The 68648-nt window shown below is 39.7% G+C and overlaps 7 protein-coding genes, 1 long non-coding RNA gene and 2 pseudogenes across 12 annotated transcripts; 6 read left to right on the top strand and 4 right to left on the bottom strand.

Annotated features, from left to right (window-relative positions):
- Positions 1–2476: 2476 nt before the first annotated feature.
- LOC133739374 (uncharacterized) lies at positions 2477–5189 on the bottom strand. The gene is made up of 4 exons (XM_062167157.1): positions 4766–5189; positions 4390–4509; positions 4216–4286; positions 2477–2980 (listed from the first exon to the last, which is right to left on the bottom strand). Exons 1-4 carry the CDS (start codon positions 4922–4924, stop codon positions 2686–2688), a joined length of 645 nt encoding a protein of 214 aa, XP_062023141.1. The 5' UTR covers positions 4925–5189; the 3' UTR covers positions 2477–2685.
- Positions 5190–5995: 806 nt separating this feature from the next.
- LOC133739373 (probable glycosyltransferase At5g03795) lies at positions 5996–7678 on the bottom strand (annotated as a pseudogene).
- Positions 7679–12565: 4887 nt separating this feature from the next.
- Positions 12566–16214, bottom strand: LOC133739372 (probable glycosyltransferase At5g03795). 2 transcript variants are annotated; one of them, XM_062167155.1, is made up of 5 exons: positions 16060–16214; positions 14580–15416; positions 14338–14468; positions 13659–14007; positions 12566–13324 (listed from the first exon to the last, which is right to left on the bottom strand). In XM_062167155.1, the coding sequence occupies exons 2-5, from the start codon at positions 15360–15362 to the stop codon at positions 12659–12661; spliced, it is 1929 nt and encodes a 642-aa protein (XP_062023139.1). In that variant the 5' UTR covers positions 15363–15416; positions 16060–16214; the 3' UTR covers positions 12566–12658. The 2 variants fall into 2 exon arrangements, with proteins under 2 accessions (XP_062023139.1, XP_062023140.1); XM_062167156.1 differs by having other exon boundaries at positions 15950–16071.
- A 3934-nt stretch (positions 16215–20148) lies between these two features.
- LOC133739371 (uncharacterized) lies at positions 20149–26430 on the top strand. Of its 3 annotated transcripts, XM_062167153.1 has the most exons (7): positions 20149–20733; positions 21894–23339; positions 23436–24143; positions 24229–25028; positions 25112–25189; positions 25292–25508; positions 25890–26430. In XM_062167153.1, the coding sequence occupies exons 1-7, from the start codon at positions 20661–20663 to the stop codon at positions 25895–25897; spliced, it is 3330 nt and encodes a 1109-aa protein (XP_062023137.1). In that variant the 5' UTR covers positions 20149–20660; the 3' UTR covers positions 25898–26430. The 3 variants fall into 3 exon arrangements, with proteins under 3 accessions (XP_062023137.1, XP_062023136.1, XP_062023138.1); XM_062167152.1 differs by lacking the exon at positions 25890–26430 and having other exon boundaries at positions 20150–20733; positions 25292–25819; XM_062167154.1 differs by lacking the exons at positions 20149–20733; positions 25890–26430 and adding an exon at positions 21332–21425 and having other exon boundaries at positions 25292–25819.
- Positions 26431–32422: 5992 nt separating this feature from the next.
- LOC133738509 (exosome complex exonuclease RRP46 homolog) lies at positions 32423–35169 on the top strand. The gene is made up of 8 exons (XM_062166065.1): positions 32423–32639; positions 32748–32861; positions 32991–33091; positions 33743–33763; positions 34060–34132; positions 34212–34279; positions 34541–34673; positions 34939–35169. The coding sequence occupies exons 1-8, from the start codon at positions 32534–32536 to the stop codon at positions 35037–35039; spliced, it is 717 nt and encodes a 238-aa protein (XP_062022049.1). The 5' UTR covers positions 32423–32533; the 3' UTR covers positions 35040–35169.
- A 769-nt stretch (positions 35170–35938) lies between these two features.
- On the top strand, positions 35939–40205 carry LOC133740378 (carotenoid 9,10(9',10')-cleavage dioxygenase 1-like). Of its 2 annotated transcripts, none has more exons than XM_062168331.1 (13): positions 35939–36067; positions 36183–36326; positions 36477–36582; positions 37123–37397; positions 37760–37939; positions 38021–38099; positions 38253–38334; positions 38475–38537; positions 38767–38905; positions 39000–39276; positions 39403–39455; positions 39574–39771; positions 39857–40205. In XM_062168331.1, the coding sequence occupies exons 1-13, from the start codon at positions 35963–35965 to the stop codon at positions 39971–39973; spliced, it is 1818 nt and encodes a 605-aa protein (XP_062024315.1). In that variant the 5' UTR covers positions 35939–35962; the 3' UTR covers positions 39974–40205. The 2 variants fall into 2 exon arrangements, with proteins under 2 accessions (XP_062024315.1, XP_062024314.1); XM_062168330.1 differs by having other exon boundaries at positions 38997–39276.
- A 7715-nt stretch (positions 40206–47920) lies between these two features.
- On the top strand, positions 47921–49893 carry LOC133739994 (uncharacterized). The gene is made up of 2 exons (XR_009860963.1): positions 47921–48460; positions 48559–49893. It is a non-coding gene; the product is annotated as an uncharacterized LOC133739994 (long non-coding RNA).
- Positions 49894–55834: 5941 nt separating this feature from the next.
- LOC133739412 (carotenoid 9,10(9',10')-cleavage dioxygenase 1-like) lies at positions 55835–60714 on the top strand. Its single transcript, XM_062167193.1, has 12 exons — positions 55835–55961; positions 57784–57886; positions 58089–58351; positions 58502–58681; positions 58798–58873; positions 58979–59057; positions 59172–59234; positions 59401–59539; positions 59635–59941; positions 60024–60088; positions 60189–60347; positions 60464–60714. Exons 1-12 carry the CDS (start codon positions 55854–55856, stop codon positions 60581–60583), a joined length of 1662 nt encoding a protein of 553 aa, XP_062023177.1. The 5' UTR covers positions 55835–55853; the 3' UTR covers positions 60584–60714.
- A 387-nt stretch (positions 60715–61101) lies between these two features.
- LOC133739413 (protein JINGUBANG-like) lies at positions 61102–63385 on the top strand (annotated as a pseudogene).
- Positions 63386–63526: 141 nt separating this feature from the next.
- On the bottom strand, positions 63527–65025 carry LOC133739414 (aquaporin TIP4-1). Its single transcript, XM_062167194.1, has 3 exons — positions 64802–65025; positions 64439–64677; positions 63527–64083 (listed from the first exon to the last, which is right to left on the bottom strand). Exons 1-3 carry the CDS (start codon positions 64926–64928, stop codon positions 63700–63702), a joined length of 750 nt encoding a protein of 249 aa, XP_062023178.1. The 5' UTR covers positions 64929–65025; the 3' UTR covers positions 63527–63699.
- Between the last annotated feature and the right edge of the window lie 3623 nt (positions 65026–68648).

Genomic DNA, 68648 nt, shown 5'->3' with positions numbered 1-68648 from the left:
AACCAAAATTTTAAGAATATTATCAAATAATACCAATTGTTGAAGACTTGAAGGGTAAGAATAAAAATACTTGTTTTTTTGTTTTGTTTTTTTCTCTGAGAGAGAACAATATATAGACTTCCAGTCGGAAAGTAGACTTGGGTGCTACGAGCCTAGTGCAATCTTCATCCTTCTTTTTTGTTGATCGGATTCATCCCCTTTTTAGGTGTAAAATTTTTTTTGACATTTTCTTCGCACTTTGAGGTTAGTCAAACAAAGATTTGGTAATTTTCTAATGGATCATAAGCCATTCTTAGCTGTGAATCATGAGAGTACTTTGGGTGAGTGGAATAAGATTCATGAATGCAGAATAATCCTTCTTTTAGGTTTCAAGTGATTTGAGTGCTCCTGTCTGGTTGGTGCGTAGCCCTTGTGTTGTGAGGCTGTACTACTGTCATTCATGTTTATATAAGAAAACATAAAGTACATTTACTATTTAGTTTAACGTACAATTATTTATGGGTATTTACTATCTAGCATACAATTATATATCGCTGGAAAGTCCACAACATCCTTTACGAATTTCTGTGAATGATGTATATTATCGAAGTCGTCGAACATAAATGTGTAACGGATTGATCAGATTTAACAGTAAGTCTTGCCTATAACCAAAGTATATAAGAATGTGTAGTATCACATTTCACATCACTGAAATTTTCTGCATGTATGACACAAAGGCCCCAAACCTCTTGTAATCAAACCTACGCCGTTTAATTGCTAGAATTTTACTTTACGTACATCGATATCGTGTCTGGTAGGAAGTGAATTAATGTGTATTAATTTCTTGGGAACACAACTTTATATGAATTTATTCTGGTGAGCTACTGAAATTTTTTCTAAGATTTAGTGATTTAGTCCATGGCGCTGCACTAAATCTCTCTGTTTGTTATCATGTTTCTTTCACATGCAATTCATGTGAAGCATGCTCATGATTCATACACAGTGCACGCACGGCCCATGTATATATATATATACATGCAGTTCAACCTCAAAATTACACACACATATATATATATATATATATATATATATATATATGTATGTAGGTCCGATTGATCAAATATATATATTTCTATCCTCGATCATGAAATAAGTTTTTATATGAACTAACTACGGTGAATACAGTCTCCTTTCAGCGAGGACGTCATTTTTTGTTAATAAACGAACGCCCTCATTCTGACATATAATCTAATGATTAACACCATTTATATTGTAGGTCATCCTTTAAGGCCAGGATCATGCATGTTTAACTCACGTGCGGGTCAGTGTACATCAATGTGTGTGCAATCACAGCAGTGTGTGTGTCCGTCAGGTTTCAATTGATTTCTGCAGTAGCTAAGCTAAGCTACTGTGTATGGATGATTGAGTGAGACCATCCTATGCTGCTGCTGCAGGAGTAGTACTAGGCTAGGCGTGCTGATCGATGTTCGATCATATTCATTGTTCAGATTTCAGAAGGCTCATGACACTGTCAAATGAGTCCCTTTATCTTATAAATCAATTCATAGTGTGCAGATGATATTGATTTCTGAAGGGTGTGAATTAAAGGCAGCTCAGCTGAGGCTTCTAATTAAGTTCTGAGCCGATGGTGAGTTACATCCCCTGCCATGAACACAGTGATAGATTACACGTGCTGACGTGCATTAAGCATGGACCTAGCTCGATCTAGATCATCTTCTAAGTTATGTTCATAAGCTAGCTGGTAATTGAGGGACCAAACCTCTTCAACTCGATCCCATCAATGTGTATATCAAATATTTATGAGTCTCTCTGTGTGCAGTTCATAGATTAATGTTCATCTGTTTCAATACCTATTTCACGGCTTCAGTCCTTTCCCATTGAGACAATTGAAAGACCTCATAACCTTATCCATTATAGTTTTATGTTATTAATAATCTTCTACTTATGAATTGAATTCAATTTGCAATATATATTTCTCTCTTTGTTAGTCCATTCCCTAACGGTTTAATGATATGAGAGCTTTGGATGTAGGAAGTCGTAAGTCTGAAGAACTCTGATCCTATATTCAGTATTCACCACCTCTTTGTTGGTGTGTAAGCTGCTGTTGGGGTTGCATTCATTTTATAACAGTTAAAGCTTTTAAGCTAATGGTTGTCTCTATTTCAAAAAAAAAAAAAAAAAAAAAAAGCTAATGGTTGTCTATAAATAGTCTCTCGTTTAGAGTAAGATCACCTTAAGCCGCTGCTTTCTATAACAGAAAAAAGAAGAGTTATACATGCTAATGATTTCATCAGATAGTTACTTTTTGAAAGTTGTAATAACAGACATTTGAGGGTAAGTAAAGCAAAAACCAACAAGACCTGTTTCCTGAATGGCAATTGATATCACAAGAGCCTAAATTGCAAGTATCAGTTAACTTTACAAGGCTATTGAACATTTATGCATACAAGAGATGAAGTACTGAAAACCCACCAAGTTGAGGAAATGAAACAGAAATTAATTGAAAGTCTTTGCTTATTGTTTCCATAAGTTACACAATTACAATATAAAGAATGTCTTTTCTATCAGATTGTTTATTAATCTGTCTAACATCTCCGATCGTTTTTTGGAGTTGAAGATGAAGAAAAATAACTAAGCAATTTCTAAAAGAACACTGATACAGAGGATGAGGGATTTCTTTTTTACTTACCCTCTCCTTCTCTTCGGACTTAAACTTAAGTCGTCATCATCGTCACTCTCATCAACAACTCTCTTCTTAGCTTTTACATCACCATTCTTAGATGCCAGCTGTTGCCTCTGTGAACTCTCTGGTTTGCTTGGTGCTTTTGAAACTGGTTTTGGTGGAGGAGACCTAAGTGGGGGAGACTTAACTGGAGGAGACTTGATAGGAATTCCCGACCGGATTTGCTTTTGCTTTCTCTGCTTCTTCTCAAAAGCTTTTCTGGATCTTTCAGGGGACAATAAGCCATGCTCCATCATCCTGTAAAACAAATTATGCTGTCAACTTGTTATTAAAAGAGAAACGGATGCTGGCAACCCAACATTTAGAAGAGAAGACAATTCAAGTATCTAGTTTACAACATAAGAAAATTTGGCAGAGTATCCCAAAAGAGAAGTACAAGATCCTTTCCAAGATCTTGATTGCTCTGCTTTCCCCATTCAACTCAAATTTGCAAACACAGGAATTTAGAACCTTAAATAATATATGTTGCTTATCAACAAGAAGCTGAGGTTGATTTCTACTTAAAAGAAAGTAACCTAAGATATTTTCCAAGTTTTTGTAAGTTGGTAGGTTAGTTTTCATATCAGTCTAGTGAAAATGAGAATTTGATCAACCACAGAACTGACCAAGAAATGAACCACAAAAGTCACCAATACAATCTTAGTCAATCTATCAGATAATCAGTTATATATCGATGATAATCCAGCCCATGTTTCCAATGTAAACTGTACTTCCTTAAATGTAGACAGTATGAAGTTTTTAATGATGGATTGCAAGTGTGTTGGTTCATAATGAAAAACACCCTAAGCACTAGGGCAGAACATTCTACTGCACCCGAACCCATAGCTGATCCAGCTTTTATGTTATGTAAAATTGGTCCACATTTGGTTTTCAAGAAATATCTGGTAGAGTAAAATGTTGAAAAAGGAATATTCAGATTTTCAGGCTGGCCTAAACTTTGTTTATTTGAATGTCCAATCGTAGTGTAGTGCAGGTTATGGAAAATGCTGGGCCACTACAAAACTATGGGTTCATAATTGTTTTCTTGTGCAACCATAGGAAATACAACGCTTCAAAGTTCATACTCTTCTTCTTTAAAAATTTATTCTGTCTTTCACCCCGTATAGAGTTTGAAGTTCGTAGTCATCTCAATTAGTGAATATGCAGCTTCCTGATGTGATCACCTTGTATCTATGCAATACTTTCAGTTGAAAGTTTAGCTTATCCTTTTGAAAAACAGTGAATAAGTATCATTACAGGACTCATAGACTGTTGAGCTCCTAAATGAATAGAAGATCATGTAAGGTAACAATCGCAGTCAACTGTATACAAGGAAACACTAGCATTGATTATAAAATACCAAATGCAAAGAAAATTGATTACACTAAGCAGTGAAAATGATTTAAGCGTCCATCAATTTGTTCACCATAACATGTTAATCACATACGATCAACCAGAAGGAGAAAGTCTTTAAGAACAGAAACAGAACTTACCAGAATTCTGCCATTTCACTACTTGGTATCTGTTGTGACAATGACTCGTAGAAAATCCTCAAAGGTTCTCTCTGCAAAAACGAAGCAGACAAAGCAGAAATGAGTGCCACTTTACTATAGGCATTAATCTTCTCTTAAACCAACCTATATAAATAGGTGTCAGGGTTGAACAACCTCTTCAGGAGGATCAAATTTCTGTCCAGCCAAACTGAACACTTTCTTCACTCTCGTCGTCGTCGTCTTCTTTGTGGTCACTTTTGCTGACCCTGAACAGGAACTTTGTTTTGATTTCACCTTCACATTTGAACAAGTTGTACTCAATCCATGCCATCACATCCAATAAGAAATTAACACAATCGATTCTGTTCATCCAGAACCCGAACCCAAATCAAATACACCATATATCACACCAACTTCTCCATATAACCACAATCCTATATCACCCAATCTTGTTTATCAATGCAACTCAGAAACCCAATTGACCCAATTGGAAAACCAATCAAAAGAAGATAAATTCAAGGTAGAAAGCAATCAAATTTGAGATGGGTACCTCAGTTTTTGTGACAGTTTGAACAGATTTCTGCTTGGAATCAGCTCCAGGCTTGGTTGATGAGCTCCCAATCTTGTTTTTAGTGACAGAAAATCCAATCTTTCCCCTTGAAGAACCATCTTGGGTTCCTCCTGTCTTGAACTTCACCGAAGTGGCCATAGATTATCAATCTGTGGAAAATCTTAGGATGCTATTTGCTATTGATCTGATAAAGCCTCTGTCTTGTGTTTCATACCTACTCCTCTCAAGGTTAATCAAATTAGCTCAAAGTCTCAAACTTTGTGAAATTCCAAAGGTTTATTTTTTATTAACAAAAAAAAAAAAAAAGATAATGTAAAGAAAAAGAGAAATCTAGGTTGAAAAGGTCGATATATCAGATTTGCAGGTTAATGTTGTTTTTAGCTGCCTCTGAGGTTCATGAAGAACCAGATTCTGTCTTTTCTTTTTATTTATGGCGTGCTGAGTTTATTACTGGCTTATCTGAAAGACTGTTCTGCCCCTGTATGTCGACACGATGGACAAAGGGTAATTTGGTCGTGTCAAGTCTTCCACCTCAATCAGGTGTGATGGGACGTTTATGCAAATGGATCTTTTTCGTTTATTTTAACCTGACCAAATTACGATTGTAGTCCTGAGGTTGCTCCAATCGAAAAGGACAAAAATGGTAATTTGGACCGTTTTAACTTTTAAGGTTTAAGTTTCAGAGTTTTCAGTCGTTCACTGAATTTAACGTAAACGATGGTCGGCCACGTGTTGTAAAATCCTCTGTAACTCACTAACTCTAACGTTTGCTTAAGACCAATTATAATTAAATTACCTTTTTTTTTTTGCCACTAATATTTTTTTTTGAGAATGTTTTTGCAACCTAATTGAACAAAGCTGAAAGCTGAAATGATATTTTAAATTTGAGAAGTTTTTTCAACCATTGGTAATATAAAAAAAATCTGAGAATTTTATTATGTATTTAATAAAAAGTCTCATATTTTTGAAAAAATAAAAATAAAAACTCTTTCTATTTAAGTATACTACGTCCACATATGTTTTAATTTTCGAATTTTTATTGGGAAATTACTTAAATTGTAATTTCTTGTTGTAACAACATTGGAGTTTTTTCAATCAATTATGAGGAGATAGAACATTTTCGATCTACACATAAAAAATAATTTGAAACAATTCATGCACGTACCAAAACGTAAACTAATAATGAAAAAAAAAAAAACGAACGCACATTTTACATGACCTGAATGATTCAGTGTCAGCTGGATTTTATCTGATAGAGTCTACTGTACCAAATAGAGTGGAGTATCATATGAAAAATGTCATACTTTTCAGGCATAACATGCCACAGAAAATGCTGTTGTACCCTTTTCACCCTCGTTTGCATCTGTAGATATCTCTTCTCTGGGATTGCAAGCAATATCTTCTTCAAATTCGGAATATCTTTCTCCAAGACGAAAACAGCAAACGACTCCCAATTGAGAACTTCGAAAAATGGAGGCACAAAATTGTCTGATATAATCACTGGAACACACTCGTAGAAAATGGCCTCTACCACTCTTGGACTGTTGACTTCATAACCTTTTGCACAAATGCAGTACTTGCTGCTTTTCATATGGTGCACATAGTTCTTGTTGCCTTTTCCCCTAGGTAATCGACCAAAAATTTTCATGTCGGGATCTTTGTTTTCCCAATGCTGCAGCAGAATCGCCCGAACATAACCATGCATCTTTCCAGCAAAGAAAGCAAGTATCGACCTCTCAGAAGGACGGTTGCCTCCTAGATTTCTTAGAGGATTTTTGACGTGAACGTTTGTTTCAGGAAGAGACACATCCTTGCCTAATACAAAGCCTTCTTTCATATCAGCATTGCAAAGGGACCTAATGCACTTAGACATGTATTTCTTTGTTTCTGTTGGAGCCTAAGGCAGTAGCATTTTATTGATTAGAAAATACTCATATAATGTGATACAAATCATACAATACATATGAACTGAAGCCTGGATGTGAAAAGCATACCCAGTCATGGCAAGCAACAAGAAAATGATCTGCTCCACCAGTTCTGTTCCAGAAAGAATATTTCCCCGCAATCAGGTTGATGTAGTTCTTCAAATACTCTACGAAATTCTTATAACTACGTGAATTTGGCACATATAGTTTTTCCTCTAACATTAATTAGAGAGCTAAAAGGTAAGTAATAGAGGTGCGCTTTCTGAGGGTCTTTAGTAACAAATTTTTTGTGATCTTGGAGCTGCTTCATGAACCATCCCTCAGAAGCATATATGCCTTTGAGTACTGGCGTGTGCATTATAGGTCCTTCTCCTTCAATGTATGTGTATACTTTAAGAGTGCTCTCCATTAATTCATAGCTCCTGCAAATTAGATGAGATGGTTCATTTTCACTTACAGTAAGTTAGTTATATGGTTCAAATCACACCAAATACTTTGATTAACTTACCTTCTAAACATGGAAAGATTCCGATAAAGAGGAGCATAAAGATTCGGATCATTCTCTATAAAGGGTGCATTTCCAATCTGTGATGCTGCATATTGAATCTCTTGGTCTATGGACGAAGACCATTGTGGTATCTACAAACAAGCACAATATATAAACAGTATAAGATAAGAATGAGGGGGTTGGAGAATTCTCAGTACTTAAATTACATTGAAAACAACATGAAGCCTTTTTCGGACATACCACTGAATGGTACGAGGTCCGACTATGATGCAAAAGCTTGTTCATATCAGATATCGTATATACATCCAATATTGGAGTCTCTGAACCTTTGTTCTCTTCAGGGACTCTGGTCACTGAAGAACCATTTCCTGTTCCATTCAGGTCAGTATGCTCAGAATTTTGGATTTTCTCAGAAGAGGTTGTTCGATCTTTCTCCACTGAAGTCACATTTGATTGAATAGATATTGTTAAACAGCGACAAACGTGGCCAGTGGCCCACCATTGTACCGATACTGTCCCAACTTAACCACCCGTTAGGTGTTGGGTTTTAATCACAAAAGGCCTCGGTACAATTGGGTAAGAGCCACCCACTTATAAGTTATATTTTATTTGTCACTTTTCCAATGTGGAATATTTCCTCTCCAACACGCCATCACAACCACCCATCGTACGGTCAAGGCCACTGAGACTGGCACTATAAATACCTGCACTCTGGGGAGATGATATACACAATTGAATATGGGTTCCCCAGAGATAGTATCACAATCTCTACTTCTCTTTCTCCAGTTTTTACAATCTTCTCCTCACGATATTAGCCTTAGCCTCAAATTCTTAGGCCTTATGGCTTAACCTCAATACCTGGGTAGGTCTTATGGCCTAACCTCAGGTCCAACCACATGTCTTTGGTCTCTGGAAGTCGCGGTGAAATCCACCGGTTTCATTTAGACTGAAGAACATGTGGTGCTCCCGCCGCGGCGGAACCCGATTCTGAGGGGTCCCCTCTCTCAGATTGCCCGCGTGGAGCAGGAGGAAGAAGGGCGGAAGACCAATATGGGTCGCCTGTTCTTGCTCCGTAGCCTACCTCCAGGGTCTGACTGCGTGACTTATGTTTTTCCCCTGGAGGTAGATGTGGTTGTGAGTCGCGCTCTCTGTGAAGACCATCTCCATCCCGGAGGGTAATCCAACCAAAAGGGTTGCGATGGATTATTTCCTTCCTTTTTGGTCCGGTACAGACGGTAGCGGCTGCAACTCAGATCAGAGGAGGCATGTGGGTGAAGAGAGGGAGATTGTGAATGCCCGAGCACAGCCCCTTCGCTGCCACAAGATCAGAAACTCTCAGTAGATCTGTAACTTTATGGTTTTTACTCTAAGCCACTTCTGGCCTTGTAAACCGCAAATGTAATTATTTTGATTTGCACTTTGTATTGCTTTTTGGCCGCGAAGCCACTTTATGAATGAAAGTTTTTAACGCTGTTTGCAAAATCAACGTATAAAATAAGGCCTCAGGTATAGGCCATTACATGCATTCTTAACACCATAATGTCAAAGAAAAGAAAAATCGACAACAATAACAAGAAATTTGAAATTGTCGACCGAAACTAAAGCCTCAAATAAGGCCAAATTTAAAGCCTCAGATAAGGCCTGAATGTACAGAGTGTTGCCCCCTAGTATGCGTAGGTGAGGCAAGTACAGGATACTAAGGCCACGGAAAAGGCCTGAATATGGATGAAGCGAACCTGGGGAGACTAAGGTTGCCCCCCGGTCTGAGAAGAAGGTTGTTCTGGTGGATCTTCAAACTCCCAAACACTAGGGTAATATTTCTTCAGGAACCGCCCGTTAATGGGATTGCGGTGGAGGTCGCCATCCAAATCTTTGAGGTGAAAGGCCCCGCGCTCCAGAATGCGATGAACAACGAAGGGTCCTTCCCATCGCGGAGTCCATTTACCGCGACCGGTCAACTTCTCGCCAAAAGGCAAAACAGCCTTCCAAACCAAGTCACCCTCTTTGTAACTACGGCCACGCGTCCTCTTGTCATGGGCGCGAGCAATCCGTTGCTTTTCCAAAACCAAGTTGTCCAAAGCTGCCAAGCGTTGCTCGTTGAGATCTTCGTGTTCTTGCCACATCGCCTGAACGTAATCTTCCCCGATCAAGTGATGCTGATCTTGGACGCGCAGAGACTGGACGTTGATCTCCAACGGTAAGATGGCATCATGACCGAACATTAGTGCATAGGGGGTCGTAGCAGTGGGATTCCTCTTGGAGGTACGATAAGCCCATAAGGTCTCATACAACGTATCGTGCCACTGTCTAGGGTTTTCAACAAGCATCTTCTTGAGCAAGGTGATAATAATCTTGTTACTGGCCTCTGCCTGACCATTGGATTGGGCGTAATATGGTGTGCTGTGGACGAACTGGATGCCCAAGTCCTTGACAAGTTTCTCTACCTCGCCGCCCATAAATGCTGCCCCCCTGTCTGAGACCAACACTTCTGGAATGCCAAACCTGCAAATAATATTCTGAAAGATAAACTGGCGAATGGTAGCGCCGGAAGCTTCCTTCAAAGGTTCAGCCTCAACCCATTTCGTGAAGAAATCAGTGGCTACAATGATGAACTTATGCTGGAGCGAGGAATGAGGGTGAATCATCCCAATCAAGTCCAAAGCCCAGCCTCGGGCAGGCCAAGGTTTAATAATGGGTTGCATGGGAATATTGGGAATGTGTTGCACTGGACCATGCGCCTGACAGTCTTGGCAACCTTTCGCGAACGCGATACAGTCCTTCAAAATGCTGGGCCAATAATACCCATGTCTTCTGATAAGCCAACACATCTTGGGGCCTGCTTGATGGGCGCCACATACTCCCGTGTGCGCTTCGCGCATCAACCTCTTGGCTTCGCGGCCATAGACACAGCGAAAGTCTATGCCATCTTCCCCACGTCGTCGCAGCTCGTCACCTCTGAGGAAATAATTCAAGGAAAGAAAACGAGTCTTCCTGTCTGCTGTAGGGTCTGGTTGCTTGAGGTAGTCAATCAGCGGAATGCGCCAATCGACGTCAATAGGCTCGAGAACCGCGACAACTGGATCATCCGGTGGGTCAGGCCGCGCGAGCCACGAAGGCAGTGTGCGGCGCTCGACCTTCAGGATGCGCTCGCGAACGCCATACTTCAATGTAATGCCTGTAGCCAATTGAGCGAGCTCATTGGCCGCAAAGTTGCGCTCACGGGGTATGTGCTCCAAATCCGCCTCATCGAATTGATCCAGAAGCTCAATGGCGCGATGCAAATAGGGTATAAGCAAAAGGCTTTCGCACTTGTACTTTCCGTGGAGCTGGTTGATTATAAGCAAAGAGTCGCCGTGTACCTGAACGTCCCTTACTCCCAACTCTAGCAGAACCTCTAGGCCAATGATCAGGGCCTCATACTTTGCTTGATTGTTTGTACATTTGAACTCCAGCTGGAAAGAATAAGAAAAACGATCGCCCGCTGGATTCTCCAGAACGATCCCTGCCCCTGCTAACGTTTCCGTTCTTGAACCATCAAAGTACAGTATCCAGGGCTGCAAGGAAACTGTGGCTTGATACCGGACAGCGTATTCTGGGATGCGCGCTAAATCTGGCCGAGTGATGGTTACAACTGCTATCTCTAACTCCTTCACTACGGGGATGTCCAAGGTAGGGTGGTGTGCCAGGAAATTTGCGATAGCCTGTCCCTTTACGGCCTTTTGTGGCACGTACTGTAGCGAGAATTCAGATAAAGCCAATACCCATTTGGCAATGCGGCCTCTCAGAATAGGCCGCGACAGCATGTACTTGACCAAGTCAGTCTGAGCGATGATGCAAGTGGTAAAGGATAAATCAATCCTAGCGATTACACGTGAAATACAAGTCAGACCTAGAGCTAGGTTGCACGTGAACTTCATTCATCCAATTCCCATATTGGAAATTGGGACACAAGTCTCATATTGGAGACTTGGTCAATACAATCCAAGGCCCACATTGGACACTTGGTAATTTCATTTCAATGGCAATACAAGGAACCCCAATTTAGGCTCATGATACGTGCCTACGTGGAGACGCAATTGGAGAGGGACCCGCTCTGATACCATGTTAAACAGCGACAAGCGTGGCCAGTGGCCCACCATTGTACCGATACTGTCCCAACTTAACCACCCGTTAGGTGTTGGGTTTTAATCACAAAAGGCCTCGGTACAATTGGGTAAGAGCCACCCACTTATAAGTTATATTTTATTTGTCACTTTTCCAATGTGGGATCTTTCCTCTCCAACAGATATATTGACAACTCCAGAGTGTCTAAATTTCTGTCTAATTAAGCCTCCACTTTCTTCTGATACAAAACTAGAGGTGCTAGTATTAGCTATCTTATGAAATGCATATGTAGCAGTGTAGTTGAAACCATTAGAAACCGACACATTACCAACTATATCAACATTAGATGGTAGATCTTTAGCTTGGAAGCTGGTTTTCCCTTCCACCGGAACCTTTTTAGCCCAAAATACATATGATAATGGATGAAGATGCTGGATAACTATAAGCACAGCAAACATCGTCCCCACAATCCACAGCAATCTCCTGTTTTCCCTTGGACAAAAAGAAAAAAATCCCCAGAACCATTTTGAGAAACTACTATAACAAATGTTGGCCAACTTTCAACAACCATTATCCATCCTGCACATTTTCCACAATCACCAAAATGTAACTATTGAGAAGAGAAATAAATTGTGTTTCATATATGCTCATCAACAACTAAACAACAAACCCTTTACTCTTACATTTCCTAATTGCTAGTTCATCCGATCAACTTCAAGAGAATAAGAGAATATATATCTCATCATGCATTAAAAAATGATATAAAATAAATTAATTTTGGTCGTTTGTAGGTGAAAAATGAAGAAAAGAATAGGAACTTGAGGCAGTCAAAAACGCAGACTTCACCACTGCAACAAGACTATCCAAATTAGGTAACATTTCTGACAGAATGAAGAAAAGAATGATCGAGAACAGAGAAACAATGAAGCAAGATCCCAATTCTCAATGGAATTCTACAGACTGGGTTTGGCTTCTAACATTATATCCCTGACCTAAAAAAACCTACTGTTTGGTAGCTGAGAAGTTGTGGAAATTAGAAGAGCAAGAAACTAATGAAGCTTGGGATATGAATAAAGAAGGTAATTACATTATTGGGGACTAAAGGAAATGCATTGGTTTGAGAGAAACGTAGCCGAGCTTCTACGCTCCTCTGTCACGGGTTTTGGCCTTTCCGAGAAGTTGACATTTATATGCCTCCAATTCATTATTCATGTAAATACAAAATAATTTAACCAATTCATGTACCAAAATTTTCCTTGAGAATTCAACACCAAAAAAAAAAAAAGAACAAGGAATACAGCATTTACAATTTTACAGGACTAGAATGTTTCAATGTCATCTGGGTTTTATCTGATGGAGTCTATTGTACCAAATAGAGTGGAGTATCATATGAAAAATGTCATACTTCTCAGGCCTAGCATGCCACAGAAAATGCTGTTGTACCCTTTTTACTCTCATTTGCATCTGCAGATATCTCTTCTTTGGGATTGAAAGCAGTATATCCTTCAAATTTGGAATATCTTTCTCCAACACGAAAACAGCAAACGACTCCCATTTCAGAACTTCGAAAAATGGAGGCACAAAATTGTCTGATATAATCACCGGAACACACTCGTAGAAAATGGCCTCTACCACTCTAGGACTGTTCACTTCGTAACCCTTTGCGCAAATGCAGTACTTGCTGCTCTTCATATGACGCACGTAGATCTTGTTGCCTTTGCTCTTCGGCAACCGACCAAAGATTTTCATGTCGGGATCTTTGTTTTCCCAATGCTGCAACAGAATCGGCCGTACATAACCATGCATGCTACCAGCAAAAAAAGCAAGTATGGACCTCTTGGAAGGACGGTTGCCTCCAAGATCTCTGAGAGGATTCTTGGAATTCTGGACATACGTTTCTGGAAGAGATGCGTCCTTGCCAAATACAAAACCTTCTTTCATATCAGCATTGCAGAGGGCTCTAATGCACTTAGCCATGTATTTCTTGGTTTCTGACGGGGCCTGAGGCAGTAGCAGTTCATTGTTAGAAAGCATATGGATAAGATGTGTTAGAATATGAACTGAAGTTTGGATTTGAATGCTGCCTGTAAATAAAATTGCATATCCAACATCTACAACAAAGTCACTGGGCATCAACCAAGAGGGAAACTTTCAATAATTTTTAGCAAGTATTCAGATAGTGACCAAAATAATTGGCAGTCAGAAAGATGCACTTGGGAAAATTAATGAAAATGCAATGCAAAATCAATTCCTTTGAAATGCCATGTCATGCATGTGGAAATTAGTTGTCTTTTAACTCACAAACTAGACTCTACACGAATGATAACAAGCATACCCAGTCATGGCAAGCAACAAGGAAATGATCTGCTCCACCAGTTCTATTCCAGAAAGGATATTTCCCTGCAATCATGTCCAAGTAGTTCTTCAAATACTCTATTAGATTCTTATGACTGTGTGATCCTTGCACATATAGTCTTTCCTCTAACATTCGAGAGCTAAAAGGTAAGTAATACAGGTGCGCTTTCTGAGGGTCTTTAGTAACAAATCTTTTGTGATCTTCGAGCTGCTTCATGAACCATCCCTCAGAAGCATATATCCCTTTGAGTACCGGTGTATGCATTATAGGTCTTTGTCCTTCCCTGTAAACGTATACTTTAAGAGTGCTCTCCATTAATTCATAGCTCCTGCGAAGAGATAAGATGGTTCATTATCACTTCAGAACACTAGTTAATCGTATGGTTTCAATAACATGGATTATAAATGCTTTGAAAGAAATAGAGTGATTTGTGATTTTTCAATAAGAAAAAGTAACAGCCAACAGTTCAAGATAACAATATATCTCAAAAATTATCATTTGAACCCAAATGTTACCTGCTCATGAAGATATATTCCTAATAATAACTAGTTCAGTAAGAAAACTTTTGCATAAACAATGCAGTTCCAATAACTTCTAGAGTTCTAGACAATGATTGCACCACGAGGAACTAACACACCTGCTATTACATTTAGCTTACCTTTTAAACATAGAAAGATTCCGATAAAGAGGAGCATAAAGATTTGGATCATTCTTTATGATGGGTGCATTTTCAATCTGTGATGCTGCATCTTGCATCTCTTGGTCAGCGGGTGAAGACCATTGTGGTATCTGCAACAAAAAGAAAGGGGAAAAAAGAAGAGAAAAAAAGAATAAGGAGCTGAAGCATTCTCAGAACTAATCACCTTGAAATAACATAGAGCTGAAAATTTTCAAACATACCACTGAATGGTACGAGGTCCAACTATGATGTAACAGCTTGTTCATATCAGATATTGTATATACTTCCAATGACGGAACCTCTGGCACTTTGTTCACTACAGGGACTCTGGGCACTGAAGAATCCTTTCCTGTTTCGTTGAGGCCACTATGCAGTTGCTCAGATTTGTCAGTTTTCTCAGAAGAGGGCGTTTGATCTTTCTCTACTAAAGTCACATTTGAGTCAACAGATATAATGGGAGCTCCAACATCTGTTTCAACAACTACAGGAGATGTATTAAGTGATGGATTCACCCGTGGGTATGCGGGTGGAGTGGTTGGAAAACCAGTATTTTCATTTCCACCTGGGTCTGTAGTATTACTCCCCTTCTCAGTCCTCCCTTCTGAAAGAGTAATATCGGTAGTATTTTCCTTTACCAAACTTCCAGATTCATCTTCATCCTCGTCTATTTCTAAAGTTCTTTCTGAGCCTCCACTTCCGTCTGATACCAAATCAGAAGTCATATTATTGTTAGCTATCTCATGAAATGGATGTGTAGCAGTATCGTCCAAACCATTAGAAACTGACTCATTGCCAACCATATTAACAGTAGATGATGGGTCTCTAGCTCGGAAGCTACTATTTTTCTCCACTGGAACCTGTCCAGCCGTAAGTACAGATGATAAATTACTACCGTATGGAAGTTCAAGATGCTGGAGGACCAAAATCAAAGCAAACAACATCCCCACAATCCACAGCAATCTCTTCACTTCTGTTGGACAAAAAGATAAAAGCTCCTGACCCATTTTGAGAAACCACTCTAGTGATTGTTAGCCAACTTTCGACAAACATAATCCACCCTGCACATTGTCCACAATCACAACTAATCACGACAATGCAACATCAAATAAGCGAGCAGATTTCCTACTTGGCAAAATGATCTCAATACTTTATAACCTCAGAATTAAACACAGACAGCAATCAATTGTTCCAAAATCCCATCCAAACCAAACAAGAGTTCAAATGCAACAATACAGAAATCTATTGCAAGAAATTGGCTTAGATTAACAAACCAAAAAGACAAATTGGGCCTTGCATGTTGGACTTTCCAACTCAAATGAATCATATCCAACAAAATATCTCATCATGCAGAAACAAGCCAATCATTACACAATGAACAAACAGCCACAATCATTACACAGATACACTATGAACTACAGCCTACATGCAAAGACAGAAACTTGAAGCATTCAAAAACACAAACTACTTCACCACTACAATCCTAATCAGATTTCACATTTCTGAATCAGTGAAGAAAAAATGACTGAAAACAGATAAGCAATGAAGAAAGATCCCAACTTCAACCAGAATTCTACAAACTGGGTTTACTAACATTATATTCCAAGCCTCATTTGTTACTCTTCTCAGCTACCAAAACAGTTGTTTTCTCTTCAAGAACAGAATAAAGAAGCAAATTGCTTTGTTGGGTAGTAAAGTTAATACCTTTTCTTTGAGAGAGAGAGAGAGAGACCGTGCTGAACTTCTACGCTTCTCTTTTTGTCTGTTACTGTTTCTGGGCTTTACCGAGAAGTTGAAAACTTGAAAACTTCATGGGTGCTTTGTTCTTCTTCTTCTACTCGGTTCCAAGTCTAAAATGGGTTCTGGTCTAATGGCGAATTACGTAAACGCCCTTCTTCTTTGAAGTTTTCTATTAATCCACGCGAGTTTATAGCGACTGGGCGGATTTTGTCTTATTGCTTGGTTGGTCCTTTGTCTACTTTTATGGCTAAAGATATCTCACAATCAGCCAATAAATAACATTTTTATGAAACCTTATCAAAATATTCCATAGTAGAAATTTAAAGGTGGGTATGGGTTTCTATATTTCTGTCCTAATTTTTGAATTTTCTATCCATATTATAATATGTTAGATGAATTTATTAGAACGAAGAATAGATGAGTGAAATAAATATTTTTTGAAAGCATATATATTAGATTACCTACTTCTAATCTATATAAAGAGACTTGTTTGAGATCGTTTGAATTTATTTATGTTTTTATATCAATAAACACTTGTAAATTAAGTCTTAGGACAATTTACATTATTTATTGTATAAATATTCTCATCGATGATGTTGTGAGGATTAAGAACAAATGCTTTAGCAATGAAAAGTAAAAGAAAAGGAAAGATTCCTAGCTTGGGAGAATATTATGATGGAGTGCTATGCATATGTAAAGCTTAAGCCCCACATCAATATGGAATTCCCATGAATGGTTGGGAATTTTGTTTTCTATTCGAAGTACAAGACTTTATGATTGCATATTGATTAAGCAATTCTACATATTGAATAATGCATGCATATATAATGCAGCTGGTAGGTAGGATATACATAATTATCAAATTATCTGCTGTTGCTTGTACCAATTAAATTACAGTTTAGAGTTTGGGAAGAGAACAACCCATATGATGTAGAGCACATAAATATCATGAAATCAAAGTCAAATTATAGCTCCAGGAATAATTTTCTAATTAACAACTTCTAGAAAAAAAAAAAGTTTAATAATCACTGTAAGTTGAGGCAAAATAAACCCTACGCATTTAATTCTAACCCCAATTTTTCGTCATTTCTGGAAAGGCAAAACTTCAAAATGCTCACCTTTGAGCTCTGATGAGTGATGAGTGACCATATGTATTTTTATACATAATTTACTGTAAGGTAAAAAGCTCCACGGTCATTTGTAGAGCTCACTGAGTCGCACGCGCCATGGCTGAGCTTGAGGGTCCTTAATAATTTACTTTTTTTTTTTATATTTTTTTTTATACAGTGTCCTTAATAATTTACTTGTTGACAAGTTTCATGACTTTGTTTTCCATGCATGCATATGATGTCACAATTTTGATGTGGGCTTTTATTAAACGTTTGATTATGGTGTTTGTCCTATTTGGGCTAATGTCACATCCTTTTCCTTTGTTTGTGGGTCGGGCATGTGGTCCGTTACCGTAAGGTTCATCAAGACTATCACGTGCTCTGCGTTTTTCTTGACGCGTGTTGCATATGATATCTTCAATCGAAGATCACACTGTCCTAGGAAACCTTTTTTCGCTTTGGTGCTAATGGAGCCAGAATCCGAGCACAGTGTTGGGTGCAGAGAGACAAAGAAAGGTAAAATGAAGTTTAAAGATTCATCATCATTAATCCATGCCAACTCTTGGCAGTTTGAATACAGATATAGATGGCATTCCCATCAGGACAAAAGAAGAAAGGGACGTTTGGTACAGGACCACCAAGACGTCATTCCCAGCTTGTATGGCTAAGCTAAGCTGCTGGGCCTAATGGGCTATTACACAAGGATTATGGGATCTTAGGTGGGCTTGTCCTAACAAGTCCCGCCCTCTTGAGAGGCAGGCCGACCACGGATGCCGAAGTGTGGGAAACGGGCCACGATGGACTGAGCCTCCTCCCATGTCGCATCATCAACAGGCATACCGACCCATTGCACCAGGCATTGGGTGACAGGTCGACCACGTTTCTGGATGACAGCCATATCGAGCACGCGTTCTGCAGACCACACAATTTCATCCTTTTCATCGAACTGAGGCAACGTCTGGGAGTTGGGAGCAAAGTCACCGATCCGGCGTTTCAGCAAGGATACATGGAAGACCGGGTGTATCTTTGAGGCCGGTGGCAGCTCCAATTTGTAGGCCACTGCTCTGATGCGGTCAACGACCTTGAAGGGCCCGTAAAATCTTGGGGCTAGCTTGTGAGAAGGTCGTTTGATGAGGGATTTTAGGCGGTATGGGTGAAGCTTTAGAAAGACCCAATCGCCAATGGCAAATTCCCACTCAGTTCGTGATTTGTCGGCAATCTGTTTCATCCGATTCTGGGCCATGGACATGTGAAGTTTCAAGGTTTGCAACAGCTCGTCTCGACTGCGCAAGGCGACATCCACGGCGTGCACAACGGTGGAGCCGGGTAAGTATATGGTGATTGAAGGTGGTGGGGTGCCGTAGAGGGCCTGGAATGGAGTCATGTTGATGGTGGAGTGGTAGGAGGTGTTGTACCACCACTCCGCCCAATGGATGAGACCGTGCCAAGATGAGGGCTTGTCCGCAACAAAGCACCGAAGGTAGTGCTCCAATGATCGGTTGACAACCTCAGTTTGACCGTCGGATTGGGGGTGATAGGCTGAACTTTTGCATAACTTCGTGCCTTGTAATTTGAAGAAGGAAGCCCAGAAATTGCTAAGGAAGATGGGATCGCGATCGGAGACGATGGAGCGGGGCATGCCATGAAGGCGGAACACTTCCTTGAGGAAGACTTCAGCGATCTAGGAGGCCGTGTACGGGTGCTTGATAGGGATGAAGTGACCGTATTTGGATAGTCGATCGACTACCACCAAAATGGCGTTCATACCTTGGGAAGAGGGGTAGCCCGTCCACGAAGTCCATGGATATGTCACAGAAGACTTCATCCGGAATTGGAAGTGGTTGAAGTAGTCTGGGAGGATGTATGGCTTCATAGTTTTGACGTTGGCACTGATCACAAGATGCAATAAAAGTCTTCACATCCTTCCGGATACCCGGCCAGGCAAAGTTTCAGGAGAGGCAGACGAAGGTTCGAAGGTAGACGGAGTGGCCGGCTTCGTATGAGGCATGAAATTCGTGTAAGACTTTGGTTCGCCACTCGGAAGTTTGAGGTATGAATAGCTTCCCTTTGTAGAGCAGCTTGTTGTCTTGCAAGGAAAAATGCTTTCTGGATTGTTGGCCTTGTTGAAGAGATTGGGTAATAAGCTGTGCTTATGGGTGCCGGAGGTAAGCTTGTTGAATCTGTGCTAAACTGTCAAACATAGGAGAAGAGACTGCTTGAAGGGCGCAAAGCTCTTGGCGCCGAGAGGGAACATCCGGAACTGTGTTGAGACGGCCAGACCGGTACTCGATTTTATAATCATACCCAAGGAGCTTAGCCAACCATTTGTGCTGGGAGGGAGTGGTGATGCGTTGGTCCAACAGATGCTTCAATGTTTGGTGATCTGTTAAGATTGTAAATTGGCTGCCCAGCAGGTAAGGACGCCATTTATCAATTGCATAGAGGATAGCTAACATCTCGTTGTCATACACCGATAAAATCTGATTCTTTGGTGACAACGCCTTGCTGAAGTAGGCCACTGGGTGTTTTTGTTGAGACAGGACCGCGCCGATGCCTAGGCCGGAGGCATCGGTTTCGACAGTGAAAGGCTTTGTGAAATCCGGCATAGCAAGGACCGGCGCGGTGGTGACAGCCAATTTGAGCCGTGTGAAGGCATCCTCCGCTTCGGGTGTCCAGAGAAAACTGTCTTTCTTCAGCATAGTTGTGAGAGGATGGGCTATAAGGCCGAAATGCTGGACAAATCGTCTATAGTACCCAGCAAGGCCCAAAAAACCTCGCAAGCCTTTTACTGTCTTGGGCTTGGGCCAATCTGTAAGGCATTGAACTTTTTCTGGGTCCATAGAGACCCCTTCACATGTAATCACATGACCCAAGTAATGAACAGATTGTTGAGCAAAAGCACACTTGGATAGTTTGACTTTTAATTGATGACAGTGTAATAATCGGAAAACTTCCTCAATGTGTTTGATGTGAGAAGTAAAATCCGAACTATAAATCAATATGTCATAAAAAAAAGGGCAAATTACTGGTCACTCCCTCAACTTTTGGGGAGTCGACAGTTCAGTCCCTCGTAGCATAATTTGAACAAGTAGCTCCTCGAACATTCAATTCTCGCACAATTTGGTCCTTCCGTTAACTGGCTGTCTGAAGTGGCTGTTATGTGGGTGACGTGGCAACTTGGCTATGCCATGTGGCGCCACCTCGGATTGTTAAATCTCATGAATACCCGTGGCTCATTACGGTAGTCTTCGATCCTAATCTCCCAAAAAACCCTAAACTTCGATATCTTCTATGCTCAAGCGCTAGCCTTCGTAATCCCACACAACCCATGAGGCTGATGCCATTCAAAATCACAGCCTTTGAAAATTGTAAAACCCCAAACCTTCATCTGATATCAAAGAGTTTTGTGTCCACAATCGGGATTTGAATCTGAGACCAACAGCTAGAGGTCGCGACATGGTGGTTAACGACGTTGATTTGTGGGTTCCAAGAGTTTCAGAAGGGGAAAAAGATGAAATCCCTGATTATGGTAAGTTTTGAGCATTTAGATTTGGTCTTCAGACTTGGAGTGATTGAAAATCGCAGGTTTCTATGGTTTTGGATTTAGGAAAAAGAAATTGGGGATTTTTGAATTCAAGGGTTTCGGGGCTGATTTGAAACTGTATTTGGTGGTTTCAAAAGACTGCAGCTATTTCAAAATGGTTATTGTTATGGTTTCGAGTTCTAAGGTTTTGAAAAAAAAAAATTGGGGGTTTACACTGGTTTATGGGTTTTGAGATGATGGGTTTGATGATGGCTATTTAATTGCAGTAACTTTGAATTATTGTTGGATCTCATATGTGCTGGCTTTTAATATTGGTTGGCTTTTAATAATGGTTTAGTTGACGTTGGAGAATCTGGGTTTGGCTTCTAATATAATCCTTTTTGTGTAGCTTTTAGTTGTGGTCCTAGCATGAAGTAAACAAGGTTTTCTTTTTGTCTGCCATGTGTGAACAATTGGAAAAATGGAGATAAAGTTTTGTTTTTGTCTGCCATGTGTGAACAATTAGAAAACTGGAGATTCTTGTTAGTTGTTTTGTATTTGGCTTGTAGCTCTTTATGGAGCCTAGCATTCGGTGGTTGGGGATAATTATTTCCTTAAAGAGTATTGTAGATTTTTTTTCTCTCTCTGAAACCCACTTCGTGTTATTGAGATTCGATGGCACTGCTCACCATTTATGGGTGCTTCCCTGAGCTAAGTCTCAGATCTGATGTTTCTGCCTTTAGTTAATTTTTTCTCTTTTTTTCTCCTTCGGTCTCCTCCCTTCTCCTTCCATCTTGCCCCAATTTTCTACTGTGGGGAAGAGGATAAGCTGAGCTTAGATCCTCTTTTTTCTTCTGGTTTTCTATTTTCAGGGTTAATTTGATTTGATTTGGCGTAGGAAGCTCCCCTTACAAGCTGCAATTTTTTCACTTTATTTCCTTCGTTTTTTCTTTTGCTTAATGTTTTAGCTATTCTTTCTTTTCTTTTGATTTTCCTTGTATTGAAAATTGGTCATGTGCCTTGTTAATTGATGCTACATTTCAACCAGTTAGTTGGGTATATTCATTTTGGTCTGAAGTTAAAAGGGCATGTTGAGTCATAGTATCTGTTGACTATATTGAATATGTCGACTATGTTGAATAATGGTATCTGTTGATTTATTGCAGGTCACCCCGACTATTTCACAGTCAAGGTGTATCATGGAGGGTGCATAAGGGACAGTAAATACGTCGGAGGGAAGGTGGATTTCTACGACAACGTCGACAAAGATAGAATGTCGCTTGTTGAGGTAGATAACATGGTGAGGCAGCTCAATCCAGCTTATAGTAATCAAAGGATTGATTACTGGTATAAAGTTGGTGATGAAGATGATGAGCTGATAAAGCTGGAAACAGATATAGATGTTATGATCATGTGTAGTGCTGTACCACAGTGGAGGTTGATCATATTGTACTTGGACCACATGGAGTTGCACAGTGTGTTTGGAGAGGAAGATGATGACATCTTCATGTACGAGGACTTCTTGTTTAATGAAGGTCGGAGTAGTAGTGTGATTATAGAAGAGTTACCTGATGATGAGCTTAGAAGGAAGCCAACTTGTGTTATTGAAGAGCTGCATGATTCACCTAGACCTGGTACAAGCAAGGGAATCGTGATTAGGGAGGTTGATGAGACTATATCTACTCAAGCAAGCATTGTTGGTGGCCTTGGTCCAAAAGAGAAGGGAAAGCAGAAGTTGGTAGAACATGATCCAAGCCAAAAACAGATGTTGGTGGTGTATGATACAAGCAAAAATCAGCAGTCAAGTGGGATAAACTTTACGAGTGGAGGAGTAGGATCTTCTAAACAACAATCAAGTGGGATAGGGCAGCAGTCAAGTGTCCAAGAAAATGAAGGAAGTGGTCTTCACGATGTAGAGATAGATTATTTAGATGAACTTCAATCATTTGGTGGTCTAGAATATGAAAGTGAGGAATGTAGTGAGCATGAAGAAAGTAGTGAGGAGGATGAGGGCAGTGATTATGACCCTTGTGCACATGATGAGGAGTACGACCACTATGGGGTGGATGATGATGATGAATGGTTGAATGAAGAAGATGTTGAAGGGACTGCAACAAGACCAGAATCTGTTCTGGGCAGGTCAACTGTGGATGAAAGTTTAAAACAGTGGGTTGATGAAGAGGACATGTTTGGTGTTGATGATTCAGATGATGAGAAGTTGGTTTATACTATAAATTCTGATGGGGAACGTGAAGAGCTGGGACTCGAATTCAACCCAAAAACAGATATGAAGAATCCCGCTTTCAAACTTAAAATGAAGTTTGCAACAGCGCAGATTCTTAGGGATGCCTTGAGGGAGTATGCCATTCAAGGAGGTTGGGAATATGTGTTCATTAAGAATGACAAAACAAGGATACGGGTGGTTTGTAAGGAGGACAACTGTCCATTTGAGCTTTTTGCTAGCAAACTGCAGTATGAGAGCACATTGATGGTCAAAAGCTATGATCCAGTTCACAAATGCACAAGGAAATTCAACAACAACATGGTTAGGCAAACGTACCTAACTTCAAAGTTTAAAGATCAGATTGCTCTTAATGAGAGCTGGAAACCAGGTATTTCTCTTACTACACTTGTGATTAATAATGTTAATGAGTTTCTGGAAGTGTTTCTTGTTTGTAACATGTGTTGTAAAATGTTTGGTGATGCAGAATCTCTAGCTAAGACAATGTCAGCTAGCATTAGAGCAAGGGTTTCCAGGTCAATGGCTTATAGGGCCAAGAGGGCTGCACTTTTGGAAGTAGAAGGATCCATAAAAGAGCAATATGCAAGATTGAGAGATTATGGAAGAGAGCTTCAGAGGGCTGATCCAGCCACTACAATTGATATTAAGTGTGCTTTCCCCAATACAAGCAACCTTCCAGTATTTAAAAGAATGTATATTTGTTTGGGGGCTCTTAAGAATGGCTTTAAGGCTGGTTGCAGAACTATTATTGGCTTAGATGGTGCACATCTGAAGAGTTGCTTTGGGGGTCAATTGTTGACGGCTGTTGGTATTGATGCCAATAACACATCATGGGTGATAGCATATGCTATGGTTGAGGCAGAAAGCAAGGATTCATGGATGTGGTTTCTAGAGTTAATGGTTTCTGATCTGAACATTGAGCATGAAGGAAGAGGATGGACCTTCATTAGTGATAAGCAAAAAGGCCTCATACCAGCATTTAAAGAGGTTGTTCCAAGAGCTCATATCAGATTTTGTGTCCGGCACATGTGGACAAACTTTACGAAGTTATTTCCCGGAAAGGTAATGAAAGATCAGATGTGGGCTTGCGCAAAATCAACTACTTTGCCTTACTTTCAGAAGGAGATGGAGGATATGAAGGCCCTTGACTTTGATGCATATAAGTGGCTTACAGGTACTTGAAAATCCTTTATTATGAATGTTCATATGTTGATATATCTAAACTGATTTTAATGTTATGCCTTGGTTAATGATTGCAGCAAAAGATAGGCCTGCAATACATTGGTGCAGAGCATATTTCAACACAGATGGGGATTGTGACATCATGATAAACAACCTGTGTGAGAGTTTTAATAGTTGGATATTGGAGGCAAGGGGTAAACCACCAGTGACCATGTTTGAAGAGTTGAGGGTCAAATTGATGAAGAGAGTTGCAATGAGGAAGGAAAAAATGGAGGCTTATCATGGCAATATCTGTCCAAAGCCAAGGGTGGTTATAGAGAAGAATAAGCTGAGGGCTGGAACAGATTGCATACCAACATTTAATGGAGGTGACATTGCTGAGGTAGAGAACATTGACGGATCCAAAAATGTGGTTAACTTAAGAATGAGGACATGCACTTGCAGGCGGTGGGACTTGTCTGGAATTCCATGCAAGCATGCTATCTCTGCCATTTACTTAAAGAGGCATGATCCAGATGATTATGTGGCAGCATGCTATTTGAAGAAGACCTACATGAGTATCTATAACAACCTCATCCAACCTGTAAATAGCATGGATTTGTGGTCAAGAACTAAAGATCCTGCTATTTTGCCTCCACAATATTCAAGGCAGCCCGGAAGGCCCAAAATAGCAAGAATGAAGGATGCTTCAGAAAGGGTTCAGGAAGGTGGTGTTAAACTTGCAAGAGTGCAAAGATCCCTAAGGTGTAGCAATTGTAAGCAAGTAGGTCACAACTTGAAAACATGTCAAAGACATTTACCACCAAAGGAAAAGGCTGCTGTTGTTAATAAGAAGAGGAAGCTTAATACACAAGAAGAACAAACATCTAAAAATCAGGTAACTTGTATTTCAAACTTGAGGCAACTATTGGTTTTTGCTTACATTGAATTGTCATTTACGTACCTTATTGTTTGCTGCAGTCCAAGCAAGGAAAAAAATCACCCATGACCAAAAACGAGTTAAGGCAGAAAGCCAAAAAAAGAGCTGAATATCAAAGGGTAACAATACACTCTCTTGTCTAATGCTTTTGTGTGTACTGCTACTATGGTCTAAAGTATCAAAGGGTACTTTACTTATAATGCAATGTTGTGTATCTCCAGAAAAAGAAGGCTGCCTTAAAGGCATCAAAGTTGGAAGCAAACAAGTCTACTCCAAAGAGATCAAGGCCTGTACAAGCTGCATCTACCCAGCAAAGTTCAAGGCCTGTACAAGCTGGATCTGCCCCAACAAGTACAAGGTCTGTACAAGGTTCCAATCCATCAACCAAGCAGGCTGCAACACCATCAAGGTCCTCTCAAAGGGTTAGACAAAACTCAGGTAATGGAAAATAGTTTACGGTAATGGGATTTGATATTAGCTAGCCAAGCAAAACGTTTTAGGCATCCTATTTTTGGGCAACCTTGTGTTGTGTCACTTGGTTGCTAGCTCTAATCTTTTGATAAGATGATTAGAGCTAAATTTAATTCCAAACATATTAGTACTTGAACAATTGGAGGATGTAATGCTCTAGGGACTGCTTGTTTTTGGTAAGTTAGAGCTTTGTTCAATGGCTGGCTAATATTGACGATACAATGTATTTTTTGGTTTAGGGGTTGATTATGAATGTAGGTGAATGTTTGTTTTTCTTCCATTTATTATGCTTCAAATTTATGGATGCTTCAATTTCCAGAAATATTACTGAATCTGTGAACATGACAGGGAAATAGGATCTCAATTTTGGAGGCATTAATTTTGATTTTCTTTTAGTGAATAACATGAAGTACAGGGACTGCTTGTTTTTGGTAAGTTAGAGCTTTGTTCAATGGCTGGCTAATATTGACGATACAATGTATTTTTTGGTTTAGGGGTTGATTATGAATGTAGGTGAATGTTTGTTTTTCTTCCATTTATTATGCTTCAAATTTATGGATGCTTCAATTTCCAGAAATATTACTGAATCTGTGAACATGACAGGGAAATAGGATCTCAATTTTGGAGGCATTAATTTTGATTTTCTTTTAGTGAATAACATGAAGTACAGGGACTGCCCTCTTGATTTTTCCATTGACATGGCATGCATCAGCTGAGTTGGCATGGAAAAATGTGCCAGCTCAGCAAGTTAACGGAGCTTTTTAACAGCCAGTTAACGGAAGGACCAAATTGTGCGAGAATTGAATGTTCGAGGAGCTACTTGTTCAAATTATGCTACGAGGGACTGAACTGTCGACTCCCCAAAAGTTGAGGGAGTGACCAGTAATTTGCCCTAAAAAAAAACTATAACAAATTTGCACAAAAGAGGCTTAAACACATGGTTCATTAAAACTTGGAAAGTAGAAGGGGCGTTAGAGAGGCCGAATGGCATTACCACAAATTCATAATGGCCTTCATGTGTTCGGAAAGCGGTTTTGTGGATGTCGGCCTCACACATTCGAATTTGATGGTATCCCGCCCGGAGATCTAACTTTGTGAAGTACTTAGCCCCGTGAAGCTCGTCCAACAACTCATCCACGACCGGAATGGGAAAACAGTCTTTGATGGTGATGGCATTGAGGTTACGATAGTCCACACAAAACCGCCAAGAACCTTTTTTTTTTCGAACTAAAAGCACTGGGGATGAAAACGGGCTTTGGCTAGGGCGGATGAGCCCATTTGCAAGCATTTCGTTGACTTGGGCCTCTAATTCGATTTTACGGGAGTGTGGGTACCGATATGGGCGAACATTAACTGGGCCTGATGATGGAAGTAGTGGAATTTTATGATCGATGGGCCGACATGGTGGCAGGCCCGTGGGCGGTTCAAATAGAGTGGTAAACTCGGTCAACAGGCCTTGGATCTCAGAAGGGTGGGCCTCCGTCTGGATGACTTTTGGGCCAGCTATATAGGATCCGGAATCCCTTTGTTCTGGATCAATCAGAGCGAGTAACGCATTGGGGTCGGGCTGTGCTGCCTTGGATGTAATTCCCTGCAAAACTTGGCACCGGCCATTAGCCATAAACACCATCACCTTCTCAAGAAAGTGCCACCCGACAAAACCCAGGGTGTCTAACCACCCTGCACCCAGGAGAAGATCACAACCCGGAACCTGAAGAAGCAGCGGCGAAGATTGAAATTGGTACCCCTGGATGGTTACGGTCACATCGAGTGCTTGGGTGGAGGTTGCGACCACCTCTCCGGTTGCGGCAGTGAATCGAAGTGATGGGGCGGGGCTTGTGGTGAGGCCCAAGTGCGTTGCTACTGTTGGATTCAAGAAGTTCCTCGCGGAACCGCAATCGACAAAGACGTCGATGATGTGACCGTGGATTGATCCTTTGAAACGCATCATCTCACTGACAGAGGTGTTTGTGATGGCGTGTAGGGGAAGTGGTTGGTCGCTATCGGAAAGCTGGTCCTCGGGCTGTGGTGCCTCAATAGGTTGGTCGTCAGAGGAATTGTATGCTTCTAGAATGGCCATCACGGGTTTCTTACAGACATGTGCTTTTGACCATGGTTCATCACAGCTGAAGCATAGACCTTGGGCTCTGCGCTCTCTGTAATCACTGGGAGCCCACTTCCTTGAGGGACCTTCTGCTCTAGGCCTTGGGTTGTTTGGGGGAGTGTGTTGGAGTGGAGCTGTGGCTGTATTGGTTTGGCTGGTAGTGGCTACAGAAGGTATGTGGGGGTAGGGAGGAGATTTGGCAGAGTACTGCCAAGAAGAGGGGCGGGTTGCCCGAGAAGCTCTGATGTGGTTCAGCTTCAGTTCATAGCGATGTGCCAATCTTTGGGCAGAGGACAGAGTTCGAGGCTCCATGGTGATGACGTCATGCTGAATCTCGGGTTTGAGGCCGCCGAGAAAGATCCGGAGAAGCTGGAAATCCGACCAACCGGGTGCTTGACAAGACAATTTTGTGAAATTGATGATGAAGTCGTCCACCGTCGAGGTCTATTGCAAGTGGGAGAGGGCGGTTTGGAAATCCGCGTCATTGCCAGCGCCGAAATACTCAAGGAAGGCTGAGGCAAAGCGGTCCCAAGTGGCGGTGGGATTCCTCTGTTCAAATGCGTTCATCCACATACACGCATCCGGTCTGAAGTGAGAGGCTACCGTGGCGATGTGGGCCGCCGGAGGAATGTTCTGGGCTCGAAGATAGCGCTTAACCATTATGAACCAGCCGAGGGCATCATCTCCGTTGAACCGAGGGAGGTCGACTTTGGGTGGGCGAAAAAACGGGGTATCATATTGGTGGTGGTGGTGTTGGCGGGGAAAGGAAGTAGTAACTGAGTGTGGAATGGTGAAGTCCGGCAATGTCAGGGATGAAGGTGGAACTGATGTGAAAGGGGGAAGTGTAGGTGTAGGAAGGGAAGTAAGGGTCGTATATTGGGGAGGGGCAGAGGAGTATGGTAGTGGAGTGTGGGGTGATGAACCAGAAAGGGAGGTGATGTGTGTTGTGAATGGTGTGGTTGGGATGGTCAAGCCTATGCTCGTTGTGGTAGGAGCCGGGGAGGACATGGAGCCAAAGGTAATAGGGGAGAGTTGGGAGAGCGGAGTCACTGGTGGTTGCGAGGATGTGGTTGGAGTTGAACAGATTGGTTGCCGCTGTTGAGTGAGAGCGTGGATCATCGTGCTCTGAAAGGCAGCGAGTTGGGTGGTGATGTGATTTTGAAAGGTAGCGTGGTTTTGGTTTATGGAATCAATGGAAAGGTGTAGCTCATCTTGAAGAAGATCCAAGGATTGGTGGAACTCCTCCCTGTCTAGGAGAGTAGGTTCATCAGTTTGGCTTGAAGAAGATGGTAGATGGGTTGGGCGTGGAGATGGGGGTGGAGGTGGGACATGGGCAGAGGATGTGGGGATGGAGGAGGGGGCGGAAGTTTGCAAGGCCCTTATCGGAGCCATGCTTTGATACCAGATGTTGGGTGCAGAGAGACAAAGAAAGGTAAAATGAAGTTTAAAGATTCATCATCATTAATCCATGCCAACTCTTGGCAGTTTGAATACAGATATAGATGGCATTCCCATCAGGACAAAAAAAGAAAGGGACGTTTGGTACAGGACCACCAAGACGTCATTCCCAGCTTGTATGGCTAAGCTAAGCTGCTGGGCCTAATGGGCTATTACAAAAGGATTATGGGATCTTAGGTGGGCTTGTCCTAACACACAGCTATCATGTGTTCTTTTTGAGCTGTTAATGTTGGCGACTCTAGGGCTGGGCTTTTCTTGGGTCGGCCCAAAATGACCCGCTTCTTCAATTTAGTTATTTCACAATCGGGATATTGACCATTTACACAATTTGAGCCTAAAAATTGCCTACTTACTCCACTAAGAGTTTTTTACTCTCATTTAATTTAATGACAGTTTTTCCCTCATTTTAATTAATAAACGGTGAGTCGTCGTGATCGTCGCGACCTCCATCTCCATCTTTAACCTCCATATGAGACTGAATAATATGAGTCAGATGCCGGCGCCGCCGGGAGGTGTGTCCGCCATAAAGGACTCGTCGGGGAAGTCACGGCGTCGTCCTGACCTCAGTCTACCGATGTCAAGGCGGGACACGTCTCTGGCCGTGCAGTTGCCTCTGCCGCCGGGGCCGAGCTCGACTCTGTCCGGGTTCGAGGCCGTGATGATCAACTTCTCCGAGCTGAAGCGGGCGAACCGAATTGGGAGAGGAGCCGGCAGCACGCTCTACAGGGTTATTCACAAGCCAACCGGGCGGCTCTACGTGATGAAAGTCATCTACTGCAACCACGACGAGTCTGTCCGGCACCAGATCTGCCGTGAGATCCAAATCCTCCGCGACGTCGATAATCCTAACGTCGTCAAGTGCCACGATATGTTTGACCACAAAGGCGAGATCCAGGTGTTGCTGGAGTTCATGGACGGTGGTTCGTTAGAGGGGAAGCACATCGCCAACGAGAAAAGCCTCTCCGATTTGGCCCGGCAAATCCTCACCGAAACAAAGCGAATAAAAAGATTACTGGGGGGTAATAAAATGTTTATTGGGCAAGAATAAAATTATTTATTTTGATAAACCTCCTAAAACTTTCAAAATTAAAAACATCTTCATTTTTCGTTAATTATTGATCCCCAATAAACTTGTTATTGGGGGGGCAATAATATCCTCCGGCGACTGGTGAAGTGACTCCGGCGGCCATTGACCGGAATCCGGTGACCGGTGACGGGAGTCCGGTGAAGTGTTCGTTGACTTAGAGAGTGACAAATAGACGGAGGGCAAAATTGTCTCAAAAATATACAAAAAATAATAAAAATATAATTAATTGGGTATTAGGGCAAAAAATATGTAATTTGTTGGGTAAGTGGGAAATCTTATAAGATGCTTGGGTAAGTGGGGTTAATGTAGCTCAAAATTGGGTAAATGGACATTTTTCCTAATTGTAATTGGCAATTACGTTTTTGAAAAATTTGCTTTTGGTTCCTGATTTCTTTTTGTTTGAGCAGACCTTGTCGATTGGCTGATGTATAATTTTAACACAATTAAAAATTAAAAAATAAATCAAATTTAAAGTATCCCAATCAATCTAATTAGTAATTACATTATTTATACATTCTAAAAAATATTTTAAAAATATAGTTTGTTACCGTGTTAATCTCAAGTTCACAATGATATCGTTTTATACTTTTATTTATGTAGCTACCCCAAATGACCATCAGTCTTGACCCAGAAATTATTTCAAAAGCTCGATTTAGGTAAACTTGGTTCAATAAAAGTGTGCCTTCATTATATTGTAGATTTTCTACCGTATTTAATTACCTCTAATATCTCACATATTCAAAGTTAAAAATCTAACTAGTTTGATAACATAGACAACAATATAAGCATGTATGGATTGGTATCACAATGAAATGGGAGACAATCAATATCATCTCAATTCAATTGCATTTCAATGAACTCAAGACAAAACAATATTATGAACATGTAGGAGCAAAAGTTAAGGAAAAAATGAACCCTAGTAGAGCTCTGTTAGGGCTGAGTGAGCGCCGCCCCCGGGCCTGGCGACTCTGCATCTTCCTCCATTCTCAATGGCAGGCTATTTCGGCATCACCTACGATGCTGTGTCAATCGAGTACGGCGATGGTCGTCTCTCATTACCCTCTGAGTTTCTCGGAGAAACCACAGCAGTCTCAATCGTGTATCGCGACCTTGGTTTTGCCTGTCCAATCGGCCTTCGGTGGGAGAGGTTTTCCGGTCGCGCCTCATCGTGAAGAGTTTCAAGTCAGTTTCAAAGTGGGTTGAATACGACCCAAACGTGGACGACTGAAGCTGGTGTCAGGCGGCTGCATCACCGAGAGGGCAAAGGGGGTGGCTGACCTCATATTGAGTCTTCTCCGGCAAGGGTTGGAGGGGCTGCATGTGGGCCGACGCTGGTTTTCTTTGCAGATCGAATCGGCTTTGAGGGGCTTCCCAGGTCTATTGCGCGGCTACCTTCCTTCTCGAATCCATCAAGCTTTGGGCGCGACCAGGTTTCAGGCAGGGATTCCGGTGCGGCGGCTCATATCTGTGGTGTTTGGGTGCGGCGGCGTTCGGGTGCCCAGAGAGGAGCTGAGGCTAGGGTGACCATGAGCTGGGGTGTCCTAATCAGTTTCACATGGGCTTGGGCTTTGGTCAAGGCTACTTTGTCAGACTTGACTTGGGTCTTGGGCCGGATTTGGATCCGTATTTGGGATCCTGGTGGCTTACAAATCCGGATCTTGGATCCGAGACAGCTGCTCATATTGATCTGGTACTGGTACTGGTTCTGGTTCTTAGGAGTTCGTTTGCTAATTTTCGAGTTTTTGACACCCTCGGTTACTTTCGAACTTCTGGTGAGTGCATCACCTCTTCTAGGTGATCATAACACCGGTTACGGTTACGGTTACTATTATATTGACACTGCTTTCGTGACATATGCAGTGCAGCGATGTCGTTCGACATCAAGTCACATCCTGATTACCTCTCCTTCAAGATGCGTTTGTGCATCTCGTTATCTTTTTTTGTTTTTTCTCTATTATAGATGCGCTTGTGCATCTCATTATGCTTTATTGTTTTCTTTCGATGCTTTTGCATCGCTTCATGTAACCTTCGGTTATCACTTAATATAGTTTGTCGTCCTCCCTTAAAAAAAAAAAGACAATACAATATTAATGTCATAAAAGATTTCCTTTCATTCCATTTTGATGTGTTGTCTATTTTGCTCAACTCGAGAAATAAAAACATTTCTAATTCCCTAAAAAGGAAGTTGGGTCAGAATTCAATAGGAATAAGAACATTGGGCCCGGAAAGCCCATCGCAATTATAGCTGTTAAACCCTAAATCCCAAAAACGAAGTCCAATTTTCTGCAATTCTTCTTCTTCTTCTTCGGTCTCTTGAAAGAATCAAGCTTCCGTTAAACGACGATGGAAATTGACAGATTAGATGGTCGTACACCAAACCAGTTGAGACCACTGGCCTGTACTCGCAACGTTCTCAACCGAGCTCATGGCTCTGCCAGTTGGTGTCAAGGTTTTTACCTCATTGCCCTCTCTCTCTCTCTGTTCAATATTTTCTTCTTTCTGGGCTTGTGCTCTGAATTTGAGTTTGTTTTCTAATTGGGTCTTGTTTTTTTTATAGGGGATACCAAAGTTCTTGCTGCAGTTTATGGACCCAAAGCGGGGACAAAGAAGAATGAAAACCCTGAAAAGGCTTGCATTGAGGTTATTTGGAAGCCTAAAACAGGCCAGAGTGGTGAGTTTCTGCAACTATACTTTGTGCTTTGTGATCATTTGCATACAATAGCTCTAAGTTTGCTGTCTTAAGTTTGGTGAGTTCTGTTATTGCTATCTAAGTTTTGCTAGATTTTTGTGCATGATATAGGAAAAACAGAAAGGGAATATGAGATGATATTGAAAAGGACCTTGCAAAGCATCTGTATACTGACTCTCAACCCAAATACTACGACCTCAGTTATTATTCAGGTGCAGTGGTCTTATATCATGCAAAATAATTTATCCCTATGAATCTTGAATATTGTGATTTCACTGTAACTGAGGACTTATAGTGCAAAGTCCTTTTCCTTAACACACATGTTTTGTTCATCTAAATTAGTAAAATCCTTTTTAAAAGATTGTTTACTTTGATGGGGCTACTGATGGTGAATATGGACATTGGACTATGTTACTTATAGAAGGTAAGAGTTGCCAAGAAGTGGAACTCTGTTTTGGTTTTAAGCCTTTGCATGGAAATGCTTCTGCCAATTCAAAGTTATGTATTAAAGACAAATAAGCAAGATACTACTGTAGATCTCCAACCTATAAGACTATGGATTCTGCATTAGAATATTATGCATTTTGAAAAAGGAAATGATGAAGGAAAATACGTAATGGGCATGGTATAATTAGTGTTGACGCCAAGTTTCTGAAGCTATGCCATCTAGTGATATGGGCTTCTATGTCTTTGAATATCTGAATGTATGAGAGTTTGTGTTTATTATACCCGGAAACTGAGTCACCAAACACTTTCTTCAGTTGCCTCTTTTCTTTTTCTTTTTCTTGAAGTTCTTACAGAACTCGTTTAAAACTGAAGTTAAGTAACCATTTTTACCTTAAAACCTTGTGTGTCTGTTGCAGGTTGTCAATGATGATGGTGCTGTATCCTTCAAAGCTATGCATTTTTCATACATTAAAATTGCAGCAGTTTTAAGTAGTTTATGGAAGCTCCATTTGACATTCATTGAACCTCTCTATTGCAAAATTATGCCATTAATTTTATCGCTGGTTGTCCTGTGGTGGACGATCATCTCGAGGAATATAAACATCCTGTTTGAAATTTGCACTGATCCAAAAAGAATTATTGGCTGTTAGGATCTGTTAGCTTCTCACTTTCTTTTCTGTCATCTTCTTCTTTTACATCGATGATACTACTAGAAGCACCTTGACAACTATAGCTTTTGCCATGCGCCATAAATGCAGCATGTGCTGCCCTTGTTGATGCTGGGATTCCTTTAAAGCATCTTGCTGGTAAATGAAAACCTATACTGTTGTTTTCTTTACTTCATTTGATGAATATGTGCCAACTGTTTTTTATACTGGTTTGCAGTTGCAATATGTTGTTGCTTGGCAGAGAGTGGATACGTCATATTGGATCCTAGCAAGCTAGAAGAGCAGGTTTTACTTTGTTTCATCTCATGTGTTTCTGCATCCATGTGAATACTCTGTGTACAATCTATTTTTAGAGTTTTAGCTTTTCTATTTGGACCAAATATGATGTTCCTTTTCTTCAAGACCCTGAGGTATAGGCTGTATGGAATCATAGTCTGTTTGTCTGTGTATGCCTCTCGTTTCTTGTGTTTATATTATCTTAATTTGAACCCATGTCTTCAACCTCAAGGGGCGTTCTTTGATAATACATTACAATACTAATGGCAGAAAATGAAGGCATTTGTATATTTGGTCTTCCCAAACTCAGTTCTCTCAAACCTTCCAGAAGGACAGTTGAAGGTGCAAGGCGAACCAATGGAACATGGTATCATCACCTCTGTAACCCAGGGTGCAATGCCAGGTATATGCCAATATTCATTTATCCATTCCATCTGTTTGCATTGGAATTTTCTTAGTTTATCCATGCTTTTGATCGACTGGAGGCAAATTTGGCATATGAGCTACACAATGTTGGGTGACCTTACGCCCTCATATCTCTCCCTCCCTGGGTGAATCCTATATGTTTGGCCTCAAGAGCCAGTAAATACTTGTTTTAACTTTTTCTGTAGGTGTATTTGATGTGTTCATATACGACTTATCTAATTGGACTTTGTCTATTGTACTAGTTGATGACTATCTCCACTGTTTAGAACGAGGGCGCGCAGCTACTGCCAAGATGTCTGCTTTTCTCAGAAAGAGCCTGCAACCAAAGCTCCCAATTGATTGATCTAAAGCTGGTCGAGTCCCTATAGCTAAGATTTAACCGATGTACTTCGATGATAATGAACGTTATATGATGTACCTGGAAACTCCATTTCAATACTACAACACTTAATGTTGGCCCTGATTGTGCTAAACTATGTTTTCCCGGTTTCCCCTATTGGAACGAAAGGCCATTGAGAAGCGGCGTTTGTCGGGTGTTTGTTGTCCTCTCATTCTCGGTAGGGATGCCATCGACATTGTTGGCTAAGCTGGTCTTTTCCTCCAGAGCATATTCTGAGGGTTTGAACCCCAAAACCAGAAACAGTATGGGACAAGGAAAGATGCCATCAACAGAGAACGAATCTTTATCTTCTCACTTATTTGACTTAACACGATGCTAATACAGGTTTTATTCTCCAATCAGCAACGAGAATTCTTTAGCATGACTAAGACTGGTCTTAGTGATGAAATCTGATTAAGATTGGTCTTGCTGTACACATTGTAAGCCACTAATACTTGGGTTCTTACACCTAACCAGTTGTAAAATATGGATATTTTGGCATCACCAGTTTACTATAATCGTTGACATAACATGGTCGAAAAATATGAATCAAAATACGAGACAAATCTGATGTATATAACATTTCATTCTTGCTAGGGGAGGTGGGTTTGAGTTTGATCCCTTTGTTTATAATTATATTCCTCTGGCCTTTTTGTGAGACAATAAAATTGTTAGTTGAGCTTACCGATGGAAAGAAAAAATAATGGCCGGAGCCTCTTCAATTTGTCTTTAAGCCTAAAGCCTACGTCGAAAAAAAAAAATAATAATAAATAAAAAAAATAAACAAAAAACAAAGGTCGGATCACTTTATCGATATATATATTTAGATGGTAGCTTCTCTAGAGATGAAGACGCAGAGAGAATTGGCGACTTCATGTTCATCAAGTATGGGTATGGCGTTTCAAGTGAATTGCTGTATTCAGAACAAGAAGCCCTCAGCTGTCCTAGACAATGTTGAGTACTTCAAGACCACACTCTCCTCGGCTATCATGGTGAGTTGATCTCGATCTCTCAATCTAAATCCTAAACTCTAAACCTTCAACCGCGGTTTATATATTATTGATATTTCTTATACCTTACTCGATTGATCAATGTGGAAATTACCAGAAGCAGCCATTGTTGAGAAGGATGCAACAAGTTCCCATGCATATAGATGTCTCGAAAATCTTCAAGAACGCTTCTGCAAAAATGTTGGACGCCTTTGTAGATTCGGTGTTTGAATTCATTGATCAACCATTGCTTCCATCTCAGGTACGTACCGCTCTTTCTAGCTAGCACCAGCGTTGTCAATAACTGAAAATGAATTCTATGCTTGGCTTGTTATTATAGTTTGTTTCAATATCTACTGCACGATCTGATTAAATCACGTTGTGCGCGTATTCGATCGAATTGTTATTACAGAAGAACTTCGCCCCAGTTGGTGAATTGGAAGGAGAAGGAGTTGTAATCACGAGCATCATCGGAAGAATTCCAGATAACTTTCCGGAGGGAGTCTACGTAAGAAATGGTCAGTGCTCTCTTAATATATCATTAATCAAATTCATTAGTGTTTCTAGATGCATATCATATTGTAACTTAGATTGTTTTTCTGGCAAGTACAACATATCATTTGAAGTATTGCTTGTTCCATATACATATGATCCAGTCCCTACTCCCTAGAGGACAAAACCAATCGACAAATCCAGTATATTACGAGGTTTTCTGCGGATATATCCTAGGAAAGTAATATAGCTGCCGTTTACGTGCTTAATATTAAAGTAGGATTGCTTGAATTTAGTATTAACAGATTGGATACATATCTATAAAAGTACACGATCAGGAATAATCACCAAAACTGAAACCAAGTTAGATTATTATATATATATTCTCAAACACATGCATGCAGTGGTAAAAAAGTCTTGCTTAATTATTTAATAATATGAATTAATTATTAATTGATTAAATCGTTGAGGACTTGAGGAGGCTTAGCTGCTTCATATTAATATCAATACTGGATACTGCTATGTATACATATAACTACTGAAACAAGTGCTTGGCTTGCGCGCAGGACCAAACCCTTTATTTGGAGGATTGAAATCGACGAAATCGGTGTTTGGAAGGTCAAGTCATATATGGATAGAAGGAGAAGGCATGGTTCATGCTCTGTATTTTACGAAGAACGACGTCGTCAGCAGTGATGGTAGCAGATGGACGGTCCGGTACAACAACAGACATGTCGAAACCGAAACTTACAAGCTTGAAAAACAAAGAAACAAGCCTTCTTTTCTCCCTGCCATTGGTGGCGACTCGCCGGCTATTTTGTCTGCTTATCTCCTCAATTTGGTTAGCATAACATAATAAATATCATCATCATTTCATTATTCCAAAACGATGAATCGAGTAGCATCATATGTATCATCGTCAACTTTACCTTCGATTTATATTCCTATATATATATTGTTACTTGTTGTTGGCTTTAATTTGTCGACTGTCACCTAGTATGTGACACTAAATGAAAACGTTTTCCAAATGTCATCATCTATAATTAAACGTACTGTTTAAGTAAATAAATGAATATTAGCTCCCAAAAAAAAAACGGTCCTGGGCGACTGGGCCGTGCGGCTAAACCTTAGAGTTCGGCACAGGCCTGATTAGTATTTACCAAATACTAAGTAGTGGTTATGCTTCTTCATTAATTCTTGCAGTTGCGGTTTGGCAAAGTAAACAAGTACTTAAGCAACACAAATGTGTTTGAGCATTCGGGGAGGTTTTACTCAGTTGCAGAAAATCACATACCACAAGAGATTGATATCCTTACGCTGGAAACTTTAGGCAATTGGGATGTCTCTGGAGCTTGGACCAGACCTTTTATCAGCCACCCGAAGGTACGTATCTAATTAACAACCCTTAACTTTCACTAAAATTATTAATTAGGTAACTTAATTATGTCTTTTCAATGTCTTCAGAGAGCTCCAGGCACAGGAGAGTTGGTCATAATGGGCGTGGACGCAGTTAAACCGTTTTGGGAAGTAGGGGTAGTTTCTGGTAATATATACTTAATTTCCATTTACATACATTTTCAAGAACATGCAACATCTAGTACGTAATAAGAAATAGATCGTACATATATATAGGACGCGCTACTTGTCAGAATGTTTTGATGTCCATCTCACATTTTTCAGTCACTTTATTTAATAGCTGATGGCAAAGAATTAATCCACAAGGTGGATCTCAAACTCAATAGGTGCAGCATTTGCCATGAAATAGGGGTTACGCAGAGGTAATTGATTAAGCTAGCTAGTAGCATCAGCTCGAGTTGTTAACCTCTGATCGAGTTAGTTTGCTTCACTGAACCAGAAAGTGATCAAGGCTGGCCTAAACTTGTTAGCTGACGAGTACTGTGCGTTCATTGGCTTGCAGGTACAATGTGATCATGGATATTGCACTAACTATAGACATAAAGAGACTCGTAGGTGGAGGCCCGTGAGTGCACGCACCCTTCTTGTACTTCTATAATGCTCTCTCGTTAGATATATGTTATGTTCCTATGGTATAGTTAATTTGGCATCACCATTTAATCAAGAGTCTATTGAATCATTGATACCCTTAAGTAACAGTAACAACATAACATGAAATGATTAAAAATTCCCCATAAAATGTTAAGGGTTTTGCAATTTTCTTGATGAGCCAGCTGATATTGGTTGATATGCAGATTAGTAAAGTATAATGAGGAAGAATATGCAAGAATTGGTGTAATGCCTCGCTACGGTGACGCAAGTTCAATCCGGTGGTTTAAAGTTGAACCCAATTGCACATTTCACATCATCAATAGTTTTGAAACTGGTGATGAGGTAATTAACTTATAACATGAGCTTATTTGCAAAATTAATAACTGAACTACATTACTTAATTTGAACACATTAATTGGGTTATGATCATTAGCAGGTTGTAGTGTGGGGTTGTAAAGCTCTTGACTCAGTTATAGGTCCAAGTAATGAAAGCAGTACTGATAATAGCACCTCAACGGCAGAGAATGCTAGTAAATTATACTCCCATGCTTATGAATGGAGATTAAACATGGAGACTGGAGAAGTCAGGGAGAGATATCTCACTGGCAAAAAGTTTTCCATGGATTTTCCTATGATCAATGGAAACTTTTGCGGCCTTAAAAACAGATTTGGGTATGCCCAAGTCGTCGATTCAGTTGTGAGCTCTACCTCAGGTACATTAATTAAAATTATATTACTCTTTTTTTCTTTTTTTTTTCAGTTTTAGCCGAGTAAAATATCTGATTTATTCTGTAATTTGCTCTCATCACACCACTAATTAGTGATAATTTTTATTTCAGGGTTGCTTAAGTATGGTGGTATAGCTAAGCTACATTTTGAAGAGCCAGCTGAGGTAAAAAGATTTTCTTCGGTCTATATATAATTATAGATGCATGCCTTGAACAATTTTCTCTAAATATTTCTTTGGAATCCCATAATATTAATAATTCTCTTATTGCATGAATCACTAGAGAGAAGGCGAATTAGAAAATGAGGAAATAAAGGTAGAAAGACATATGTTTGAGGAGAACACCTTTTGTACCGGAGCTGCTTTTGTCCCTAAACAAAGTGATAGTAGCAGGACTGGTAGTATTATTCTTGAAGAAGTAGAAGAAGATGATGGATGGGTTATTACTTTTGTTCACAATGAAGATACCAAAGTATCACAAGTAAGTCTGTACGTATATAAACAGATCGAGTTATACAAAGGTTTATATATATACTAATTCGATCTCAATTTTCATACTGTTGTAGGTTTATGTTATTGATACCAAGGAGTTTTGCAGTGAGCCTGTAGCCAAAATTACATTGCCCTGCAGAGTTCCATATGGATTTCATGGAGCATTCATGCCAACCTCATCGAACACCTAATCTTAATTTGCATCGGTCCATGAATATATGGTTTCTTATTTGGTTGTAGATACTGTGTTTCATATATGGTGGTTAAAGTCGTATACAAGTGTGTAGTTGACCATGTAATTGACATTTTTGTAAATAGCTTTGCATAGAATATGCAATTTTCAATATAAGGGGGCACGTACATAAACTTTCTTTTCAATAATATCAGTTCATATGAGTGAAGGCGGAGCTACTCAAAGTCCTGAAGTGGCCCTGCCCCCCTTAATTAGCTTTCGAGCTTATATGTGATTTCTAACTAAGAGACGGTTGATTTAGAAAGTTGTTGATGTCATAATTTGGTTCGACAAATACTTTTGACTTTTTAACTCATTCCACATAGGATGCGTTGAAATATCAAAGAGTCCACGTAGGACTCTGACCTTTCAACGCACTTAAACCTTTCATCTAGAAAGAAAAGGAATCCTTAGACATAAATAACCATGACTAATGAGATGCCTAACCATGGTATGCCAAGTCTTTAACCTTGGACCTCCACCTCTTAGGTCTTGGACAGTCACCATGTTATTGACTTGTCGTCTTGGACGGCAAGGTCAAAGCATATCGTGACCTGGCTATTAGAATAGCATAGTCCGAAGGAATCAGGAGCCTCAACCCCCAGGCCAAGAATTCGACTCCCAAGGCTTAGAAGCCTTGACCTCTAAGGATCATGACCACAACTTCCAAGCCTAAAGCCTTGACCTTCAGGCTCACACTTGGACACAGTCAAGGACCAATTCTCACCAATTTTTCCACGTGTCAAGCTCCGACACCCAGTATGGCTCTCTTGTCATGTCAATAGTGATTCAACGACAGAGGGTCGTTTACGTGGCGACACCTGTCACCAACTCTGTCAAACCCATCCTGGAGTGTCAGTAAGGAGAGAGTGGGGGCTGACACTCCGATTTTATGGGATTGAGCCCATGTCTTTCCCTTTCCACCTCAACCCTCTTCTCCTATAAATACCCAACCTTCACAAGGCTGAAGGGGACTTCAACTCTCTCTTTTCTCCCAACACTATGCTAAAATATCTATGCTATGAAGCTCTTCCAATTACTAGAGGCTGAGGCTATGGACGCCCAACAAGGGGCTTGGAGGCCCAACACCAGGTGAAGGAAGTCTGAGGCGAGGCTACCAGTTTCACCCAACCAAAGAGCGTGGAGGCCCAACATTAGGTGAAGGAAGTTCGAGGCGAGGCTACCACCCAACCAAAGAGCGTGGAGGCCCAACATCAGGTGAAGGAAGTCCGAGGCGAGGCTACCACCCAACCAAAGAGCGTGGAGGCCCAACATCAGGTGAAGGAAGTCCGAGGCGAGGCTATCAGTTTCACCCAACTAAGGAGCGTGGACGCCCAACACCTGGTGAAGGAAGCCCGAGGTGAGGTTATCAGTTTCACCCAACCAAGGAGCATGGACGCCCAACACTAGGTGAAGGAAGTCCGAGGCGAGGCTATCAGTTTCACCCAACCAAGGAGCGTGGAGGCCCAACATAAGGTGAAGGAATCCCATGACTTCAGGTGAAGGGAGTCTGAGACCAAACTATCAGCTTCACCCAACAAAAGAGCTGTTATGATGAACTTCCTCCAACTTCAAGTGGTGGACGTCCAACGTCATGAAGAAGACGATATAAGCCCGAGCCAGACTATCGGTTTCATCCGACAATGGGGCTGGACGCCGAACGCCAAGTGAAGGAAACCCGATGTCGACTACTAAATTTACCCAACAAGGGAGCTGGACGCCCAACATCAAGTGGAGGAAGCCCGAGGTGAGTTTATCAGTTTCATCCTACAAGGGAATAGACAACAAACGGTCATACTTCCATCTATTCTCAAGAAGGAATGATCAAGGCCTTCCCGCCTCACTCAAGAAGAAAAGAGCGGTGTCCAAGGCCAAGTTTCCAATCTTACTCAATTGGAGGTCGAAGGAAGAGGACCATCGAGGTCTTACTTCAGTAGTTCAGTTACAAGAGATGGACGACCAAGACTAGGCACAGGACCACCAGGGCATATCTTCAGTCACAAGTAGATGACCAAGGCTACTCACGTAGTCAAACTAATCGAAGGAAAAGATAGGCCCACTTGAAGAAAACAACCCCACCACTTTACACTTGGATTTCAATGAAACTTCCGTTGACTCGTTGATGCTGAAATTGGCACCAACAAAAGCGCCTCTAGCTTATTATGGTTGGATTATCACTTTTGTCCACAATGAAGAAATAGATGTATCTCAAGTGAGTAGGCCTCTAGATTCAGATCTTAGGTCTATCACATAAATAGCTTTAAATTTAACTGTACCTGTTGTACGTAATTCTGATTTCATGCTGAGCGATATTAAACGTGCTTACACTTGGGTTCAAATGTTCAATTATCTTTTACACGTTCATGTTATTGATGCAAAGCAGTTTGGAAGTGAAGCAATTGCTAAACTTAAAATACTTTCAAAAAAAAAAAAAATTGCTAAACTTACAATGCCAGCTGAACGGGTGCCCTATGGTTTTCATGCAACTTTTGTGCCAATTAATCCTTGTGATTCTTAATTACCTAGCATTATCCATGGATAGACTCGAATCACTCGATCTTAATTATTAGTTCAAGTCATTATCAAATAGCCATGTCAGTTTGCCTATATATACTTAATTTAATCTCCGTACGTTTTAGAAAATACTACGAGATTTTCTCTTACCCTAGTTCTCTCCCAAACCCTAGCTATCGGCCTCCTTGCCGCTTCCCCTCTACAGCCTCCCTCCCACGCCTCCTCATGGCTTCCTTAGACGCCGTTACCGCTAGCTTTGCTGCCTCCTTGGCTCTTGCTGAGGGTGGTCAAGCCCCAGATCTTGGAAAAATTGGGGGAGGTCCTATGAAGAAATCCTCCCAATCTTTTCTTCTCGGGAAACCTCTCACTTGCCGACCTGTGGATTCTGCCACTTTCAAGTCTCACTTCCTGCGAACTTGGATGGTGGAAAGGGAATTTAGGGTTCAAGGAAAAAGTGATAACCTATTCCTATTCTCCTTCGAATCAGCCCGAGACCGGAATAAGGTTCTCAAAGGTGGAGTTTGGTGCTTTGATCGTGCTCCAGTCTGCCTGGAGGAGTACGGCGGAGTTCTACCCATTGCTGAAGTTTCAATAAAGCATGTTCGAATCTGGGCTAGGGTTTCGGGTATCCCCCCACTCTATGAAGAGCCTGATAACCTTGTCCTCATTGGGAATCTCTTGGGGGGTTTCCTGGACTATGACAAGAAGGAGTTTCGAAGAGGATCTATGCGCATCTTCTTCCTGCATGACATCTCCAAGCCCATTCTCTTTGAGTGTGTTAGCCCTACGAATAAGGGCAAAGCTCTAAGCTTCATGTGTCGATACCCAGCATTTGATTCCAGTCTAGAACTATTTAGGTTTAGTTTCTCTGATTGTACACCAATTGAGGTCATTGGCAATTAGGGTTACTCTAGAAAGGGTTTAGATAGTTGTTAGATTGTCTCCTTATGGCTAGGTCAAAAAATTTGTGCTCAAGTTGTTCCCCAATGAGGGTTACCTGTTATGTGCTTAACAGCTTAGACCATCTAGGTTTTCATTTGGTGTAAGACAACATATGATGTACGTGCCTTCTGGCCATGGATAAGTAATGAAATTATCTACTTCTCAAAAAAAATCTCCGTACGTTTTAGGGATTGTTCCTTATGTCTGTTCTTCATTGGTACGTTTGACCATTCATAAACAAGTTTTATACGTATAAGGATACTCCTAATTTTCACCTATAGAATTTAGCCAAATTTGGTTTTTATGTGGTAAACCGAATTGGACTTGCTAAAGTTAGTGATCTAACTAGCTAAACCATTTCGTCAAAAAAAAAAAAAAAAACCATCTGATACTTGCACCACTAAGAAAATTAGACGTGATGGCTTCTTGGCTTTTCTCTCTGACGGAGTGATGGCGGCGGCGCATACTGTGATGACGGCTCCGGCTGGCTTCAAGCACCCAATGGGACTAGGACGCTCCTTGGGGGCGTCGGATCTCGCTAATCTAGGTGGTGTTGAAGCGTGGTAGGCCTTTTTGTTTGCGGTGGTGCTGCCACGATTGGGCACTCTGCCGGTGAGGTCGGACCTGGTGGCAGGATGAATTGCTGACAGTGGTCGAGGAACCTGTTTTGGATTGGATCCGTCTGCCGGCGCTATGGTACCGTTCTTTTTGCTGATTTTGGGCTTAGGGTGCTCTCCTCACTCCTCAGGTTATTGGACCTTGTCATTGGGTCTTCATTGTGCTGCTGACAGTTTTTCTGGGCCTAGGGGTTTTGTCTAAGTGTTGGACCTTTTCAGTTTTTGTTCTTATTTATTTTTAACTTGAACCCGGGTATTCCTATGAATAAGTTATGGTGATATTGTCTTGCTTATATTTTCACATTATATTTTCATAATGTGAAAGATACATAATCCTTTGTATTCATTGACCAAGCTTTAGTTTGCACGCTCTCTACTAGTTCTTTTATTCAATTTTTTTTCTCTTTTAGTAGCTAGGGTGTGAAAGCTAGATTTGAGTTTTTTTTTTGGGTTATTATCACAAATGGTACCTGAACTATACCTCAATCTTATCGATGGTACCTGAACTTCAATTTTGATCACAACCAGTACCCGAACTTTTCGATTTCATTTTAAATGGTACCTAGAGCCACCTCCGGTAACTATTCCGACTAAAAACGGCATGGGAGGCAATCATAGTGATGATTTTTCATGATTTCAAGGGTTGCAATCATATATAGTGATGATTTTTTGGTAATATACTTGCCTTGAACTTGTTTTTTTTTTTTTTTTTTTTTTTAGATTTGGCTTTTTTGGCCGGAATAATTACCGAAGGTGGCCTTAGGTACCATTTAAAATGAAATCAAAAAGTTCGGGTACTGGTTGTGATCAAAATTGAAGTTCAGGTACCATCGATAAAATAGAAGATAAGTTCAGGTACCATTTGTGATAATAACCCTTTTTTTTTTTTAAAGGGGTTTGCAACTCAGCTTAACTGGGAGGCTCAGTCCCACGTAGATTTGAGTTTATTATTTTTGTTTGTTTGTTTGTTTGTTTTTTTATTGTAGATGATAATTAATAACCGCTACTAACATGGAATATCTTCTTGGGTCCGGATCCTCTCCTAATCTAACAATCTACCTAAGCTTTTAACTACATAATGACACGTGTAAAAGCAACATCTAATGGTAGTCCCACGTAGACATCAAAAACCAATACACAGGACCCTGCCTCTCCACCGATACAGTATCTCTCTCTCCCTCCCTCCCTCCCTCCCTTCCTCTTGTATTCTTTAATCTCCGGAGCTCTCTGTTGGACCAAATCTGACTTGATTTTACTTCCACTCTGTTCCACTTCGGTTCAATTTTTTCTGGTCTTTGTTAAGTTCTTGACTCGTCCAGCGTCCTTGTGGGTTTTGGTGGTTGATAAATTTTTTTCCTGGGATTGGTTGGGATTCAATTGATGGGATAACACTGGGAATGCTGATCATCAATTGAATTGGTGTTGTTCCAAACATGGCCAAAACCCAGACTGATCATCAATTCCACAGAACATCTTGTTCAAGCTTTCTTCTTTGACCATGCGGTCAATCTTCTGATAGCATTAGAGTTGCTCAGGTTTTGATGATGGGTTTTGATGAAAGATTTGTTGTATTCCCTCCCAAAGGCCTTATAGTAGTAGCAGTAGAGGTAGGAAAGAGGAATCAAGGCTTGTAAATGCAATTGATGGAAAGAGGAATCAAGGCTTGTAAACACAATTGACCTTGTAATTATTGGATTTTGATGAGAGGAATCAGATGGTAGAGAGATCTGATACCGTGCTATCAAACCCAGAAGAAACACAATTGATGGTATACCAGTTCACTCACGTGACTCAACACCCTTAACAAATATTCTCAAGTGGGTTTCGATGAATTTTAATGGGAGCTCTTGATTTTTTCTGAAAATTTCAATGGATTTTAGAGAAGAGGCAGTGGTGATTGTGTTTGAGATTCCATTTTGAAATTGTGGTAATTGACTTTGTTGAGATGGCATGTAATATTCATACTCAAACATAAACCCAGGTCCTCTACTTAAGAGTGCACAGAGGCGATAGAAGTAATACATGAGATTTTGGGTCCGGTGTTTAGGAAAAGAAGAATAGAGAGAAGAAAGAAGAACGAAAGTCAAAGAGAAGTACAGAGAGAAGAAACAAGTTGAGCTAAAGACAAAATAAAACTCAAAAATATGATAAAAAAAATCATGTGTTTGTTGCATACCGTTGGATCTTGTTATCGCCACGTGGCGTTACCTCCTTCAAAGCTTAGGTAGCTTAGGTAGATTGTGGCGTTACCTCCTTCAAAGCTTAGGTAGGGTTAGGAGAGGATCTGGATCCTATGTTCTTACCTCTTAATTCGGGCATACATATTTTTTAAATTCAATTTATTAATGCTATTTTTTTGGACAAAATTAATTAACATTTGGAAAGAAAAGTTAATGCCTATTTTCTATCACATAAGTCAATATATTAATGCATGGAAAGAAAATTTATAGGAAATAATTTAATTAAATGAAGTTAAATATTGGTCAAAGAACCTGTAGACATAATCTTTAAATTAATACATAATTAATGACTACTATTAACACGTAATATTTTTCTCTCGTCACCTAATTAAATTCATTAATATCATTGATTCACCCACTTAAAATCTAAAATGAAATATAAAAGGATAAAATTAATGTTGCAAGATTGTGATTTGACTATATTATGTGAAATTGAAAATAAAAATTTATATTTACTTACATACCGCGACATCTAGATTGAGGCTTCAAATTTTAGACCTTAATGAGTATCCCTAGGCCATATCATTCCTGCATCAGTAAAGTTTTTTTTTTTTTTGTTCTTCTTCTTACATAATCACTTTATTTATTATCTCGGCTTGATCAATGTGAGAGACCCATTCTTCTTAATGTTTTTGGACGCAATGGCAGTCACCATCAACAACACAATCAACATGTAATCCCACAACTTCGAGGCATGCTATATATAGGTGTTTGCAGTCATCAGTTTGAACACTTCTGGGCAGGTTTTGTAAGAGGTGCATGTTACTCCTGGATGTTGCGGGAGTCGGGAGAGTTGACACGTGCATACACCTTTAAAACACAAAACAAGGGTTCCTGGGCCAGCACATGCAGTTCTATTGCAGTCCGAAATCTTGTGGCAATACTCCAGGGCTTCTGCTCCTGGCAACTTTGAGAATGAGGGTACACCTGCACGTTTGCACGCAATTAATTAGTGCTAATAATGTAAGTGACACTATTGTTCTGACATGACTTTGAATATCAAATTAAAAGATACTGAAACTCACAGCAAATGACGTACGTACGACAAAGAAGAAGACGACGAGCCAGCTGAAAGCCTTCTCCATTTTTATATTGATCGATCCTGAAGGTTTTCTCTGCAGTATGATAGTACCTGGCATCAGTGAAGCTGTATGTGGAGGGTCACGGCTTTTGTAGCTAGAGTTTACGTTCGACTATGAAGTAGTCATATTATCAGGAGCACAAATTTAAGCACGGTTAATAACCTTAATATTTTATAAACATCTGTGTGATTATACGTAAACAAAATACTTTTATATGTACCCAATTAATCTTACGCACGTAGAGACAATTCTCAAACAGCTATGTATGTTTGGAGTGATGCATCGCGACATGTTTTGATTCCCTTCATCTAGATAATATCTTATATATGAAACTAAGGTCTCGATATATGAATATTGTACAAGCTATTGGGGTTTATTATTATGTTGTTATACAAAGGCTGTACAGAACTTCATTTAATTAAATTGGTCAAAGCTTGCTATCTTGTCTCGAACTAACACCTCGCGGGGAATCATTATGAACAATTCTTAGGTTCACCCCTAGGGTGAATCAGGCCCGGCCCTGCCCAAGGGCGGCCTTGGCGACGGCCCAGGGCACAAGAGCAAGTGGGGGCACACAATTTTTATATATACAACTATACATATATGTACAAACATAAATATATATATATATATATATATATATATATATATATATATATATATATATATATATATAATTATATATTTAATTATATAAAATTATATATGTATGGAATGGAACGATAGTGGAAGAAAAATTTTAAAAGTAGAGAAGGGAATGAGAAAGTGTCTGCCATTTGGTATTAATTTATAGTGGTATCCGAAGAAAAAGCCCCAAATGTAGGGAAAGGAATGGAATAGTGCCGGGCATTTGGGCACCTAGGCCATAGCTTTATTGAGAATTGGAATCATGCGTCTGAAAAGCATATTGCCGGCAAAACTGCAAGAGACCAAGAGTCATAGCTGTCTTGCTCTCTCCCTCTCTCTCCCAAGTTCGAAACGTTAAAACCCAGCAAGTGTTTTCTTTAAATTGGTTGCAATGGCTACTCAATTCCAGATTTCCATTTTCCAGGTATTGTTCTATGCTCCACTGTTTATCAATTATCATTCAAAATGATTTCTGACAACCTACTCATTCATCAGTTTTCGATTTTTGATTTTCAATGTTAGGTGCAATTAGAAGTTGGATATGCAAGTCAATCTCGATCAGAAAAGAAAAAACAAGAAGGAAAAGGATTGATTCCAGATTTCCAGATTTCCAGGTTTTATTGTTCTATCACTTCTATGCTAGTGTGTATCATTCAAAGTTTAGACTGTTTAGTATTTTGGCTTGCTTGTTTGAGTTTTGTCTAGCTAGTTTCAATAATGTTTCCTCCGAAACAACTCTCAGGTTCTCAAAAAAGAAAAAGAAAGAAAAGAGAAGAAGAAATTATTCAATCTCAACGGGGATCTTTAGATAAATATTTTGTTACAGAAACAAAAGAATCTATTGAAAATCATGTTGAGAATTTAGTAAATGAACCTAAACTACAAATTCACTCTAATGAGTTTGTAGAAAATTTGAATGAGGTAAACGAAGAACTTGATGATATAGGTGAAAATGAAAGTGACGAATCAGAAAATAATGAAAATCCTTGCCATGATGAAGTTATTGCCAATGAACTTGAGTGCTTGAAATCATCAGCTGATTTGAATATTTTTGATCCTAGAGTTTGGGATTGTCTAGATTCAAAAATGAGAGACTTGCTTGTAGAAAAAGGACCTATTACAGAAACTAATATCAACTTTCCTAAGGATGAATTAGGTCGGCACTTTTCCTCTTAGTTTTACGTTCGAAAATTACCAAATGGTGAATCTCTTGATAGAAAATGGTTGATTTACTCAAAAAAGCTGGATAAAGTTTTTTGTTTCTGTTGTAAACTATTTAAAACAGCTCGCTTGAGAAGTCAATTAGCAAGTGAAGGGATAAGAGATTGGATGATGATGAATTGAAAAGCTGTTGTTTGAATCTTGAAAATGCTTTGAGAAATGGTGAGGGTTCTGATATTGATGTGAAATATTTGCTTATGAGTTATAAATTTTGTAAGAGATGTTGCCGAATGAGGCATATGAAACAGATAGGCATTGGACATCCATTCAAATTATGGAGTTTGCAAAGAAAATGGATATGTTTCCAAGTGTTATGGTTGCCTACAGGATTTTATTGACTATACCGGTGACTGTAGCATCCGCTGAAAGAAGTTTTTCAAAATTGAAGTTATTGAAGTCTTATCTTCGGACTACCATGACTCAAGATAGACTGAATGGATTAGCGATTTTAACCATTGAAAGAAATATGTTGGCAAATGTTGACTACGAAAAGATAATTGATGATTTTGCTTCAAGAAATGCAAGAATACATCATTTAGATGATTTGTAAACTTTTTTATACGGGGTTTTGGTTTTATGTCCTCCCTGTTGTGTAATGTTTCTTTATGTAATAGAGTATGACATTTGAAAGAATCATTACATGTCTATTATTCTAGGCTAGTTGGGCACAAAAAAAAAATTTCGCCCTGGGCATCAAAAAGCTCAGGACCGGCCCTGGGGTGAATGAGCATGTTCACCCTCATTGTCGATTAACATACTTTTATTTAATAAATTTATAATCTAACGGTCCATATCTTAAATTAGCCTTTAAAGATCATCTCTGTAAAAAATCAATCGAATCAGAAATCGTTTAATTATCTAATTGAATCAAACAAATGGATGGTTCTAACAACACTTACTACTATTATGATGAACCGTCCATGTATTTCATAGAAATGAATAACTGAAAAGTCTTCAATTTGATTGATTTTTTTACAAAGGTAATATTTGTATTACGTTATATAAAATGAATGGTTGGATTAGAAAATTATAAATTTATTATGCGTTAATCGACAATGGGGGTGAATATGCTCATTCACCCTAGGGGTGAACCTAAGAATTGTTCAATTATTATTCAGAATATTCCGATAATTGCGGGCTTAACTATTTTTCATTGCAGCCAACTTAGTTTGAACTAATCTCATCAAAGTGTTAAGGTTTTTATACGTAATGCATCAATAAACAGTTAATTATTCTATGGTTCTAAACTATCATGTGGCATTGTCATGTGATGGTCCGGGCCAAGAATATCACTCGAATTTGGTGAGGACCTTACAGGGATGGAAAAAAAATTAAATTAAGTGACTAATCAGAAATAAATACAAGTTATATGGATCGATAACATCAATCTAGACTACCACGTGTACCATATAATAATTTTCCAATGGGGAGTTAGTTTGTTGATCTCTTTCAAATCACATGCACGTTCTTATATAAGGAATCGAGACGAGTCAGGCACCATTTTGATATCGTCATCAAATCATGCAGCAGTTCTTTCCCTGTCTATATATACATATATAGAAGCGAGTTAGAGATAAGGAGACAGTTAGTAAAAGAAAATTACAATGGCAATCTCTTCATATAATGCTTTACAAGTAAACGGGTCATTGCAAAGCCGTCTCATCTCCCACAGCTTTAATCATCTCAAAACCTCACTTTCCTCAACTGTTAAGGTAATACATACATATTATCAGCAGTTATATGTGGCGTTCTGATGATCATATACGAACTTTAATCGGATCCATCGATTTAACTTACATCTGTTTGATTACAAATGCAGCCTTTCTTCAAAGTGTTAAGAACTTTTGAACACACGAAGAATGTGAGCAAGAACACAACAAAACTGGACTTGAATGACTTAATTAATTCAAAGCAAAGAGCATGGCTTTATAGCCTTTACAACTTTAACAGAAAGAGACAATAAGGAAACCTACTTAACAAATGATAAAGATATGAGCACTACAATAGCACATGAGGGGACAACCCGTGCACTACATCAAAAGGAGACAGCTCGTGCTCTCACCCAAGTACAAAAGACAAAGCATGCCAATGACGTTCTCCAAGACAAGTCTTGTCTGCATGTTCTATCCAACTCTATCATACCCTCCCTTAAACTAAGCTGCATAACTTAGTTTACTTTGGTGACTCACACACTCCCAAGAGACCTCGAAGCTTTTGAAACTGCTCCAGTTTTAATGGCTTCGTCAGAACATCAGCAATTTGCTCCTGTGAACCACAATGAACTAGCTGCACCACTCCTTCCTTGGACAAATCTCTTAAGAAATGAAACCGTACTCCAATATGCTTGCTTCTTCCATGCATTACTGGATTTTTGGACAATTTGATTGTTGAGCTATTGTCACAGAAAATAGTTGTACACTCATTACCTTCACAGCCAAGCATTTTAAGTACCCTTTTCATCCATATTGCTTGACAAGCACATGCTGCAGCAGCCACAAACTCAGCCTCCGTTGTAGATAACGTTACAATCGGTTGCTTCTTAGATGACCAAGCCACTGCCCCCGAGCTCATCATAAATGCATACCCCGAAGTGCTCTTCCTGTCCTCCAAACACCCTGCATAATCACTATCGGTGTACGCTGTCAAAACATCACTTGCCTCCTTCTTATACAGAATACCAAAGTCAACAGTCCCTTTCACATATCTTAACACCCTTTTTGCAGCCATAAGATGAAGTTCTGTTGGTTGAGACATATATCTAGCAATCAAACTTACTGCATACATCAAGTCTGGACGAGTAGAAGTTAAGTACATTAAACTTCCAACAAGCTGCTTATAGAAGGTGCCATCAACTTCAATCCCGCTCTCATCTTTTGAAATCTTGAACCCTGGAACTATAGGATTCAGTACTGCATTGCTCTTTTCCATCCCAAACCTCCTAAGCACATCCATTGCATACTTCTTTTGGCTGATAAAGATCCCATCCTGCAATTGTTGTACTTCTAATCCGAGAAAGTATCTCATTTTCCCTAAGTCTGACATGTCAAACTCCTTCATCATTGAATCCTTGAACTCCCTCATCATTGCATCATCATTCCCAGTGTAAATTAAATCATCAACATACAAACTTACGATCAACAGTTTACCTTGGGTGTTTGTCTTGACAAAAAGTGTCTGCTCACTAGGACATTTCTCAAATCCCTCCCTTAAGAAATAGGCCTCAATGCGACTAAACCAAGCTCGAGGGGCTTGTTTTAGTCCATATAAGGCTTTTCTTAGCTTATAAACTTTGTTGAGCTCCTCCTTCTTCTCAAAACCTTTCGGCTGCTCGACGTACACATCCTCCATCAATTCACCATGCAAGAATGCTGATTTGACATCAAGTTGATACACCTTCCAACTCTTGTGAGCAGCGAGAGCAAGAATGATTCTCACTGTGTCCATCCGAGCCACTGGTGCAAATACTTCAGAATAATCGATCCCATACTCTTGCACGTAACCTTTGGCAACCAACCGAGCTTTAAACTTCTCCACCTCACCATGTTCATTCAGCTTTGTCTTGTAGACCCATTTGACTCCAATCCGCTTCGCTCCTTCAGGTAAATCAGTGAGAACCCATGTTTCATTTTTCTCTATGGATTTGATCTCGGTCTCCATTGCTTTCCTCCAATCTTCGCTTCCCACGGCCTCTTCAAAACTCACAGGATCTGCATTTGTGAATAAAGCAAAGTTTAAAAGGTTCACATCAACTTCTCCTTCTGAAATCCCTTCTCCACTTACGTAGTCATCCATCCAAATCGGTGGCCTCCTATTTCGTGCTTCTTCTGAACTCGAGCTTGAGGGAGATACCACTGCATTCTCATCATCAACTACCACATCTTCACCGACTACTGCATCTTCCTCTTCATTGTCACTCGGATTCTCAATCATCTCATCCTCACTATTTCCCCATTCCAAGTCAACTAATATCTGCTGTTCATAACTCTTGTCCCAATCCCACTTTTTCTTCTCTTCAAAAACAACGTCTCTGCTGGTCATTATCTTCTTTGTCATGGGATCATATATCCTATAACCTTTCGACTCATCACTAATCCCCAAGAGAACACCACTGGTACTTTTATTCTCCAATTTTGTTCTTTTTGCATCAGGTACATGCACGTGACACACGCATCCGAAGACTCTCAGATGTTCAACTGACGGCTTCACACCACTCCAGACCTCTTTTGGTGTTGCATCTTTCAAAGCCACAGTGGGACACCGATTTAGCACATAGATAGTCCACTTTACTGCTTCAGGCCAGAAAGGCTTTGGAATTCCCTTCTCTGATAGCATGCATCTCACTGAATTCATCACCGTACGGTTCTTTCTTTCTGCAACTCCGTTCTGCTGAGGAGTGTATGCAGTTGTTAGTTGCCTTCTGATTCCATTTTCTTTGCAAAAACTGTTGAACTCGGCTGATGTAAACTCTCCTCCTCGGTCTGTTCGTAGACATTTGATGGCAAGACTAGTTTCTTTCTCAACAAGTATCTTAAAGAACTTGAAAACAGCAAATGTCTCTGACTTCTCATTTAGAAAATAAGACCAAGCTTTCCGACTATAATCATCAATCAAGCACAGCACATACTTCTTTCCACTATTCGAAATTGGAGAAATTGGACCACATAAGTCAGCATGAATGAGTTCTAACCTTTGAGTTGCTCTCCAGGTGCTCCTTTTTGGAATAGGTTCACGATGTTGCTTGCCTTTCAAACAGTCAACACACACCACATCTGAGGCTTGAAGCTGAGGTAACCCATGAACCATTTTCTTTCGTTGCAAGGCTTGTAATCCTGTGTTACTGATGTGACCGAGTCTGCAATGCCAGAGGTGAGTAAGGTCCTGTGTTGTAGTGTTGAAGCAGATTTCTTGGTTTGGGTCGGACAAAGTTGGCTGAATCTTTGCTACCAAAATAAACATCCGATTGGCTGTCATCTCGGATTGAATGATAAGGCCTTTATCTGGGTGATATATCTTGCACTTCCCGGATTGAATGAGAATTGCAAGACCTTTCTCCTGTAGTTGTCCTATGCTCAAGAGATTGTTCTTCAATTCCGGTACATAAAATACATCACCAATAACACAATTAACTCCATTTACCTCCAACTTGACATTCCCTTTCCCTGAGACCTTCATTCTTGTGTTGTTGCCCAATTTCACAGTATGTTGAAAGGACTCCTCTAGCTCAGCGAATAGTACCTTGTTACCACACATGTGGTTGCTGCACCCTGAGTCTAAGAACCAAAGTTCTTCTCTGCTTGCTCCAATGTCTTCAACATAGGCCATCAACAACATCTCTTCTTGCTCGTCTAGCTCGGCGTAGTTTGCTTGTTTATCCCAGGTGGGACATTCATACTGAAAGTGACCGAGTTTGTGACAACGGTAACACTCCACAGTAGCCTTGCTAAATCCTTGCTGCCCTCTTCCTCTACCTCTTCCTCTACCTCTGAAACTGCCTCTCCCTCGACCTCCTTTGTTTCTCTCATCGATAGTCACCTTTAGAGCATGCTCCTCTCCACTCATTCCAATGCTATTTCTGTTGAACTTTTGCTCATGCACAACCAATGAACTTTGTAATTCATCAATAGTGAGTGAGTCGATATCCTTGGACTCTTCAATTGAAACGACCACGTAATTGTATTTCTCAGTGAGAGTCCTGAGAATCTTTTCCACAATAGTGACGTCCTTCATGTCCTCTCCATTACTTCTCATCTTGTTTGACAGATTCATAACTCGAGCAAAATACTCAGTGATGGTCTCACCCACCTTCATCTCCATGATCTCCCAATCTCTTCTCAATGACTGAAGGGCTGCGCGCTTCACTCTAGCATTGCCTGCATACTTCTTTTTCATTGAGTCCCATATATCCTTCGAGGTGCGTTTCTCCAGAATCTGCTCCAGAATTGTCCTGTCAATGGCTTGAAACAGGTAATTCTTTATTTTCTGGTCTTTCTGCTCCACCTCTTCCAATTGTCTTCGCTGTGCCTCTGTCAGCTCTGCTTCTGCTTGTGGCTCAGCATAACCCGTCTGAACCAGCTTCCAAAATCCCTTAGATCTCAGCAGATTTTCCATGAGCATTGCCCAATGGTCATAGTGCCCACTGAAGCGTGGTATGGCAGGCTGCGTGAACTCTCTCTCTTCACTCATCTCTCTCCTTTTTCAAGTCACTCAAGAAGACTACAACTCTCCTTTCTCAGGCCCCAGTGGAAGGGGGCTCTGATACCAGATTGTTAAGAACTTTTGAACACACGAAGAATGTGAGCAAGAACACAACAAAACTGGACTTGAATGACTTAATTAATTCAAAGCAAAGAGCATGGCTTTATAGCCTTTACAACTTTAACAGAAAGAGACAATAAGGAAACCTACTTAACAAATGATAAAGATATGAGCACTACAATAGCACATGAGGGGACAACCCGTGCACTACATCAAAAGGAGACAGCTCGTGCTCTCACCCAAGTACAAAAGACAAAGCATGCCAATGACGTTCTCCAAGACAAGTCTTGTCTGCATGTTCTATCCAACTCTATCACAAAGAGTTGCAGCAATTGCTTCCGATGAAGGTGGATGTCTCGAAAACCATGAAGAACACTTCCGGGAAAATGTTAGATGCAGTTGTGGACTCCCTGTTCCAATTTGTGGATATACCCTCACTCCCATCTCAGGTTATTATTTTCAGTCCGACAATTAATGATATATAAATATGGGATTATGGGTTAATTATTTCTTTGTTCCCTTGAGATATAGTCTCCAGTGCGTTATTTCTAGGTTTTATTTAATACTATTATTTCTACAACATGCATTCACGGATTCAGGGGAGGGTGAGAGTGGGCAACTGACCAACCTTAACTTTTTCCGGTCAGCCATAAATTATGTTTGTTGGGCAGCTGCTGTTCTTTGATAGAGATTGAAGAAGAGGGCAAATTCGTTATTTACTTGATTACAAGGGCAAACTACAGAGACATAGAAGAGGTGACGTTGGGCATTCATTCTTGTTTGAATGACTTTGCCCAAAAAGGACCCCATTTTTTTTTACCGACTGAAAGTTCACTTCGTCCTCGAATTGGCTCCTCTGATTTTCCTTCTCACTTCATTTATTCTACTATAGCCTCAGGGGCGGAGGGAGGGAGGCAGGGCCCAGTGGGTCCCGTGCCCCACTCATATTTTCAGAAAAAAATTAATATATATATATATAGTATTAATATTATATTAATATAAAGTTAGTATTATAGAATAAAAAAATATTATCTCATGATCTCCATGGAGTACTTCACGTGCTCTTCCTTAGTTGTTTCTGTTTTAATTGTTTGAGAAACGTGGGTCCCACGTTTGACTATCTTTAACTTCATAAATTCATATAATATTTTTCTTTTATAATTTTTGTTTACTAATAGAAAAAGGATTAATGATTCCTATTTTCTTATTACTTACAGATTTTCAAGTCTAATAAGAAAATGATTAAAAAAATATTCTATTACATCAATAACATGTATATATATACATCGTCAACTAACGACTCTCATTCAATTCTTTTGTGAAGAGTATTATTGTAGTCGATTCTTTCGGTTCTCAGTACTACTCTATTATTCATTCAAATATGTTAAGGTACTTTAAAAGAAAAGAAAATTCTGGTGCAGGGGAGTCGTCAGGTACAAATAGCTCATTGGATTCATCCTCCGCAAAAAAAACAAAGTATGATAGTATTTCAGAGAAGCCTTGTCCCGAAATTAATGAAAAATATCATTCTGATCCTGGAAATCGTCCTCCAATTTCAAGTTATCATCCTAATGTTCAAGATGAAGTACGTAGTCGAATGGGTGACGAGTTTATGAATGATTGCTTGATTTCATATATTGAAAAGGACATTTTTACTAGCATAGATGACGAGGTTATCATGCAACGATTTCAAAATATGAAATCTCGTTGAGGGCAATTACCATTGTAATAGATAAAAATTACATTTGTATGTTTTCATATATATATATATATATATATATATATATATATATATATATATATATTTTTGTGCCCCAGTGAACTTAAATTTCTGGCTCCGCCACTGTATAGCCTATTAATTTACAATTAACCACAATAGTATATCATCATCTTGTATCTTCAATATATATTTGGCCTTTCTATAATGTTTATTTCTTTATAGTTAATTGTTGATTGCTAATTGTTAACTGTTTTGTTGGATAGCAAGATTGCCACTAAACCAACAACATTTTTTTATGGATTCCGCTTAAGTCTACCTTAGTTGTATAGCAAGATTGAAGTGTGAAACCCACAATCTTTTCCTCGATAATTATTGATCAAAATTTGTAGTATTCGTTGATTTTGTGGAGAATGACTAATATATAATTTTGATTATTATTATTAAATTTGCCTTGGTCTTCTCTTAGTTTTAATTTTTGCCCTATGTGATCAAATTTTGTGGCTCTGCCACTGACCAAATGTATGTAATATGTTATGATCGTGTGATTGCAGAAAAACTTTTTACCCGTTGAAGAGATCGGAGAACTTGTTGAGGTCACCTGCACCTTAGGAGAAATTCCTGCTGATTTTGCGGAGGGTGTTTTCATCAGAAATGGTATACATGCATAAGCACAAAATGAGGATCATTCTGAAAATAAACACAATAAAAGCACATAATTCAAATTAAACATAAGCTGCATGCATACAAATGATATATTAACTGCATAGAAGCTCTCTCGCTCTATTCCTTATAAGGGGTTTGTATAATTACTTGACTACTCTAGCTAGCCTGATTTAATGATACGTACTGCATGCAGGCAGTAATCCTTTGTTTGGAGGTCTAAAATCAGCAGTTTCGATCTTCGGAGAATCACACAATATTTGGGTAGAGGGAGAAGGAATGCTCCATGCTCTATACTTCAAGAAAGACGATGATTGTGGAAGTTGGATAATCTCATATAAGAATAGATATGTTGAGAGTGAGACATTTAAGATAGAAACTCAACGAAATAAACCAGGTTTCTTACCGGCCCTTGCAGGAGACGCTCCAGCAATTATAGCAGCATTTCTTTTAAATTCGGTAACTAATTGATTTAATTATGTTCTATTTGCTTTTATCACAGTACTTCTGGGATGTGTGATTGTATTAAAAAATTGATGAAAACTCTGATCGATTATGCCCTTGTTTTCTTAATCTGGATCTTTCGTATGTATATATACTTTGTTGCAGTTGAGATTTGGGACAGTCATTAAACACATGAGCAACACCAATGTTTTCGAGCATTCCGGGAGAATTTACTCAATTGCAGAGAACTCTCTGCCTCAAGAGGTGGACATTTCAACCTTGGAAACCATTTGTGATTGGGATGTCAATGGAACTTGGGATCGACCTTTCACAAGTCATCCAAAGGTACGTTTTACACTTCTAGTTAATTAATAATCTTCTCTTTGTTATAAAATCCTTAATTTAACTAATTAATTGATTCTACATGCTTTAATTCACCTTTCACATATCGATCAATGCAGAAAGCTCCAAACGGAGAGTTAGTCGTGATGGGGACAGATGCATGGAAACCTTACTATGTTTTAGGGGTCATCTCTGGTCTGCACTCGATCTTTATCATCGATGATCATTTGATTATTGTAATTGCTTTAATTAAAGTGGCTAATACATGATCAATTGCTTGTTATTTGTTAATCACTTCAGCTGATGGAAAGAAAGTGCACAAGGTTGATCTCAAATTTAAAAGATGTGTGTTCAGTCATGATATAGGAGTCACGCAAAAGTAAGTTACATGATATAGTACGTAGTCACCCATATACAAATCAGTGGCGATTTTAAATGTTTAATGTTAATTAATTTAATTAGTTAATTCACAGTTTTTTTTTTTGGTCGTTAGCTACAATGTAATCCTTGATCATCCCCTCACATTGGATGTAAAGAGACTCACCATGGGAGGCCAGTAAGTAATTGCATGTTCTTTCTGTAACTCTTAGTTTCTTTTTTTTGTCAATCTTAGCTTATTTGTTGAAATATTAATTGCTTAAAAATCAAGATCGACCATCATCAAGTAGCTAAACTATGGTCATTCATGGAGTTACATAACGAATTATTTACGCTTTGTATAGAATAATGCAGTATGAAAAGGAAGAGTACGCTAGAATTGGGGTCATGCCTCGTTATGGAGATGCAGAGTCTGTCAAATGGTTTGAGGTACAGACCAATTGCACACTTCACTTTCTCAATTGCTTTGAGGATGCTAATCAGGTAATTAAAATACAGAACATCACCACTCACTTTTATTGAATTGGTATGGTATTCTTGATTAATCCATGTATTTTGTTAATGACAAACGAGAACAGGTTATAGTCAGGGGATGTAGGGCTCTCACATCTGTTGTATCAGATCCTGACGGCAGCCTAAACCCTTATGAATGGTTCTCCAAAGGGTTCATCTTTGCTGGTGATCATGATTCTGCAGAGGTTGGATATCTCTTTACGCATTTATACGAATGGAGATTGAACATGTTATCTGGGAAAGTTGAGGAGAGAAACTTAACTGGATCTGAATACTCCATGGATTTTCCCTTCATCAATGAACAATTTACTGGTTTAAAACACAGTTATGGATATACTCAGGTCATTGATTCCGGGGCAAGCTCTATATGTGGTAAGAAATTCTAAATTTTGATGGGCTTAATTAAAAAAATCGATTGGACAGGACTTGAGAGTTGAGATCTTCTTTGTATTAGGCATGGCTAAATTTGGATCTCTAGCCAAATTATATTTGGAAGAATCAGATTCTACAAAATCTGTGGTAAGGACTTTATATTAATTAGAAAAAAACCATCGATCTTACTATATCATTACTGTATCAAGTATAAAACCAGTAACTTTTGATTGTTTCATATTATCAGGAGGGAAGGGGTGAGCACTGGATAAAGGTAGAATACCATAAGTTTGAGGACAACAACTTTTGCAGTGGAAGTGCTTTTGTCCCCAGAAATGGAGGCATCGAGGAAGATGATGGCTGGATTATCACTTTTGTCCACAATGAAGAAACTGATGTGACCCAAGTGAGTTCTCAGGTCTATACGTATTTTGTGTATATATAGTTATATACATATACAGCATTATAGCTAAGTAACATTTTCTGGTATAAAGTAACATTTTCTGGTATAAACACTTGCAGGTTCATATCATTGATGCACAGGATTTTGAAGGTGAAGCGATTGCGAAACTGACATTGCCACAACGGGTGCCCTATGGTTTTCATTCAACCTTTCTGTCAATGCCAGTTTGTCAATCTTAGACTTGTTAATGGTTTCTTCAGAGATCCCGTATGTTTCAATTGCTATGGTCAGGTGTAGCCATGAATTTTCTCCATGACAGACCAGAAAAAATAAAGTTTCAATTACAACGAGAATAATTGGCATCTTCTTCTTTTTTGGTCAATGAGAATAAATAGTTGAAGATGGAAACAAAAATGACCACATTAAGTAGAGTTCTACCTCATCGAATTTTCCCAACAACAGTCGCTGCAGCTACTACATATATAGCAATCAAAACACACCAGCTAAAATTGCTGACTATTAGTATATCTGCCTACTCTATATATTCTTCTTTTAAGGCCTTCAAACCTGTATTAATTTTTACAGGCAAAGGGAAGGTGGGGTTGGAAGAAAGATTAAGGTTAGAAGTATGAATCTACCTAACAGATTGCTATATCAAACTATATATCCTTAACTATAAAAGATTTAATCTTGAAACCACCAAACTAATGCATATTGTACAGTTGCTTAATTAACTAGTGCTTCTCCTTCTTAGCACATGTACAGCTTCAAAACACATATATACATCACCTTCCTGGTAAACCCTTCGTATTCAAGCATGGAATTGGAATTCTATCGCAGGAATTCTCTGTTACGCTTCATAGATATCGACAGAAATAATGTAATAGAATCACCCACTGACCTCCCCAATATCCACACCAATCACGAAGTGTGTGATGATGAAGATCTCCAATTCAGTCCTTCATTGTCTTCAAGCCCCCACACAACCACAATGCTTACACTAATGCCACCCCCAAGCCCAGAGTCACCGTGGACCCTCTCCCCTCACCAAACCCCGTCCCCTTCACTCCTTTACCACTGCATTGCCTCCCTCTATCGCCGCGAAGGCTCCATCTCCTCCATTGCAGTCTCAAAGCAGCAAGGAGTAGTCTTCACTGGCTCAGAGAGTACCCGAGTTCGTGTGTGGAGACAACTAGACCACATTGAATACGATTGTCTCAATGCAACTTCAGGTGAAGTACGAGCTATTGCAACTCATGGTAATATGCTTTTCACCTCACACAAAGACCACAAAATCCGAATGTGGAACTTCACGGTCACAGATCACAATTTCAAGTCCAAAAAGGTTTCTTCTCTCCCCAAAACAAGCTCTTTCCCTTTATTTTCAAGATTTACAAACACCAAACAGCAACACAAAGAATGCATTTCCTGCTTGGCATATTATCAAACCGATGGTCTGTTGTATACTGGCTCCCATGACAGAACAGTCAAAGCATGGCGGCTTATAACCAATCACTGTGTGGACTCATTTGTGGCACATGAAGACAATGTGAATGCAATGGTGGTGAACCAAGATGATGGGTGCGTTTTCACTTGCTCCTCAGATGGTTCTGTCAAACTCTGGAGAAGGGTTTTCAGAGAAAACTCTCACACTCTCACCATGACTCTCAAATCTCAATTCCCAAATTCCAACTACCCTGTAAACGCCATAGCCTTAAACACATCATCCAACTCTTGCTTCCTCTACTCTGGTTCTTCAGACGGAACCATTAGTTTCTGGGAGAAGGAGAAACTGACCCACAGGTTTAACCATGGTGGGTTTTTACAGGGCCACCATTTTTCAGTTCTGTGTTTAGTGGCCATCGAGAAGTTGATTTTCAGTGGATCAGAGGATACTACAATTAGGGTTTGGAGGAGGGAAGAAGGGGGTTGTTTTCATGAATGTTTAGCTGTATTGGAGGGGCATAGAGGCCCTGTGAGGTGTTTGGCTGCTTGTTTGGAGATTGAGAAAGTTGTGAAGGGTTTTTTGGTTTATAGTGCCAGTTTGGATCAAACTTTTAAGGTGTGGAGTGTTAAGGTCTCACCGGAAGAGGGAATGGGGTTGAACTGTTATATGGATCGAAGATTTTCGAGGAACAATGGGATGTAATGTGAGACCAGGACTGTGTTGTCTCCTTCATGGGTTGAGAGGAAGCTGCTCCAGAGGTAGACATTTTCAGTAGGTGATTTGATATCAGAGTTATCTCTTTTAGAAAGTTTATTTTGTAGCACAATGCAACTAAATGACATGCAATTATATCAATAACGATGGAGGGTCAAGGACATTATTACCTTTCTGGATATGTAGATCCTTGGGGAACTGGTAGTTCGGCTTACTTCAAAAAGACTCGGGTGTGGGTTGACATATTTGAACCGGCCGAAAGCGATAATTTGCACAAAATTTGTTGAATTTGTGTGTTTCAATTGATAATTTTGTTAGTGTACATCGGGGGTAAGCACATATATACATGAACCTCTTCTTCCATCTGTTTCTTCCTCTCTTGTTTTGCATCCCCTTTCTCTTATGGATGACGAATAGCATTCGATCTAATATATGGGTGCAGGATGGTCGACACCATGCAGTCTCGGAATTTGGGTGTGAGAAAACAATATTGTGGCAGTCTGTAGCGGAATTGGCATTGCCATCCGTTAACCCAATGTCTTTTCTCATCTTGTCATGGAAAACCCCTAGTAAATGAATAATTGGGGCTAAAACACCAACAAAACCAAACCAAAGCCAACGCTAATAGTAGCTAGCAGATAGATGCAATCAAATCACAAACGTTTAAATACTTCACAGACTTTGGAATTGTTGATTGAGATTTACTTTCTTTTTTTGTAATAGGAAATTTCAATAACAAATACTCTTTTAAGTTTTGCAGATTATTAATTCCACGTAATCCACTCAGTTTGGATGCCGATCCAAATTACTTTGGATCTCGACTTCACATATAACATTTAAAGTCAAGGTATAAAAATAAAAGTTAAGGATAATCTAAATCATGAAATCAAACCCAAGTTGTAACACAGAGCTAATCAACTTAGATATTGAGTTGTCACCCTCACTTCCACCTCCATACATAATGGATGAGAGCTAAACTCATTCTGTTAATTTGCCCATTATATTTCCAGCTACTCCAATAGGACGATGAACTTTGTAACAATATATTAATCAAAGGTAAAAGTGAACAAGAAAAAAAATAAAATTGCATAGAATGATTATTGAAAGCTCTAATCTGAATCCTGCATAGGAAACCCAAGAAAGAGAAAAGAAGGACTAGCAGGATGCTTTGGGACACTGAAATTGGTCTTCTACTTAAGCCTCTTCCTGATATGCAGGGATGGGTTGGTAATTACGTGGTCTCTCAATGAAGAAAATTTCATAGATGAAGCCAGCGAGGCCACCACCGATGAGAGGCCCAACCCAATAGACCCAGTGATCAGTCCAGTCCCAGCTCACCAGAGCAGGCCCAAAAGACCTTGCTGGGTTCATTGAAGCCCCTGAGAAGGCCCCGCCAGCTAGGATGTTGGCACCCACTACAAACCCAGTGAGAGTTGGGCCCAGCCCATCAAGAGATCCTTTCTTCGGATCCACAATTGTAGCGTAGACTGTGAAAAGCAAGGAGAATGTCAAGATGATCTCCCATATCACACCTTGGAAGAAGCCGACTCCACTTGCAAGTGAATGAATTGGAGTAGTCTGCCATAAAATACCCCAAATTAATTCCTCTTTCAAGAAATTACGGAAACTCAGCAAAACCCATATTCGAATATAAATTATGAACAAAAATAAATATGCTTTATTCAAATATATTTATAAAAATGACACTTCTAATATATGAACAATGATCCGTTATTATTTTATTTTTTTTGAAATATAGGGAATGTTACGTTCTTATGAAACTATATATAAAGACATTTGGTATTTTCAGAAAATAATTAAAATGTCATTTCCATTTTTGTTCCTTCCTTATCTTTGGATGCTACATTTGGTTAATTCTCATGAATATTAATAATTATTATAAGGAAATATTTGAATTAATTTTTGGACTTACCAATCCTCCTGTGAGGTACTTTAGAAGGTAACAAGATGCGGCAGCTGCTAACAACTGATCAATCCAATAAAGCACAGATCGGAAGAGGGTAATGTGACCGCCGGCGAGGAGGCCGAGGGTGACAGCGGGGTTAAGATGACCACCGGAAATGTGGCCGGCGGATATCATCACGGCCACGACTAGGGCATGCGTGATAGCTATGAAAAACAATGCCACAGTTGTATCTGCTCCTAGCTTATCTGCACACCACAGAACAGAAATGAGTTAACAAAACTATGCGAGTATCTGGATATAGATAGACATGATCATATATATATATATATATATATATATATATATATATATATATATATATATATTTACCAGTAGCCATGGCTGATCCAACACCAGCAAAGATGAAGAGGAAGGTGGTGATAAACTCGACGATAAGCGCCCTCCAGACTTCCGGCTTTGCAGCCTCACTGGTGCTTCCAAACGCTATTTTCCCCATCTTTAGATAACTGGAATTGCCTGAAGAGGGTCTCTGCAAATTAAGAGTACCCTCTGTTACCTTTAGCCTTGCAGTTGCTTTGCACAACGAAAACGTAGTATCCTACATATATATAGGACTTTAGCTCGATCTCATTGACTCTCAAACCCATAGACTTGGAATGTATTTCCTATTTTGCCATTGTATAATGTATACGAATAAAATTAAATGAGCTAGGTATATGTACTGTATTTGCTTCGGTGCATGACTGTATGCCTGCTTGGTGGATATATAATATTATAATATATGAGACTAGCAAACCTGAATTTCCAGGCTTTAAGTGAGCACATGGTAATATGACAGCTATCTAGATGTTCTATGAGCAAGTCCACCCGTTGAAGTTAGCTAGTCAAGACTATTCACTGCTTTTTGCCTTTCATTTCCACCATTTTTCTTGACCAGTCAGATATTGTTCACAAAAAGTCACAAAATGTCAGTTGGTAGGTTAAGAAATTGACCTAGAAAGTGACCCAGAGTGACTTTTTGTGAAGACTGGTCAAGAAAAAAAGTAGAAATGAAAGGCAAAAAGCAGTGAATAGTCTTGACCAGCCAACCTCAACAGGTGGACTTGCTCAATCAGTATTGGATGGTAATAAATTTACCCGGAGAGAGATCCGAAAGGAATCAAAATGATAAATATATGTGGATGCATGCATGATCGTCTTCTGATTGGTTCTGTTTCCAAATTCCAATCCTTGCCCTCTCTTTTTGATCCAAGAATCTTATCTAACCTAGCTGGCTTGAGATATATCCAGTCACAATTTGCGGTATATGTTTTCTGTTTACTGTATATCCATCTGATCTACCTATTATTAAAAGCCTAAATTGAACATCAGCAACTTGACTTTCGTTCTTCATTACAATATGTCAAAATAGCTGTTTATGAAGAAATAAGAACTTCCTACTACAATAATAGAGCATACAGTGTTGAATTTGATGGATCCACCAAACACTTCAAGACGGGATCACATATGCACGAACCATTTGAGCGAAAATTCTGGTATGCACGATCATAAATGCATCTCGACCATACTACTAATTAATTTAATTCATAGATCTATACTTACAGAGTTAAACTGAAAGTATGAATTAATGAATCGAAGGCGACCGCCGACCCATATATATATATATATATAATTGTTGATGTGATAGCTTGCTATAGGTAATAGGTGCATGTGTATTAATTATTATTCCACCAGCCTGGCCTTTATAGGTTGTGACGTTGTGTGCATCAACCCAAAGAAACGTTAGAGGCCGGAGTTTGATCGTGCACTGCCATGCCTTACCTTCTATCCCATGCATCATCACTGAAAGCTGATTGTGAAATGTGAATAGAGAAAGAAAAATTGTCATATTCTAATGAGTGCGTTTCTCCGAGTGTGCAAAACTGTTAGTGTCCTCTTCTTCCACTTCCCTTTCTTTACTATATCTTGTGTCATTGTTGACATTTAAATAGTAAAGTTTCAATTATTGGTTCTAACTTCTAATTAGTAAACGGTTCTAGGACTTCACATGAACGTTCGCATCTATGTTTTTCCTCACCAACAAATATACAGCCTGCAAAAAAATTGAGATGTATATCATGTTAAAGAGAATAGATGGGAAGGTTCATGTAATTTAGATGTATACCATGTACATAAGAAAAGAGAATATGCAATGGATTGAATCCATGATAGTATATATAGTATAGTATAGTATGGATGTATATCATGTCAAACAAATGTGCATTACCAAAAGCACTTCACAACAGACCGACGACGAAATATGAACTACTTTGTAAATTAATGATATTGCTCTTCATAGTGTTAGAACAAGATCTCAAGGTTAATCCGTTAATACGTACTCTCCTTCCATTATCAAACAAGAAGAAAAACAATACCTGCACATTATGGTTAAAAACTTATTATACGTACATGAGTAAAAGAATTGTGAATACTTTTAGATCTTCTCGCATGCATTAACAAAGGCGCCATTATATACCGTTTGAGAAAGTAGTGGATGTAGTTTCTTAAATCACGTACTAGCTAGCTTGAATCCACCAATGAAACTGAGGTGAGAGTTTGGAATATCCAGGTCGTGCCCCACATTGCATTATCAAATTTCTGGAGAATAGTCGTATACATTACAGGTACATTACATTTACATGTTATATTATTGTGTTTGCAATAGCCAAAAAGCCGATGGATCAAAAGCAATCAAACTCACCACTTTGTCTTGTAGTTCATCATGATTCCACCACTCTCTCTTCCTCGATCATTACCGTTTTGTTTTTTTTTTATTCTCCTTCTTCGATAATCCTTAATCTGTTGGAATAAATGATAAATTCAACAATGAGGTTTTTTTTGGTCAAATGAAATTTCATTAAAGAGGCCCAAGGCCAAGAGAAGCAAGACAGCCTAAATAAACACACGAACAGGGGAAAGAAAGAGCAGAAACTGATGAAAAAAAAATAAAAATCAGTAAAGCCAACAGCAGCAACACAGCTCCGATGAAAACACCCACAACCTCGGATAGTCAGCGGTGTCCCAAGTGATCAATCTGAAGAGGTGGGCAAGGGAGGCCATCTAGTCAACATTGAGGTTTAGGCTAGTGTTTTATGCTTTCTACTACCAACTTTTGATGTCACTAAATTGTGTCATTTTTCTTTTCTGGTTTATCGATCATTGAGATCCCTCTATCTTATTCTCTCAACTGTATCAATTTTCAATCGGGGCCTCACCTGAGATTCCTAAAGCATATAAATCTAGCTAAGGTTTACCAATTTTAAGAGCAAATCATGAATAATTCTACGTTCTGCATCAAGCACAAGACTTAGCTAGTGATCGAAAGACCACAACGTCTTTCTGTAATTATTGTGTTTGCAAAAGCCAAAAGCCAAAAGCCGATGGATCAAAAGCAATCAAACTCACCACTTTGTCTTGTAGTTCATCATGATTCCACCACTCTCTCTTCCTCGATCATTTCCTTTTAGCTTTTTTATTCTTCTTGTTTGATAATCCTTAATCTGTTGGAATCAATGATAAATTCAATAATAATGAGGTTTAGACTAGTGTTTTATGTTTTCTACTACCAACTTTTGATGCCACTAAAACGTGTCATTTTTCTTTTCTGGTTTATTGATCATTAGAGATCCCTCTATCTTATTCTCTCAACTGTACTAATTTTCAATCAGGGCCTCACTTGAGATTCCTAAAGCATATAAATCTAGCTAGGGGTGGGCATTTTAGCCCGAAAGCCCGAAAACCCGGACCGAATCGGCCCGGACCTTAGCCGGGCTTTGAGGAAACAAAAAAAAAAAATTGAAGCCCGGACCATTTGTGTTTAACCGGGCCGGTCCCGGGCCTTGTTCTTCAAATGGCTGAAAGCCTGAAGAAAAGCCCGAAGTCATTTTAGTCATATTACCCTAAATTTGTAGGTATATTGCCTTCAGTGCCTTGACTAAGAGACCTCAAAGTCTCAAACTCACAGCCTCCTTCTGGAAGACCTCGAGCCTTTCCCAAACAGCTAAACGCAACCCCAACCTCAAACTCAGCTCCTCCTTCTGGAAATCTGCAGCTTAAATCTCTAAAAGGAGGGAATCAACTCCTCCTTAAATCTCCAGTTTCCCTTAGCAGCTCGAAGCCTCGAACCCAGCCGAGGAGCTTTCCCGATTTTGAATTCGAAATTTCCAGAAACCCAACA

Source organism: Rosa rugosa, chromosome 3 (assembly GCF_958449725.1).
Source record: "Rosa rugosa chromosome 3, drRosRugo1.1, whole genome shotgun sequence".
Classification (NCBI taxonomy): Eukaryota; Viridiplantae; Streptophyta; class Magnoliopsida; order Rosales; family Rosaceae; genus Rosa; species Rosa rugosa.
The sequence above is the reverse complement of the archived record's forward strand: the minus strand, read 5'-3'. Positions and strand labels throughout refer to the sequence as shown.

What these genes read in the sequence shown, in the direction of transcription:
- LOC133739374 (XM_062167157.1), bottom strand. Translation starts at nt 4,924, where the DNA reads ATGGCCACTTCGGTGAAGTTCAAGACAGGAGGAACCCAAGATGGTTCT. An exon ending in AAACTGTCACAAAAACTGAG is followed by an intron (nt 4,510 to 4,765) that starts GTACCCATCTCA and finishes TCAAATGTGAAG; the next exon opens with GTGAAATCAAAACAAAGTTC. An exon ending in AGTGAAATGGCAGAATTCTG is followed by an intron (nt 2,981 to 4,215) that starts GTAAGTTCTGTT and finishes TTTGTTTTACAG; the next exon opens with GATGATGGAGCATGGCTTAT.
- LOC133739414 (XM_062167194.1), bottom strand. Translation starts at nt 64,928, where the DNA reads ATGGGGAAAATAGCGTTTGGAAGCACCAGTGAGGCTGCAAAGCCGGAA. An exon ending in TGGATCAGCCATGGCTACTG is followed by an intron (nt 64,678 to 64,801) that starts GTAAATATATAT and finishes TGTGGTGTGCAG; the next exon opens with ATAAGCTAGGAGCAGATACA. An exon ending in AGTACCTCACAGGAGGATTG is followed by an intron (nt 64,084 to 64,438) that starts GTAAGTCCAAAA and finishes ATTTTATGGCAG; the next exon opens with ACTACTCCAATTCATTCACT.
- LOC133738509 (XM_062166065.1), top strand. Translation starts at nt 32,534, where the DNA reads ATGGAAATTGACAGATTAGATGGTCGTACACCAAACCAGTTGAGACCA. An exon ending in TCCTTTAAAGCATCTTGCTG is followed by an intron (nt 34,133 to 34,211) that starts GTAAATGAAAAC and finishes ACTGGTTTGCAG; the next exon opens with TTGCAATATGTTGTTGCTTG. An exon ending in CTAGCAAGCTAGAAGAGCAG is followed by an intron (nt 34,280 to 34,540) that starts GTTTTACTTTGT and finishes TACTAATGGCAG; the next exon opens with AAAATGAAGGCATTTGTATA.
- LOC133739412 (XM_062167193.1), top strand. Translation starts at nt 55,854, where the DNA reads ATGAAGGTGGATGTCTCGAAAACCATGAAGAACACTTCCGGGAAAATG. An exon ending in GGGTGTTTTCATCAGAAATG is followed by an intron (nt 57,887 to 58,088) that starts GTATACATGCAT and finishes TACTGCATGCAG; the next exon opens with GCAGTAATCCTTTGTTTGGA. An exon ending in CTTTCACAAGTCATCCAAAG is followed by an intron (nt 58,682 to 58,797) that starts GTACGTTTTACA and finishes CGATCAATGCAG; the next exon opens with AAAGCTCCAAACGGAGAGTT.
- LOC133739371 (XM_062167152.1), top strand. Translation starts at nt 20,661, where the DNA reads ATGGTGGTTAACGACGTTGATTTGTGGGTTCCAAGAGTTTCAGAAGGG. An exon ending in TAATGAGAGCTGGAAACCAG is followed by an intron (nt 23,340 to 23,435) that starts GTATTTCTCTTA and finishes TTGGTGATGCAG; the next exon opens with AATCTCTAGCTAAGACAATG. An exon ending in AAAGAGCTGAATATCAAAGG is followed by an intron (nt 25,190 to 25,291) that starts GTAACAATACAC and finishes GTGTATCTCCAG; the next exon opens with AAAAAGAAGGCTGCCTTAAA.
- LOC133740378 (XM_062168330.1), top strand. Translation starts at nt 35,963, where the DNA reads ATGGGTATGGCGTTTCAAGTGAATTGCTGTATTCAGAACAAGAAGCCC. An exon ending in CTTTTATCAGCCACCCGAAG is followed by an intron (nt 37,940 to 38,020) that starts GTACGTATCTAA and finishes CAATGTCTTCAG; the next exon opens with AGAGCTCCAGGCACAGGAGA. An exon ending in GGAAGTAGGGGTAGTTTCTG is followed by an intron (nt 38,100 to 38,252) that starts GTAATATATACT and finishes TTTATTTAATAG; the next exon opens with CTGATGGCAAAGAATTAATC.
- LOC133739372 (XM_062167155.1), bottom strand. Translation starts at nt 15,362, where the DNA reads ATGGGTCAGGAGCTTTTATCTTTTTGTCCAACAGAAGTGAAGAGATTG. An exon ending in AATCTTTCTATGTTTAAAAG is followed by an intron (nt 14,008 to 14,337) that starts GTAAGCTAAATG and finishes ATCTCTTCGCAG; the next exon opens with GAGCTATGAATTAATGGAGA. An exon ending in TTGTTGCTTGCCATGACTGG is followed by an intron (nt 13,325 to 13,658) that starts GTATGCTTGTTA and finishes CTACTGCCTCAG; the next exon opens with GCCCCGTCAGAAACCAAGAA.